This window comes from Acomys minous, assembly GCF_964271855.1.
Source record: "Acomys minous genome assembly, chromosome: 17".
NCBI classification, from domain to species: Eukaryota; Metazoa; Chordata; class Mammalia; order Rodentia; family Muridae; genus Acomys; species Acomys minous.
The window spans coordinates 32,029,838-32,083,598 of NC_140500.1; the positions used below are offsets into that span (position 1 = coordinate 32,029,838).

The window sequence follows — 53,761 nt, forward strand, 5'->3', positions numbered from 1 at the left end:
ACCTAAGGACTTGGCCAAACAGAAGCGTTAGCAGGGGTGGAGGACAAGGTTGATGGATGCTGCATTCACGCAACAATAAGGGGAAAACAGGGCTGGAGAGATGACTCAGAGGTTAAGAGCACTGACTGCACTTCCAGAGGTCCTGAGTTCAAGTCCCAACAGCCACATGGTAGCTCACAACCATCTATCATGTGATCTGATGCCCTCTTCTGGCCTGCAGGTGTACATGCAGGCAGAGCACTGTTTCCATAATAATAAGCAAACAAATCTTTAATATGGAGGAAACAAAATACAACAAGTATGGGGCTGGAGAGGAGCTCAGCAATGGAGAGCACTTGCTGCCTGTCAGAGAGTTTTATTGCTGTGAAGAGACGCCATGACCAAAGCAACTCTTGGTTTTTGTTCTGTTTTGTTTTGATTTTTGGTATTTCTAGACAGGGTTTCTCTGTGTAGCCTTGACTGTCCTGGAATCACTCTGTAGACCAGGCTAGCCTCAAACTCACAGCGATCTGCCTGCCTCTGCCTCCCAAGGGCTGGGATTAAAGGTGTGTGCCACCACTGCCTGGCCCAGGGCAACTCTTATGAAAGAAAACATTTAACTGGGGCTGGCTTACAGTTTCAGAGGCTCAGTCCATTGTCATCATGAAGGGAAGCATGGCAGCACATAGTGCACATAGCACATGGCAGCATGGTGCTGGAGAAGGAGCTCAGAGTCTATATCTTGATCTGGAGGGGCCTGAAAGGAGTGAGGAGGGAATATACTCAAAACACATAGTATGGATGTGTGCAATTCTCAAACAAATTAATAAAAATATTTTAAAGATTTATTTTTTATGTAATTTATACATATGAGTGTTCTACTTGTATGTGTGCTTGCATGGCAGAAGAGAACATCAGATCACATTATAGACAGTTGTGAACCATCATGTGGTTGCTGGGAATTGAACTCAAGATGTCTGGAAGAGCAGCCAGCGCTCTTAACCACTGAGCCATTTCTCCAACAATAATTTTTTTTTCCAAACAGGGGTTCTCTATGTAGCCCAGGCTGTCCTGGACTCTCTTTGTAGACTAGGCTAGCCTTGAACTCACAGAGATCTGCCTGCATGACCCATGGAGTTTGTCACAGGAATGCATAGGGGGTTCAGTGTTTGAAATACAACCAGTGTAACTCATCATAGCTTGTAGAGGAGTTTCAATCCAGCAACATGGCTGCTCTGATCACATCCAAAGACCTTCTAGGTCTGTGTATCCAGCTGGAATGCAGGCATACCTTTAATACATACCTTTAATCCTAAGCAATGAAGGTAAATTTAGTTTATAGAAGGAAACACTCATGTTTGAAACTGATGTCTAATTGAGGGGTAGACAAAACGACAAATAAGAGGAAGATTTGAGAGAATAGGATATGCCCAGCTCTCATGAGAACAGTGAGGAAAGAGAAGCTACTTGGGAGAGCTGCAGAAAGAGAGTTGCAGGGAAATTTTACCAGGAAAGCTGTGCAGAGACAGGCTGTAGAGAAAGAGCAACCTAGACACAGGTGAAGACAGAAGGAGCCAGAAGCTTAGAGCGAGCCAGAAGCCAAAGTTAGTGTCAGGCCAAGCAGAGTAACTCAGTAAGAAGCAGAGAGAAGTCAGTTTGAATCAGTCAGCTTGAAGAAGTTTTGAGCCAGAACAGCTGAGTTTAACCAGCCAGCGAGAGTTCAGAAAGAGGTAGAAAGGGCGAGTTTATTTAGCAGTTAAATCTCAGAGGCTGAAAACACTCTAGTCCTAGATTAGAAGCATCCAGGACCAGCCAAGGTTAGCAGACAGAGGTAGTACACACCCTCTTGGTTTTTGTTGTTGTTGTTGTTTTGTTGTTTTGCTTGGTTTGGTTTGGTTTTGGTTTTTTGAGACAGATTTTCTCTGTGTAGCCTTGGCTGTCCTGGACTCCCTTTGTAGACCAGGCTGGCCTCAAACTCATAAAGATCTACCTGCCTCTGTCTCCCGAGTGCTGGGATTAAAGGTATGTGCCACCACGCCCAGGGTTTTGTTCTGTTTTTTTTTTTTTTTCCAAGACAAGGTTTCTCTATGTATCCCTGGCCAGGCTGGAATTTACTCTGTAGACTAGGCTGGCCTTGAACTAACAGAGATCCACCTTCTTCTACCTCCTGAGTGCTGGGATTATAGACGCGGGCCAACACCACATGGCTGTGCTGTTGGTTTTTGAGACAAGATTTTGCTTTGTTTTGTTTTGGTTGGTTTGGTTTTTCAAGACAGGGTTTCTCTGTTACAGAGCCCTGACTGTCCTGGACTCCTTGCTTTTTAGACCAGTCTGGCCTTGAACTCTGAGATCCACCTGCCTGTGCCTCTCAAGGACCGGGATTAATGATATGTACCACCACCCCAGCTTACCTTTACCACTGTTAATCAACATTGTAATAGAACATTTAAATATCTCCCTGGGGGCCAGCAAGATGGCTCAATGGGTAAAGGAGTTTGCTGTATAAGCCTGAGGACCTGAGTTCAATCCCAGGAAACCATGTAAAGATGGAAGTACAGAATAGACTTCCCAAGGTTGTCCTTTGACATCTACACATGTGCTGTGATGTGCAAACTTGCCTACACACACACACACACACACACACACACACACACACACACCACATAATCCTAGCACTCAAGACTCAGGGCAGGAGGATATTGGGTGTGAGAGCTACCTAGGTTACACAGCAAATCCCTGCCTTAAATAAACCAAACAAAACAAATTATTAATAATACTAATTAAAAACCCTCTCCAAGCCTCTCCAAAACAAAACAAAGCCCTCAAATTTGAAATAATGTACCCGAACCATACTAGGTTTAATAAATAATTTTACAAGGTCACAGGATACACAGCCAATTTAAAACAATTTATTTCACTGCTATCGATGCACACTTGGAAATCACAATGCAAAATGCAGTACCGCTTACAACAGTACAAAACAAAACCATGAAATAATAGTGACTGTGACAAACGCCAGCCAGGCTGGTGTCTGCAAGAACAAAACACTCACTAACCAAAAAAATCAAAGCAAAGGGAGGCAGACAGCTTAGGGATTAGAAGACTCCCCAGGCCTGGTGGTGCACACCTGTGATCCCAGCACTCGGGAGGCAGAGGCAGACAATCTCTGTGAGTTCAAGGCCAGCCTGGTCTACAAAGTGAGTTCAGGACAGCCAAGGCTACCCGGAGAAACCCTGTCTCAAAAAATCGGAAACCAAAACCAAACCGAACCGAAAGATTAGAAGACTCAGTATAGTCAAGGTCTGCACTCCCCCTGAGTTCGATCTAGAGATTAAATACAACACATTCAAGATCCATCCACTAGGAATTCAGGAAGAATTGACTTACAACAATTCTGTAGGAAAGGGTGCTAGAACGATCAACATGGCTTTACACTGTTTTGTTCCGCTTGTTTGGTTTGTTGTTTTGTTTCGTTTTTGTTTTTCGAGACAGGATTTCCCTGTGGAGCCTCGTTTGTTTGTTTTTCTTTTCTTTTTTTTAATATTTATTTATCATTATGTATACAGTACTCTGCCTGCATGTACACCTGCAGGCCAGAAGAGGGTGTCAGATCACATTATAGATGGTTGTGAGCCACCATGTGGTTGCTGGGAATTGAACTCAGGACCTCTGGAAGAGCAGTCAGTGCTCTTAACCTCTGAGCCATCTCTCCAGCCCTCCCTGTGTAGCCTTGGCTGTCCTGGACTCACTTTGTAGACCAGGCTGGCCTCAAACTCACAGAGCTTCCGCCTGCCTCTGCCTCCCTGAGTGCTGGGATTACAGTGCAGAGACAAAACTAATGCCATGTTTTATATGTAATGTATATTCTGCAACTAATGCCGTGGTCTGTAAATGTGCTGTGAGAACTTGTCCTCCAGGTGACCTCATTTTTTCCTGTGTTCCGGGAATGACCACGTAACTGCCGTGAACTAGACCTGCCAGCCGTCTCCAGAAACTCCACCAGAGCGATTAGATACAATTAACTCCCAATGATCCTCTGAGATAAAATGACTTCCCTGGAGATTCAGCCTTCTGGACCCAACCTGCCTAAGCTGACATTCCTGTGACCCACAACCCTAGCTTATATTTTTCCCCTTATAAACCCATTACCCTTGAAGCTCTGGTGTCACTCTCCTATCCTGCTGTGTCAGGAAGGATTGTGACCCGAAGCTTCAGCCCATAATGTAGGACCCTGTGTATGTTACATCGGTATGGAATCCTGGTGGTCTTTTTTTGGGGGGTGTCGTGATCTAGTACCAGTATTACAACAGGTGTGCCCCACCAAGACTGGCTGGCTTTAACATTTTTTATTATGTTTTTTTAAAAGTGTGTGTGTGTGTGTGTGTGTGTGTGTGTGTGTGTGTGTGTACTCATAGCATCCACGGAGAAGTCAGAAGACACCTTCTGGGAGTCAGTTCTTTACAGTACGGGCCTTGGGGATTGCTCTCAGGCTGGCAGGCCTGGCTGCAAGAACCTTAACCCGTATCTCTGGCCTCCAAAATAAGTTTTAATAGGAATAGATATGGAGGAGTCAGGCTACCTGATATCAAGTCTTCCTGCAAAGCTACACTGCTCAAGGGAAAGGGATGCTGGGAGAGCAATGTGTACGTTCCAAGTGAGGTGAGGTGGCACATGGCTGTACTCCCAGCACAGCAGAGGCAGACCCAAAGAGATCCCTACAAGTGTGAGGCCGGTCTGGTCTACACACCACGTTCAGCCAGACAGGACTGCATGGTGAGACTCTGTCAGAAACAGATAAATTGATGAATTGTGCTGTATAAACTACTATAAGAACAAAAAAACAAATGAATTCAGTGTGTATTATAGAGGCTTAGTGTACAGAGTAAAACAAAATTTCTAGAAGAAAGTGTAGAAGAGAATGTGGCAACATGGATCAGGCAAAGTTTTCTTAAATATTGAGCCAGGATGCAAAGACAGGGAAAAACTAAGCAGGCATGGGAGGGAAAGATGCCGTTCACCCTGGGATTAAATGTGCCTCTCCTGGTGGCAGAGATCCAAGAAGCTATAGCACATCTGAGAATCAGAGCAGTAGGGTCTGTTTTCCTAAAGACATCTCTAACAGGAGTGTTCAGGACAGTTGAGCTGTGTGCTTGCTTAGAGCCAGGGTATTTGTGCCCTGGAGCTCAGCTCAGCTTTCCTCTCATCCCTGACTGTGGACGGTGTGCCTCGTGTAACTGCTGCACAATTTCTCTACAGAGGGGAATTCTCTAAGAAGAATGCGTGAGCCAGATCACCTGCTTATACTTACTCTAAAGTTTTACTTGAAGTTTAATAATTTGTTTAATATTTAAACCTTGTTGAATAGTACATCCTCTGATCAGTGTAAATATAAAGCCACAAAATCATAAATATAAATATGTATGCATATATGTTATCCATTGTAAAGATACTTTTGTATGACTCTGTCTTGAGAAGTCCCACCTTCATATCTTGGACTACAAAAGAAACCCTGTCTTGAAAAACCAAAAAATAAAATAAAATAAAATAAACACCGGTAATAATAATAAATAATAATAAAATATGCCAGGCATAGTGGTAAGGCTACACAGAGAAGCCCTGTCTCAAAATGAAAAACAAAATAAAATAAAAGACAAAACACTATGGGCCATAAAGATGGCTCAGCACCTAAAGGCACTTGCTACCAAGCCTGATGGCCTGAAGCCAACCTTTGGTACCCACACGGTGAAAGGAAAGAACCACCTCCTGGCAGTTCTCTTTTGGCCTCCACACGATACACCACATCACATACACATACCCACCTCCTACAAATAAATAAATGTAATTAAAAGAAAAAAGACAGAACACACCAAAAGGCAAAGCCAAGTAAATGGCTGCCTAGGGCTCGAGGTGGGATGAAGATCCAACATGAAAGGAGCAGCAGGGAATTCTGGGAGCCGTGGAGCTGCTCTGGGGCTATGGTGGTGGTTACACAACTGCATGCTTTATGCCAGTGCTAAAACATGTGTGTGTTAGGTACCTAACTCTCAATAATAGACCTGACTTTAAAATATTACCCTTAGAGAGCTTCAGATAGAAACTCAACTAAAAGTACACAAATACCTGTAACAATGAAATATTATGGCTCTAAGCTAAAACATTCTCCACTCTGTTTCTGTGTAGGTGGAGTACAGACAGCCCCGTTTATTTGAGCCATTTTGCATGTTTAAAAATGTAAGAGTAAACAATAGAGGGTAGAGATAAAATACAGGCATCTCTTGCTTACCGCCACCAATCTGCTATAGAAATCAAAACAGAAGGGAATCAGGTTCCCATTGTCTCAGTGTTTGAGACAGGCTCTCCTGTAGTTCAGGCTGGCCTCGAATTCTCAATGTAGCTGAGGCTGGCCTTGAACTTCTGATCGTCTTCCCAAGTGCTGTGATTATAGCTGTGTTTGACCGTGCGTGGCTAGCTCTCATCATCTTTGTTGTTGTTTTGTTTGAGACAGGTTCTTTCTCTATAGCCAAGGCTGTCAGGAAGCACCGTGGCCAGCTTTAATCCATAGCCTTTTAAGAAAAACGACAAAATGAAACACATTAACACCAAAAACCAATTTTCTAAGACAGGAACAAAATATAATTCGGTATCAGTATGTACATGACAATTTAGAGTGTTAAGATGAATTGATTGATGTTTTAGACATACGATCTCCCATAGCCCTGGGTGGCATCAAATTCACTATTCAGGAGTTCAAGACCAAATTCAAGGGTGGTCTTGAACTCCTGAACTTTCTCCCTCCATCTCCCAAGTGCTATTCATACTAAAAAAACAAAAAAAAAATTAAAAGGTGAATCTACTTCTTAACTCAAAACAGTTTGGTAGTGGCATAGGATGGACATAGAGACCAAAGCAGGTAGGTCCTGAGGTTGGGATTCAGGGCCCTACTGTACATTGGGCAACAGGTTCCTCCTAGGGTTCAAACTCCCATCTTACAGGAAGCTCCTAGAACAGGAACATAAACAACATAAAAGAACTCCAGGAAGTCCCTGAAACTTATGAGGTTCACTAGGCCCCTCTCTGCCAGAATAAACAAGCAAGCAAACAAAAAATACTTAGTCCCTCTCATATGAAAGGGAGCTGAGCTGCAAAGACTCTCAGACAGCCTGGGGTGCAGAAACCTTGCAGACTCTGAAACCCTAACGGCTGCTTGAAGAGCAGAATCCAGCTGAGCTGCCGGGAAGAGGTTTAGACCAACTGGGGCACCCAAAAAGGACACTCTCCAACCTGTTGAGCTGCCTGCAGTGTGCTCTATGCTTCCCAGCTTTGTGAGCTGTGTCACCCATGCTACAGTGGGCTTTGGTCATGCAGCTGTCTTTGTGTCATTTCTGCTTCTGTAAGTAACCCCTCACTCATGTTCCTGTAAGCAAGCCCAATCAAATTCACTGGCTCATCAGGCTGGACTTTGGTGGCATCTGTACTTTGGTCTCTAGTGGGCTCCCTCTCTGGGGTGAGTAGACATTTGTCTTGTATCTCCCCAGGAAATGTGTTGTAACCACTCCACCTCTAAGTTATGGCCTCATTCCTTTATATATTTTGTTTGTTTTTTTGAGGCAGGGGCTCTCCATGTAGCCTGGTTGGCCTGAAACTCACTATATATTCCAAGCTGACTTTAACTCACAGAGACTCACCCGCCTCTGCCTCTTGAGTACTGAGATAAAAGACTTGTGCCAGACTTTTAGACAAAAATCTTGCCAAGTTGCCCAGGCTGGTCTTGAACTTGTGATCCTCTTGTCTCAGCTTCCTGAGTGGCCAGTCTGCATGGCGCAGCAGGCCTAGTGGGTCACCTGACTTGCAGCAAGGTGCCAAAACCACTAGGGAAAGGAAAGTCTTGCTTTAAAGTTGTTAGAAAACCTAGATCTCTGTTTGAAAGGATGAAGCTGAGTGAACTGTTGCGTCCCACTATTCTTCTATTTATTTTGATCTTAAGCCAAAAGGCCAGGGAGTGATTGTTGCTTATTTTTTTTTTGATGGTGATTTTAAAAAAAGATTTGTTTTCATTTTTATTTTGACTATATTATTTTATCTAATCTTGAAACGGTATGTTTAGGGGTGCTGGGAGATGTAGCTCAAGGCCTCGCATATGCTTAGCAAGTGTCCTGCCACTGGCTGCATACCTGGCCTGATAGTAGACTAGCTTTCATATGAAGTGTGTGTGTGTGGTGTGTGTGTGTGACCTCAGAGGCCATAAGAGGACATCAGATCCCCTGGAGCTGGAATTCCAGGCAAGCTGCCATCTGTGGGTGCTGGGAACTCAATTTGGATCCTCCGTGTCTTAGTTAAGGTTATTGTTGTGATAAAACGCTATGACCAAAAGCAACTTGGGAAGGAGAAGGTTGATTTGACTTACTCTACCACATTACTGTTCATCAATGGGGTGGTTTTAACAAGAATATCCCTCATAGGCCCATGCTTGGTCACCAGGGAGTGGAACTATTTCAAAGGATTAGAAGGATTAGGAGGTGTGGTTTGAGGAAGTGTGTCATTGTGGGTGGGCTTTGAGGTTTCAAAAGCCTGTGACAAACCCAGAGTGTCTCTGTCTCTCTGCCTATGGATCAAAATATAGCTCTTAGCTACTGCTCCGCTGCTTGCCTGACTGCTACCCACCATAACGACAGTAGGCTTATCTCTGAAACTGTAAGCAAGCCTCCAATTAAATGTTTTCTTTTATAAGAGTTGCCTTGGTCATGGTGTCTCTTCAGCAGTAAAACAGTGACTAAGACTACCATTGAAGGAAGTCAGGACAGGAATTCAAGTGGGACAGGAACCTGAAGGCAGGAGTTGATACAGAGGCCTTGGAAAAGTGCTGCTTACTGGCTTGCTCCTTACGGTGTGCTCAGTCTGCTTTCTTAATTTCTTTGTTTGTTTGTTTGCTTGCTTTTTTGAGACACGGTTTCTCTGTGTAGCCTTGGCTGTCCTGGACTCACTTTGTAGACCAGGCTGGCCTCAAACTCACAGCGATCCGACTGCCTCTGCCTCCCAAGTGCTGGGATTAAAGGCGCATGCCACCACAAACGGCTTCAGTTTGCTTTCTTATCTAACGCAGGATCACCAGGCTAGGGATGGCACCACCCACTATGGGCTAAGCCCTCCCACATCAATCACTAATTAAGGAAATGCCCTACAGAGGCAGGCAGAACTCTGTGAGTTCAAGGTCAGCCAGGTTACAAACTGAGTCCAGGACAGCAAGGGCTACAAGAGAAACTCTGTCTCAAAAAAATAAAACAAAACAAAATTGCCCTACAGGCTGACCCTCAGCCTGATCTCATAGAGACTTTTTTTTCCTGTGAAGGATCCCTCCTCTCCGATGACTCTAGCTTGTGTGTCAAGTTAACATAAACGTAGCCAGCACACTCTGCTATAGCAGTGCATACCCTTCACCACAAAGCCGCCTCTTCTGCCTCTGGCTGATTTTATTTCATAAATGTATGTGATGGTTTGAGTGATAATGGCTCCCATAGGCTCATATGTTTGAATGCTTGGTTAGTGAAACGGTTCGGGAAGGATTATGGGATGTGGCATTATTGGAGAAGGTGTGGCCTTTTGGAGAAGGTGTGTCAGTGGACGTGTGCTTCGAGGTTTAAAACACCCATGCCAGGCCCAGTGTCTCCTCTGTCTCTCTCTGTCTCTGTCTCTGTCTCTGTCTCTCCCTCTCTCTCTCTTTCCTACATGCCATCCCCTCCCTCTGCCTGCTGCCTGCAGATCAGGCTGGAAAGCTCAGCTCCTGCTGCAGCACCATGCCTGTCTGCTTCCTGCCATGTTGATCACTGAGCTCTCTAAATTGTTTTTTTTGTTTGTTTGTTTGTTTGTTTGGTTTTGGTTTTGGTTTTTCGAGACAAGGTCTCTCTGTGTAGCCTTGGCTGTCCTGGACTCCCTTTGTAGACCAGGCTGGCCTCAAACTCACAGCGATCTGTCTGCCTCTGCCCAATCCCCTCTCCCCCACCCCCCATCCCCCCAAGTGCTGGGATTAAAGGCATGCACCACCACGCCCGGCTAAGGGGGATTTATTATATTGGTTTACTGTCTGGACAGTTAATCAATGGCTGCCTTCACCAGAGAGGGTGACATCACAGTAGCTGTCAGTCCTTGAGATTGGATGCTGGCATCTCCAGACTGGTGCTGATGGTGAGGATTACTGGAGAGCCACTGGTGTTCAGTTCACATAGGAAGGTCGAAGAAGCTGGGTAGTAATGGCAGCAGCGGCAGCAGCAGGGTAGATGATTTCTATAGCAATGAAAAAAATCAAGTAGGCAAAAAGCAAGCACGCTTCTTCCTCTGGCTTCATCATCTAAGGCTGGCGCCAAAAGGTGCTGTCCACATTAGGACAGGTCATCCCACTTCAAGTGACTTGGTCAAGCAAAGTCCTTACAGGTTCCACAGACTTGTCTCTCTTAGTCAATTCCAGACATAATCAAGCTGAGAAGCAAGACTAACAATCACAGTGGACAAACAAAAGATCCCTCCACCTCCTGTTTTTCTTTCTCTCTTCTTATTTGTTTGCTTTGAGACAAAGTCTTGCTATGTGGCTCAGGCTGGCTTCAAACACAGCTATCCTCCTGCCTCAATCTCCCAATACTGAGATCATAGGTGTGCACCACCATCTAAGGCAGAAAATGTTCAATAATAATTTATATCATAGTCTTTTCCAGTCACTTTTTAGGTCTTTTTATTTGCCTGTGTATATTTATTTATTTTTGAGATAGGGTCTCACCATGTAGTTCCAACCCCATTGCCTGGAACTTACTATGTAGACCAAGCTGATCTTAAACTAATAGACTATCTGCCTGTTTCTGTCTCCCATGTGCTGGGATTAAAGGCATGTGCCACCACATCCAGCCACTTTTTTGCAGTTGATTGGGTTTTCCTGGGATCTCTCTGCTTAGCCTGTTGTTGGCTGCTTTTTTTTGCTGTGTCACCATGCATGTATTTTGGTCTAAGACAGTGTTTCTCAACCTATGGGTCATGACCCCTTTGGGGGTTGTTTAATGACCCTTTTACAGGGGTCACCTAGGACCATCGGCATATCAGATATTTACATTATGATTTGTAACAGTAGCAAAATTATAGTTATGAAGTAGCAATGAAAATAATTTTATGGCTGGAGGTCAGCCCAACATGAGGAACTGTGGTAAAGGGGTCGCAGTGTTAGAAGGTTGAGGACCACTGGGCTAAGTTCTGTCTGTGCTATGACTTCTTGTACGGATGTCAGCCATCAGACATCCACACATTGCAGCTCATTGTACCTTGTCTCTTCAAGTCCTGCCTTCAAATTCACTTGTCACTCTATGTCAAGGGGCCATTGTAGACATTAAATGGGACCATATATGCACAGGATGGGGGACCTAGACCAGGTTACAGGTTACAGGTGTTTCCTGGCTAAGACATCAACCGGGTGAACCTAGGGATCTTGTGTTCTAGGTACTGCACCAGCATCATCCTTGCCTTAGGGTCTCTTGCCTTGAGTTTTTTCCTCATTCCCTTTCTTGGTGTGTGTGTGTGTGTGTGTGTGTGTGTGTGTGTGTGTGTGTGTGTGTGTGTTTGAAAGAGCCTGCATGAGAATTTGATGGTCATAATTTAATGTAGACTGTCTTCTTACTCTGCTGTACCCCATCTTTTCTTGAGCTCACTGATCCTGCTTGCCTGGATGTCCAGCAGACCCTAGGGATCTTCCCGCCTCTCTCTCTCTCCAGTGCGGTATACGGCTGAGACTGGTGGGGTCTTTGCTGTTGTTTGTCTGGTTTTGTTTTTGTTTTTGTTAATTGGGTCTGAACTCAGGTCCTCATACCTGCATAGCAAGCACTTGACCAGCTGAGCCATCTCTCTAGTCCCATCCTTTAAAAATTTATTATTATTATTATTATTATTTTTAATTATTATTATTAAGACAAAGTTTCTCTGTGTAACAACACTGGCTGTCCTGAACTCAGAGAGATCCACCAACTCTTGACTTCTGAGTGCTGGGGTTAAAGGCATGTACCACCATGCCTGGTTTTAGTTTTTATTTTTTGAAAGTGTCTCATGGAGTCCAGGTTGAAGCTTGTTATGTAGTTCAGGGTAAACTTGACCTCTTGATCCATCTGCCAGTGCTAAGATTACACACTTATACCCCCATATGTAGTATGCACACTCCTTCCTTCCCTGCTGCTGCTGCCGCTGCCTTCCTCACCTGCCCCCACCCCCGCCTCCCACTTGCCACTGCACAGTAATAAATCTCCTTTGTGTTGAGAATTTGTTGTCTGGGTGTGTCCTGTACTGGCACCCTTCCTTACAGGTGGAACCCAGGGCCTCATGAACACTAAGAAAACACACCATTGAACTAGTCCCCCAGCCTTATACATAGCGAGGCTCTTATTATGTTACTCATGAACTTGTCATCCTCCTGCGCCAGCCCCTGTAGCCATGCACCACCACACTGAGCGTTTTGCTTGCCATTACTATCTTTCCATCATTTTCTGGCCCCCTCCTGGTCCCAACAAGGTGCTCTTCCTGTGAACAGACCTCACATTTCCTTTCCGCAACTGCTCTAAGCTCACCCTTAAAATGGGGCCACATCCTGTCCTGGCTCCTCACAGCTTAGCAAGTGCATCTCCGAGGCTCCTCCTGTATCTCTTCTTCGGAGATGTCACTTATCATTAAAATTTAATGATAATCACTTATATTTATAGCCCTTTCCCATTTACAAAGCTCCTTTCTATCCATTATCTCTTTTAATTCTCCCAGCATCTGTGTGGAGGGAGTGTGGTTTTCTCTACTTTACAAATGAACAAAATAAGACTTTCAAGAGTAGCACCAGAACTTGGGAGCTGAGGCAGGAGGATTGCTACAGTTGGAAGGCCAGCCAGGGCTGCAGAACAAACCCTGACTGAAAACAACAACAACAAGCCTGGGAGGGGCGCACACCTGTAATTCGGAGGCCGGAGGATCCAAGTGAGGTTAAGATCAACCTGGGCTACACATCTCAATCCTCCTCTCACACCCTCCCCTCCCCAGGAAATAGAGTGTTTGTCTTCTGAGCCGCACAGATCATACATGGCAGAGTTTGGCCTCAGATTCTGGTCTTTTGATTCTGTGTAGCTTATGGATTCAGACATTCTTTTATTAAAAAACAAACAACAGACAAAAGCCCATTGAAGCTAGTCAGTGTGTGCCTGCAATCCCAGCACTTGGGAAAGTGGAGGTAGGAGGGTCAGAAGTTTGAAGTCATCCTCAGGTGCATCGTGCGTTCGAAGCCAGCCTGGGTTACAGGAGACCTGGCCTCAGCAAATAACCAAATCGATATCTAAGCTCCTGCTATCTCTTTGGGGGAAGTGCAGATGAATTATTTAGAACTATTTAGGTTGAGAACAACAACTGAAACATAAGAGAGACTGGCTTAAGCAGAAATCAAATTAACTGGCTCACCCCAGGATCAGCTCAGGAGAGGATGAGGCGGATTCTGTGGGGCCCAAGCGCTGTTGTCAATGAGGTGTGGACAGAATGTCACAGAAAGCCTCTGCTCTGCAGATGGAGACCGTGGACCCAGCCCAGCAAGAGCTCTCGGTGGGCCTTCTGCTATCTTTTTGTTCTGAAGGGTCTAGCTTGGCTCAGCAGGCTAGGAAGAGAATAATTTATGACGGAGCGGGGAATAGAGCAAGGAGATTGCTTGGAAAGCGCCCAGAGCGGAAGCATCCCCCACAGGACATGTGGAGAAGCTCTAAGAGGCCGACCCCTCCTGTCTGCTCCCTCCTGTACCTGCCTTTTCCCCAGTGATTCTGGAATTCCACCTATTTCATGTGTCCTCTTGTTTCCAGTGCCTGGTGCTGGAGTGACACACTTCAGGGGCCTCATCCCTGCTTATTAGATGGGTGAATAAGCCCATGACAGGGTAGCTGTCTCCCTCCATGGGCATGGGCATGTCAGTTTTCTTCCTTGGCGTCTCTCCCCATCTGTAGAGCGGGAAGAGTTGCTGTAGGAGATACCTTGCGCTGCCCCTCCCACTCACGGTTCCAGGACGACAGGATCCTGGGCAGGGGGAGAGGAAGGCTTCTTTAAAGAGAGTGGAAAGAGGAACCAAATTCGTGACCCGTATTCTGGTCCTGGGGAAGGTGAATTCACACGGACCAGAGGCCTCAAATCGTGAGATTTCATAGACCCATTTTCCCTTTATAATTTGGAATTCAAATGGCCTGTTTCTTACAAAGACACAAAACAAACAAAAGCCCACCTCACCCTGTCTGTTACCACCATTTCTTTAAAGTTGAAAGCTTTGGTTTGGGATGTTTCTGTTGGTAGAGTACTTTCCTAGCATGTGCACAAACCCTGAGGTTAAGTCTCAGCACTGCACAACCAAGTGTATTGGTGCATGTCTGCAATCTCAGAACTTGCAGATGGAAGCAGGTTTACTGCAAGTTTAAGGCTAGCCTGGTTTGAGTTTTAGGACAGCTAGGACTACACTGTCCCCAAAATGAGGCAGAATTTTACAAAATATATAATCAGAAAAAGAACAGTCCCTTATCCCACTGGAAAAAAAGACCTTTTGAAAATATGTGAGCTTTTGTATATATAGATATGGTTTCAACAAATGGACTCCTGTGTGTGGTCCAGTGTCTGGGATCCTCAAACACGGACTATTTGTACGCGTGCACGCACGCGCACACGCATGTGCATGGACACACATGCTCATGCCCACTTTACAGATGAGGAAACAGGTTTAGAGAGCTCAAATTCAAGGTCACAGTTTGTCTGTGTTCCAAAGGCTAAGAAAAGACATGCGTCAAGCTTCCTCCCCCTGGGAGTGTCTCTGGAGCATTCTTTGGCCTAAGCTTACCAGCCTTAACGTTGAGGCTTTGTTGTTTAGATCTTCACGATGTGCAAACTTCATGACAAGCATCGGTTTGGGCACTGGGGAGGATGTAGAGGAAAAACCAACTTCCCAGACCCTTTCTCTTCTGTTCTTGGTACTCGGCCTGGGTTTTGTTCCCTGGCCTGATCTCCTTGTGCTGTGGGCCAAGGAATCCCCAAGGCTGCCGTGGGGTGTTAACAGTTTAGGAGTTTCCCTCTCCCAGGGGGGTGTTGACAGTTTCCTAGGAGACTCTGAAAACCTTCACCGCCTCCAAGACGCAAAGGCTTTGCGCGGAAGCCGGCTGGAGAGACTAGAGGCATTGTCATAGGTTGTAGGTGGTAAACTGGATCAAAAGATTGAGTGCAGCGCCTATCAATAATCCTTGTTCAGGCCCTTCCCCAATCCCCACGGGCTTTATGGGAAGCCGGAACCCCACAACTTAAGCTGGTAGAAGGGAGTCCCGGCCCACACCCCACTCCAGTCAGGAGGCCTGCAGTCGGGGATGGGGTCGGTGCTGTGGCTCTGACTGAGGGACCTCGGGGTCACCATACCTGACTTTACCTCTCGGTGCCAGAACCTGGGGCTCCCCTTCCTCTCCCCACCCCCCTTCCACTCCATTCTGTTCTTCACGCCCGCGCGGGAGCGCGCCCCGGCTGCGCCGCGCCAGTGCACAGGAGCGCGCGCCTGGGCACGGGAGCGCGTCCCGGGGAGAGCTTGAGCAAGATGGAGGCCGCTCAGAGGACGTCGCCAGGGCCGAGGCAGCCACTGCCTGGAGCCCCGAGCCCCGGCGCGTGAACCCTGCTGGTCCCGGATCAGACGCCCCGACCCGGCCCAGGTTGGTCCTCCCGCATCCCATCTCCGTGGCCTCAGCCTCTGCACGCGTCCGGCCTGGGCGCGGGGCAGCCACCCCCAAGCTCTGGCCCTACCCGGGCCCAGCTGCTCCCTAGAGCCCCAGCAGGGCTCCTGCCTGCTGCCCGCCCCTCCAGGCCCAGACTTCCCGCTGGCCTTGGCCCCCTGTTCCCTTGGCCTGAAAAGCCACTCTCCCAGGCCCTGGCCCGCCAATCCTAGACTACCCCCCACAGCCGACATTCAGCCCCGGCTTCTAAGAAGCAAGAGCCCCCCTCCCCCAAATCCCGCCACAAGTGCAGACCCTGCAGTGCCAGCCCCTGATTCCACGCCAGCCTCATCCCGATACCAACACTTAGCCCTGGTCACCAGCTCCTGCCCCCTGCCTGGCCCTACTGTAACCTTCCTCGTGCCCTCAGTACCACCCCTGACAACCTCTTCTCTTCTTCGTTATAGAGAAGCGTCTATCCGCTTCCAGATCCCCTTCAGACACCCAGACCCAGACCCTCTGCCCCTAATAACACCGCCAACATGCCTTTCCCAGCTCCCTCTATTCGGTGCCTGTTAGTGCTTCAGTATTGATCTCCATCTTTCATTACATCTCCCCACGACCCCCTCTTACCCCAGCACCAGTTCCCAAGCTCCCTCTTGAACTCCCCCACGAGCACTTTCTGGCACCCCCCCCCTACTTTCAGCTCCCATGTCCTCATCCCACCACCCCCCAACTTTCCCATGGCTCCTTTCAGGCCCCCCAATAGGAAGCCTTAGCTAGTCCTTCAAGTCGCCGCCCCAACACTGTCATGACCCCCTCCTAGCTCCCCAGCCAGCCCCCCCAGGTCCCCAGCTCCGCCTCAGGCCCCGCCCTTGCGAGTTCCTTGACTCAGGGCTGCTTCTCCCGTGCGTCCCCAGCTCCCGCCCCGCAGCCGGGTGGTCCATCCCGGGCCGGCGGCCCCCTGCTAGCCGCTGCCGCCGGCCCCGCCCCCGGGCACCATGCTGCCCTCGCAGGAGGCCTCCAAGCTCTACCATGAGCACTACATGCGGAACTCGCGGGCCATCGGCGTGCTGTGGGCCATCTTCACCATCTGCTTCGCCATCATCAACGTGGTGGTCTTCATCCAGCCCTACTGGGTAGGCGACAGCGTGAGCACTCCCAAGCCTGGCTACTTCGGCCTCTTCCACTACTGCGTGGGCAGCGGGCTAGCGGGCCGTGAGCTCACCTGCCGGGGCTCTTTCACCGACTTCAGCACCATCCCGTCCAGCGCCTTCAAGGCGGCCGCCTTCTTCGTGTTGCTTTCCATGGTGCTGATTCTCGGCTGCATCACCTGCTTCGCTCTTTTCTTCTTCTGCAACACCGCCACCGTCTACAAGATCTGCGCCTGGATGCAGCTCTTGGCAGGTAGGGGAGGAGTGGGCGCGGGACCCTCAGCAAAGACTCTAGAGATGGGAGCTCTTTATTGAAAGAGTCGGATCTGTGTTGAGACACTCACTTCGTGGCCAGCCCTGAGCAGCTACTGGGGAGAGCACTCAACAACAGAGAGCCACCTTAAGGCAGGGGACAATCCTTAGAAGTAGTATTTGGGTCTGTCTTCTTGAGGCATAGAATCAATTGATGGGTTAGCATTGTGTTCGTGTTTCACGGATCTCTGTGGGCTTTCTCTGAGGGAATTATTTTTTTTTTCCTGAATGAGGGCTTGCTGTAAATGTGATCAATTTCGGTTATGCGTGTGTGTGTGTGTGTGTGTGTGTGTGTGTGTGTGTGTGTGTGTGTGTGCAGAAATTGGGGACTCAAGAGACTTGGCTTGGACCTTGAACTCACTAGCATTACTGGTCGCTTTGAGGTTTGGTTTCCTCATCTGTAAAATGGTGCAGAGGATGGATAAAAGGGTCTTTGGTAAACTTGAAATCCTGTCCCAAGAATGGGGAGGGTATCTGTGGTGTTGGTATGGGGGAGGTTTTTGTGGGAAGCTTGCAACATAAAGCCTCTGGAGAGAAGATCTCCATCCTTTCAAATGCACCCCTGACCCTTACTCAGGAAGGAGCCTGTGCCACATCCAGTGGTGATGAGTCTCTTGAAATCTCTGAACCGTTTGACTGGGATTGTCATTTCCCCCCTAAGGATCAGGGAAAGGCTTTTTGGGAATGAGAAATGCTGAGACGTTTTCCCCAAGATCCATTAGAGTCCTATGTCCCCGCCCACTCTTCGATCGAAGTCACATTTTGAAAACTCAGCAACCTGGACATGTGCCTAATTGCAGGAAAGGAAAAGAGAGTTGGGCAGGGCAGAGTGGAGCCTAGGGACAGCAGGGTGGGCAAGGAGAAGGTGGAGAGAGTCTAGGGAAAAGTTTGGAGCCTTCCAGGCATGGGAAAGAAAAGAGAAGACCTGACAAGGGTGCATCAGAGAAAGTCCTTTGCAGCAAGCACTTCAGAATATTCAACAAGTGTTCAGCCCTCCAAAAGAGGTCCCCAAAGAAAAGGTGATAAGAACTTGCAGGCAATGCCACTGCAGGAAGTAGAGTGGGTACTTGGCTGCAACCCGGTGTGTAGTCACTTGAACCTTTCCCTTGGGGGAAGCAGTCACCATCTTTTCAAGGAGGAGTGTGATTTTTTTTTCCAAAAGGGCTTGAAGTCACTCAAGGTCAAATGCTAAGAATGCAGTAGTCATCAAATTAAGACTTGACACTTGGACTGAGGGCCAGATGTGAGGTCAATGTCATGAGGCTAGTTTGCTTCCCGAAGAAGACTTTTACAACTGTAGGGAGGAATTCCTGCCCTACTATGGGATGTCCAGGGGCTGGAAAGGGCTGATTGGAGGAAGGTAGTATATATTCAGATGTGAGCATTTTAAAAAATATTTATTTTTATTTTTTAAATTATGTGTATGTATGTGAGGGGTGATGATAAGGCGCTGTCAAAGGCAGCTGAGTGTGGAGTCCAGGCAGTTGAGCATTGAGTCCCATGGAACGGGAGTTACAGGTAGTTGTGAGATGCCCAGGCTAAGTGCTGGGGACTGAACTCTGGCCATCTGTAAGAGCAGCTAGCATTCTTAACCACTGAGTAGTCTCTCCAGCCCTGGGTGTGGACCCATTTTTTTTTATTATTATTATTCAGGGTTTCCCCGTGTAGCCTTGGCTGTCCTGGACTCGCTTTGTAGACCAGGCTGACCTCAAACTCACAGCGATCCACCAGCCTCTGCCTCCCGAGTGCTGGGATTAAAAGCATGCACCACAACAGCCCGGCCATGGGCCCGTCTTAATGGGACTCTTTAAGAACCATCGAAAAGAGCAAAGAAAGAGAAATGAAGGGAACGGTGATATTATTGCACATTTCCCAGTGGCGCCTGGAGGTGATGGTAGAACATTTTCATTGTATTTTCCCTCGAAGGCAGGCTGGAAAGAATATATGTTCAGCTTGAACCCCAGTCCATCAACTTTAATTTGGAGTCTGCGGACGAGTTGCTGACCTCTTAGCCCTCAAATTCACTGTAATCCATGTGGGATTTCATCTTGGGATTTGATGGGCAGTCCAACAGTGAATCACTGAAATTTAGCAATCTTGGAGATCACCACCTTCAAATTCCACCTTCATTCCCCCTGTTTTAGAGAGGTAACTGGCCGCAGACAGGTGAAAGACTTACTCAGACACACCACTAGCATGGGAGGAAATTCAATCTCTGGCCAGGGTGGGGGTTGTTTGTTTGTTTTTTGTTTGTTTGTTTTGCCTCCTGGTCCAGGGAATTTTCCTTTTCCCATAGACTGAGGGGGCAGTTGGTAGAATTGAGAACTTGATTGCATTTTTCTCAGAGATTTCTAAGTTCTCTCGATAAGTTATTGACTCATACCGCTTAATAAAGTGGCACTAGGAAACGGGCTAGCTCTGGACTGCAAGACCTGGGTTAAAAAATGTCTCAACTTACAATATTTTTACTTTTTCATGAGATGTGTGTGTGTGTGTGTGTGTGTGTGTGTGTGGTGTGTACACATGCTCACCCACAGGAGTGTTTATGCTGTGATGCATATATGAAAGTCAGAGGACAATCTGCGGGGTCTGGCTCTCTTCTTCCGTCTCATTGTGCCTCAGATAAAATTTGTGTTTTTAGGATGGTGGCAAGTGCTTTTACCCACTGAGCCATCTTGCCAGCCTCCCTTATCATCTTTTTAGGTTTTTTTTTGTTTTTGTTTTTGTTTTTATTTTTTGAGACAGGGTCTCTCTGTATAGCCTTGGCTGTCCTAGACTCGCTTTGTAGACCAGGCCGGCCTTGAACTCACAGCGATCCGTCTGCCTCTGCCTCCCGAGTGCTGGGATTAAAGGCGTGCGCCACCACGCCCAGCCCCATCTTTTTAGTTTTACTCTCAGTTTTCTCATCTGAGTGTGGGGACTATCAGTTAGTTAGTTGGGAGTGTATATTCCAACCCATATGGCTCCTGCAAACAACTCTTTGACTAAGATCACTCTGCTCAGAAAGGGAGCCACCAGCCATCCTCAGAGTGACAGCACAGAAGCAAAAGCCATGTTTGTCATACAGGAATTAGAGTGCTTGTCACTTGATTTTTACTCCTTTGGACTCCGCTCACCCCCAAAACTTTGAAGAACACCTTTTTAATAGAAGAATTATAGCCTCCCCTCTTTCCTTTTGAGAAGATCTCACTACGTTTTATCCCAGGCTGTCCTGGATCTCACTATGTACACCTGGTTGGCTTCAAACACTCAGAGGCCTGTTGTCTTGCCTCCTAAGTGCTTGGATTAAAGGAACGAGCCACCAATCCTGGCTGTGTTTTGTTTTTATGGCTCACCTGTTCTGCGATCATCCTGTGCACCATGCTACAATGCTGGGTGTCTTTGTCCCTGTTCTATTGCTGTGAAAAGACATCATGATCAAGGCAACTCTTATTAAAGAAAGCGTTTAGTTGGGGCAGGCTTACAGTTTCAGAAGAGAGTCCACTATCATCAAGGAGGGGAGCATGGTGCCAGACACGGCAGGCGTGGTGCTGGAGAGGTAGTTGAGAGCTGTATCCCAGTTTGTAGGCTGAAGGAGAGACAGTGAGCCTGTCATGGGCTTTTGAAACCTCAAAGCCCACCTCCAGAGACACACTCCCCACCCCCACCCCCCAACAAGGCCACGTATCCTAATCCTTCTAATCCTTTGAAATAGCATCACACCCTGGACTAAACATTCAAATACGTGAGCCTATGGAGGGGTCATTTTTATTCAAACTACCACAGTGGGCTACCCAGGCCAGCCCTGACTGTGTTAGTGTTGCATTAATGAATGAAAACTCAGACTTCCTCTTGGATTAGCTGGACCTGTCTGCAGTCTGTTGTGTGTGTCTGATCTGTCTGTCCCTGTTCCTTATGTCTGTCCCGCATCTCTCTGTGTGCTTGAATCTGTGACTGTGTGTGTTCCTCACAAAGGGCATTGCTTTGTATTTATTGAACAGCTCGGAAACATGGTATAGGAAAGAGGTGAGAAAGTCTCTACAGAAATCTCAACAGAGTTTTAGAAGGGAAAAAGTTGGTTTACTGATACCAGCTGCTTGAGCATAGCACTGAGCACTGCAAACAGATGTTATCAGCCTATATCCACATGTGGCTTCCGATATTTATGAGATATTTATTATATAGGTCGCCTTCAACCTGTGGGCTGCATTCAGCAAGTGATTACCACAACACATACATATATGCATCAAAGTATACATACATACATACATACATACATACATACATACATACATACATTATTCTGGGTCAGAAGCATATAAGAGTACACAGTTTATGACTAAAGCTATGTATTAGTTTAGGTTAGAGGAGCTAATTGCATGGGAAATCCAAGACATAGTAAGGTTAGTTACATGGTTCTCTTATAGGCAGTGTAATCATATTCCTGAGCACACAGTAGGGCAGCAGGTTAGGTACATAATCATAAATAATTTCAAGGCATATTATTAACTTAGCTGCAGGATCCAGATAAACTTTGGTCCCTTTGGAGTCCAGAGACATTTTCAGAAAGATGTACCAATCTATCCAGCCTCATTGATCTTAAGCCTATGGAGTGCAGTCCCTGCTCTCAGAAAGCTTACTGTCTACCCGGGTCCCGACATTGTCAGCTGCCCCGGAGGGATGGGCGACAGAAACTCGGCTCATAGTGTCCGTTGTAAATAAGATGAAGTAAAGAGCATTGGGTTTCTTGTCTCATATGATTTGAAAGTCAGGAGTTTCTGGCTTGAGGGTGGAGCCAGATGCTTAGGTGACATCTGAGGCATCCTCCTCTGTGTCTCCTGTGCTGGTTCATTTTAAAGCCCACTACTTCTTCTTTTTAATTTTTAATTTAAATTTTATTTTATATGCATTGGTGTTTTACCTGCATATTATGTCTGTGTGAGGGTGTCAGATCCCCTGGAGTTAAAGATAGCTAGGAGCTGTCATGTGAGTGTTAGGAATTGAACCTGGGTCCTCTGAAAAAGTACCCAGTGATTTTAACTGTTGAGCCATCTCACCAGCCAGCCCCTAGCCCACTACCTCTTACAGGTAGGAAATTAAGTTACTAATAGCTCCAACTTTACATAGCTTAAGCTCAGCTCATATGGAGAATGAATGCCAGCAGGCAGGTGTGGTGGCACACATCTTTAATCCCAGCACCCGGGGAGCAGAGGCAGAAACAACGGCTGTAGGAGCTCTGTGAGTTCATGAGTTCAAGGCCAGCCTGGTCCACACAGTGAGTTTTAGGAGAGCCAGAGCTATGTAGAGAAACCTTGTCTCAAAAAGCAAAAATTGAAAACAAAACAAAACAAAACAAAAAAACAAAACCAGAAAGAATGATGCCAGCCAAATTCCCAGGGCTGAATCCTATCAGCCCAGCTTCTGCCAGGTAGCAGCTGCCTCCTAATGAATCGTGGTGACTTTGTCTAAGATCCACATGTGCCCATCTGTGCAACATACACCACATGGACCAACAGCGAGAAAGGCGAGTCCTGACAGAGATGACCACAGACAGGTGTCCCCAAGCCCCTGTGGACTCTGATATGTTGTAGATACACAGCCAAGGCTGGCTATGGCTTAGCTGGGAATCGAGGCTGGAGATGGTAGTGTTGGCAGGTGGGGGGTGTGGGCGAGTGCAATCTGAACAGAGAGGAAAGCCATGCGGGGAGAGGCATATCTGACTTGAGCAGCAGGAGATTCGGGGTGGACTGATGAGAGCCCCAGAGTGCTGGGCCGGGGATTCGGACTTCAATCAGTGAGCTGTTAGATGTTACCGTGATTGCTACAACTGCTAACAATGGGTTAGTGGTGGCCCAGGCCTCCAGTTCCAGAAGAAAGTCAGCCTCATCCTCATAGTGAGTTAGACACCAACATGGGCTACACGAGACCCTGTGTCCAAAAGAAAACTGCTAGGATATTCTGAGACTTCACCCTACACTAGACCACGTGCTAAAAAGCCATTTGTCCCAAGTCATAGAGGTGCTGGGTCGTGGAGCCACTATTGTGACTCAGTCCCCGTAGCACCTGAAGTCAGAGGACAACTCTGTGAAGCCAGTTCCTCTTCAACCCTCCTCTGGAGACCGGCCTTGGCCCGGCAGGCTTTGGGGCAAGCTCTTTTCATTTTGGAGTAGTCTCATCGGCCAGTTTCTGTGCTAGATGGTTTCACTCTGTGTCGCCCCATCCTTTTTTCTGTAACAATGACCTGTCCAACTTTACACCTCCAGTACAAAGGGAAAGCTGAGTCTGTGTGAGTATTAGTGACTCCAGAACCTTCTGTTGCTGAACTGGAACAAGGGAAATGAATTTGGGTTAGAGCTCTGAAGTCAGAAGTGGGACTGAAGATAGCAGCAGGAGCCAGAGAGGAGACCCCAAGCCGGGGGTGGGGGTGGGGGCAGGGGGTGGGGATGGGGAGAGCGCACCAATATGTTCCAGCTATGCAGTCTTAAACAAGAGGGTTTGCCTCACTCTGAATCTGTTTCCTCATCGGCAAAATAGAGTGATTATTGTACCTGCATCCAAGGATGAGAGAAAGGGGTGGAGTGGTGGTTTTTTAATGTGGCTCCCAGTGTGCAGTCGGCTCTTGAGACAGTCTGAGGGAAGCCATTTATGAAGACTCTGATGCTGAGTTTGAACTTGCCACGATGACCTCAGGCCTTGAGAAGTCTTCCTTTGGCTGTCAGCAGAAAGGGGAAGCTACTGGCCAGCCTAGCTCCCTCATGCATGAAGGAGGATGCCCAGGGGTGGGAACCTAGGCATCTCTTCTGTCTCCAGGAGGAAGGTGAGCCTGGCCCAGCTTCATCTGGTGTGCGGACACTGGCAGGGGAAGTGCAAGCAGAGTGCTAGCTAGTGCCAGAGGTGAGAAGCTTCTAGCTGTGTCTATCCCCAGGGTCCCAGGCTCTGGGATCAGAGGTCCCGAGAGTTGCCATTAACAGAAACTCAGGACATGCACTTGTGTCCCTTACCATGTCCTAGGACTTTGGCTCAGGTTGCCTTTGGAAGTGAATGGTTTAATTATTTAGGTAGGATCTTGCTATGCAGCCCAAGTTATTGTTTAGTTTGCAGTGATCCTCCTGCCTCAGTTCTCTAGTGGTGGGAATACAGTCCTCTCTGGGTCTACTTTTAGGTTTTATTCATACAGTAAAATTTAGTTATTTAGCGCGTGGTGGCGCACGCCTTTAATCCCAGCACTCGAGAGGCAGAGGCAGGTAGGTCGCTGTGAGTTCGAGGCCAGCCTGGTCTACAAAGCGAGTCCAGGACAGCCAAGGCTACACAGAAAGACCCTGTCACAAAAAAAAAAAAAATTAGTTGTTCAGTTACATTGAATATACTGATACATAAAATTTAACAATGTTTAGTTACATCCCTGGCACGTCTAGTACACGAGAAGGGCCCCTCCTTCCCTCTCTTCCTCCCTCTCTCTTTCTTCCTTCCTCTTCCCTTACTTCCTTCCTGTCTGTCTCCCTCCTCTTCTCCCTGCTCCTCCCTCTCACTCTGACCCTTTACTGAAGGCTTCCTGTGTACATCACTGTGCTGGGCTCTGGGAATGCTGGGTCACCGACCTTGCTCAGTGTCTACAAGTCTGGAAGGGGTCTCCTCCTGTGGCACACACACACACACACACACACACACACACACACACACACACACACATACACACGACCCGGTCACCACAGGTGCTCTAGGTTGTGTGAAGAGGGCTCCCCATGCAGTTAAGGGCAGATCTGCGTGCAAACATAACACTCAGACACACAGCATACTAAAATAAATAAGTACTTTTATTTTTTCATTTTAGAAAAGTTCAGCAGGTGTCACATCTCCCAACTTCTGACACCACATGGCCAGGCAACTTAGGTGCCTGTAGCCAGAGCGTGAGCTGTTGCTGTTGCTATGCCTACCCAACATGGGGCGCTTCCCCTCAGCCTGTATGCCAAAATAAAGTTATCTCCCCCACTCCCACCAATTACTCCATCACCTCCACCCTCCAAGGCTTTCACTGACTTTTTGAGAAACTTAACACAGTAGTAGAAAAGCTGAGAGGTCAGGCGGCCATGCAGTTGTGTGCCCCTCTGCCCACTGTCCTTCTTTTCTGCCAGAGCAACTATCTCTTCTGGAGAATTCCATAAATGTATAAGCAAAGGCAAGCTTTAAAAAACAAAGTATAGGGCTGGAGAGATGGCTCAGGGGTTAAGAGCACTGACTGCTCTTCCAAAGGTCATGAGTTCAATTCCCAGCAACCACATGGTGGCTCACAACCATCTATAATGAGATCTGGTGCCCTATTCTGGTGTAAATGCAGGCAAAACACTGTATACTTAATAAATAAATAAATAAATAAATAAATCTTTAAAAAACAAAACAAAAACAAAAACAAAGTATAACTATCTGTCCTGTATCAATTTCTGTTTAACAACTTATTCCACACTTGGCTGCCTACAGCAGCAGCATTGGGGGGGGGGGGGCAGGCAAGATAGCTCAGTAGGTAAGGACCCTTGCTGCCCCACGTCTGAGGATGTGAGTTCAACCCCAAGACCCCACAAAGAGCAAAGAGAACTGATGGCCTCTAGTCGTCTGACCTCTATATATGAAGGGTGCCATGCCCACGCCGCGCCCTTCCAGTTAAATAAACAGGCCTGGGTCTCTGTGTCCCAGGGTTTCCAGAGCAGAGTAGATGGTGTGTGTGTGTGTGGAGGGGATGTAGTTTTGTCTCAGCATCCTTTGTGCCAGGTGATGGAAGGAGAGAACCAACCTCTCATGTTGTCCCCTGACTTCCACACATGCACTATGGTGCTGGTACTTGAGCACACGGACACACATGCGCGTGCGAGACATACACATGTGTGTGTGCACGCGCGTATGCACACACACACACACACACACACTCCCTCAGGCTAAATGAGTGAAACAAAACGAAACCCGAAATATAGTTAACCCTTAGTAGGCAAAGTGTAGTGGAGCACAGCTTTACTTGCGACACTCAAGAGGCAAAGGCAGGCAGATCTCTTTATGCCTGAGGCCAGCCTGGACTACGTAGTAAGACTCTGTCTCAAAATAAGTAAATAGAGCCAGATGTGGTGGTACATGTCTTTAATCCCAGCACTTGGGAGGCAGAGGCAGGTGGATCGCTGTGAGTTTTCGGCCAGCTTGGTCTACAAAGTAACTCCAGGATGGCCAAGGCTACACGGAGAAACACTGTCTCAGAAAAACAAACAAACAAACAAAAAACCAAACAACCAAACAAAAGTAAATGAAGGTAGTCCTTTGTGATCAAAGGTCCAAATTTTGTTGTCTTTATCTTTTCACTTTGTCTGTAGAGTCCTCTCCCGTGGTGAGATTTTTGTTGTTGTTGACATAAGCCAAAGGTTGATGCTTCTTTCAGCTTCCGGGTTTACCTTAGGAGGGCCTGAAGTGTTCAAACTGCTCTGGGATTAAAGTAGTTGATAAGGAATCACATAGGAAGGAAGTAAAGGGAAAAGATGAGAGCAAGAAACTTTCAGAAAAATAACCCAGCCTTAGTCCACTGCCACCCCCCCGCCCAGCCCAGATCTGATTGACTCCCAGGCCTAAGTGACACAATGACAGTCTTGGGCCAGACAGCTGTGCTCAGCATATAGTCGGTGCCTAATGAGTGTCTGTTGTTTTGTTCTTAGTGCTTTTTATTTTTGAGACAGCATCTCACTGTGTAACCCAGTTGGACTGAAACCTGTGGCAATCCTCCTGTGTCAGTCTTTCAAGTGTCCTGTTGAATGGATGGGTGAAGGGTGACGTCTAAGTCGTCAGCATCCCGCCCACCCCTCGGGAGGCAGCAGCTGTCTGGTGCTAAGTTCTGATTTTTGTACCAATGATGAATTCTTGGGGGTTTTACGTCATTTCTGAGTTTCCTTTCATATAAAATGAGCAGACTCATAGTGTCTGCATTGCCTTCGTACTGCAGAAACAGAGTGTTACATGGGTAATTTCTTTTTCCAAGACAGGATTTCTCTGTGTAGACCTGGCTGTCCTGGAACTGACTCTGTAGACCAGGCTGGCCTCACACTCAGAGATCCACCTGCCTCTGCCTCCCGAGTGCTGAGATTAAAGGCCTGTGCCACCAATGGAAGCCAATGGAAGGCTGTTGTAGGCACAGCACACTGACCTAATAATATGATCGTGATCCTTCATGGTTGCTGTGTGGCCCACATCTGTTCATTTTGCCATCAAAGCTCTATCTGTGGTAGAAGAGAGAGGGGAAGTGAAAGGTGGGAGGAGTTGGAGGCGGAGCTTCACAAGAACCATGACAGTGCAGCCTTAGAGTTTGGGTTTTATTTTTAGGCCAGGGAGTGAGCAGGGCTGGGCGTGGCTTAGGAAGGCGGCCCAGGTGGCTGCTGGCAAGACGCATTGTTTGAAGGCTTCCTGGGAGCTGAGAAGATGAATGTGAAAGCGACTGTCTAGGCAAAATGTTGAAGTTGCGGAAAGGGGAGGAGGCCATCTGAGAGACACTGGGTTTGTTCGTGGTCTGAGGGTAAGGCGGCTGTAAAGCTCTCGGAGTGGGTGGGGTCTCTGAAGTAGCATTCCAAGAGGATACAACAGGAGCACCGGACCGTGTTCCTGGCGGAAGAAGAAGAACTCCTCTTGTGTGTGGGGGGGGGGGCGGGGGGCGGGGGGAAGTGGTGAATTTGGGGGCCCTAGGGGAGAGTCCAATAATGGCTGTGTGCTTGGATCTGGAGTCAAGGAGAAGGGCCCATTCTAGAGCGGAAGGTCTCACGAGTCTTAGTGCCATCAGCGTTGCCCAGTGTGACACGGTGAGGAAGGAGAAGGAGGGCCATCTCAGGACACCAACCATGACAGTGCAGGCAGCAGAGAAGCTAGAAAAAGAGGCGAAGAGAAGCCATTGAACAATAGAGAGCAAGCAGCAAGTGAGAAGCCGAAGAAGGTGCTAGAAGGAGACAGCATCGGTGTGGAGGGAGGCATGGGCATCCCCTGGGATGTGCTGAGAACATTTGAGGCGTTTCAGTTTCAGTGTTGGTGCTTAGACTTCTGGCCAGTGGATGCCTGGCAAGTCCTCCTCCGCCGCTATATGTTTTCAATCCTGGACGCTGGTACTCCATGGGCCTGGTGGCCTTTGCCTGCCATCCCTACTACTCTGAGGGCTGAAATAGAAGGATCATGACCTCAAAACAAAGAGAAATGAAGGGAAAACTGAGGGACTTTCTTTGTAGGAGGCCTGTCTTACAAGGAGTTGCGTGCACGCGCGCGCGCTCGTGTGTGTGTGTGTGTGTGTGTGTGTGTGTATGCATGAGTGTGTGTATGTGATGAGTGTGTGTATGTGCACACGCGCGAGTGTTTGTGCAGGTGAGTGTGAATGCTAAAGATCAACTTTAGGTGTCATTCCTCAGGAGCTATCCACTTTTTTTTTTTTTTTTGAGACCAGGTATCTCATTGGAAGCCGAGACTTTCCAAATAGCCTAGGCTAGCTAGCCAGAGACCAGCAATCTGCCTATCTCCACTTCCCCAGTGCTGGGATTCCAAATAGACCACCACCAGGCTCTTTAAGAGATTCATTTGGTGGGGAGTATGGGGGGGTAGTAGGGGTTGGAGAGATGGCTCAGAGGTCAAGAGCACTGCTTGCTCTTACAAAGGTCCTGAGTTCAATTCCCAGCAACATGGTGGCTCACAACCATCTAAAGTGTGATCTGTTGCCCTCTTCTGGTCTGCAGTTGTACATGCAGGCAAAACATTATATACATCATAAATAAATAAACTGGGCATGGTAGCCTTTAATCCCAGCACTCAGGAGGCAGAGGCAGGCTGATCACTGTGAGTTGGAGGCCAGCCTGGTCTACAAAGTGAGTCCAGGACAGCTAAGGCTAACACAGAGAAACCCTGTCTCAAAAAACAAACAAATAATCTTAAAAAAAAAGATTCATTTTTGTTATTTGATTTTTTAAAAAATTTAGTTGTTTATTAAGTATACAATGTGTTTTGCCTGCATATATGCCTACACACCAGAAGAGGGTACCAGATCTCATTATAGATGCTTGTGAGCCACCATGTTGTTGCTGGGAATTGAACTCAGGGTCTTTGGAAGAGAATGTAGTGCTCTTAACCATCTCTCCAACCCCTTCATTTTTTAAAAAATTTTTAATGTTTAATTTTTTGGTTCTTCGAGACAGGGTTTCTCTGTGTAGCCTTGACCATTCTGGACCTGCTTTGTAGACCAGGCTGGCCTCAAACTCGCAAAGACGGGCCTGCTTGAGTGCTGGGATTAAAGGTGTGTGCCCACCACCGCCTGGCATTGTTGTTTCATTTACGAAACAAAAATGAATAAATCTTTTAAAAAGAATAAATAAGAAGGGCAACAAATAGAAAAGAGTGGGAAGCATGGTAGGGTTGAGTCTAGCAACGTCAGCCATCACGCCGGCTGCCGGTAACCGAAGAGCACCAATTAAAGCACCAATCAGAGTGGGTGAACATGGCTCACCTGTGTGTTCTCTATCAAGAAATCCACTTTGACTATAAAGAAACGTGAATTAACAGTAAATAAGTGAAACCGGCTTGGTCTTGCATGTCTGTAGTAACAGCAGTTGGGAGGTGGGGGCAGGAGGATTAGGAGGATTAGGAGTTCAGGGCCCTTCTTGGCTATGTAGTGAGTTTAGGCCAGGCTGTGCTACACGTGAAACAGCAATGGCTCTTTCCTTTTGCGGCCATCGCGGGATCGCAGCCGCCAAAATGAATTTCAGTCTCTTCGTGACTTCTGACTGAAGAAAGAACCACTAACGCCATTTCAATGCACCTTCTCACATTCGGAGGCAGAGCACGTCTTTTCCTTTTTCCAAAGAGCTGAGGCAGAAATATAACGTTTGGTCCACGCCCATTCGAAATGATGACGAAGTTCAGGTTGTCCAAGGACACCCCAAAGGCCAGCAGATTGGCAAGGTGGTCCAGGTGTACAGGAAGAAATGTGCTAGTCTGCATTGAATGAGTACAGCAAGAAAAGGCTAACGGCACAACTGTACACATGAGCGCCCACCCCAGCAAGGTGGGCATCACCAGGCTAAAGCTGGACAAAGACTGTAGGAAAATTCTGGAAAAGAAAGCCAAGCCTCGACAAGAAGGAAAGGAGAAGGACAAATACAAGGAAGAAACAATGCAGAAGATACAAGAATAGAGGCCTCTCATGCACAGCTCTCAGTAAAGACTGTTTAAGTAGTCAATAAAATAAAATACAACAATGACCAAAAGAAAAGAAATCCGCCTGCCAGAAAATCACTGAGAACATGACCGACTCAGCTATAGCATCAATCACTTGGTCCTGTAGCTGCCTGGAGGCTGGTCATTCAACAGCCACAGGCAACACAGTTTTCTCAAGCTCACATGGAACATTCTAGACAGGCCACATTCTGGACCCCAAACTGCCCTGTTACAATTACAAAGCTAGAAGCCACACAGTGTCTGCCCTCAGAACAAAACTGACGTAAGCCTGAGTAACAGAGTTAGAGCTGGAAGCCTTGATGACATTTGGATATTGGAGAACTGTAAAAAAAAAATTTTTTTTTTAAAGACATGGTCTTACTGTCCAGCCCAGGTTGGCCTCCTGGAACTTGATAGGTAGCCCATGCTGGCCTCAAACTCAGAGACGTCCATTTCTATCAGGCAACAGGTAGATTAATAAACAGATCAAAGAACAAATCACAAGAACTATGAAATACTTTTAATTACATGAGAACACAAGATTTGTGAGCAGAGGAGATACTAGAGAAAGCAGTGGCGTCGACTGTATAGACTAGAAAAGAAAGAGATTTTCCATATTGCAGCACTGCAGATTGAACCTAGGGACTCACATTTGCTAAGGACTCTACCACTGGGCTACATGCCTAATCTAAATTTTTTTCATTTATGTTCTTTTTGTTTGTTTGTTTTATGGGTTTTCGAGCCAGGGTTTCTCTGTGTAGCCTTGGCTGTCCTGGAACTCACTCTGTAGACCAGGCTGGCCTCGAACTCACAGAGATCCATCTTCCTCTGTCTTAAAAGCATGTGCCAGTACCCCACGACTAAAAACATTTTTTTTTTTTTTTGGTTTTTTGAGACAGGGTCTCTCTGTGTTAGCCTTGGCTGCCCTGGACTCACTTTGTAGACCAGGCTGGCCTCAAACTCACAGCAATCCACCTGCTTCTGCCTCCTAAGTGCTGGGATTAAAGGTGTGCACCACCATGCCCGGCTAAAACCACTTTTTAAAAAACCAGTCATTTAAGCCTCTATGTCAAGAAACTAGAAACAGAAGAGTAAATTGAATTAGTAATATTCTATGGCATGAATATGCTGTTGAAAGACCCCCCAAAGGGAGACCCTCACTCAAGACTCGGGATGGCATGCACCCAAAGACACACAAACGACCGTCTTGCTGTAAACACATGAGGCAGTTTATTGGCGGAGCTCTGGGTCGACACGTATCTCACGCAGGAGACAGAGGGGTCGACCCAGAAGCCCAGGGGTTAGGGGTTTATATGGGCAAGGGTCGGGGGGAGTGGGAAGTTTTGGCGCGGCCACACACGATTGGTTGTTTCAAACATTTGAACATCAGCAAATTGCATAGGCAGATCTGGGGTAAGCTCAGACTTAATCACATGGGTACAGTCCTTGGTTCCTGTCTTTCTTGGACCCCGAGGGTAGATGTTTATCTGAGCTAACGACACATCTGGTTAAACTAAAACCTGGAACATTGTGTGCGGGCCTCAAGGGGGGGATTAAGCAGACACCATAAGATCGGATGAGGGGTCTTGGCTCATTACTCACTCGACCATGTCCGGTACCTGTTTCTCTCAGGAATTTGTCCTTGTGTATCCTCCCTATCTTTTACGGCCAGCCGGTCCCTGGAACACTCAATAGACCTTTGTCTCCTATCTCCGCATTCTTTGTGACTTATCATCTGGGACCTTGGGCTAGCATACCTGTCGACCTGCACTTATGAGTTAGAGAGCTCTGCTGTTCTGGTTGCTTTAATGCTAATTAAAAATTTTCCCTTTCACTGTTAGTCATATGTGTTCCCTTGTAATAGATATGTTCACACTAGTGTTGTAAAAATGGCTGTGCAGTCAGCCCATTGTATACATTTTTTTTTCTGGAGATGCACAGAGGACAAGTATATACAAAAGGGGGGAGAAAGAGAGAGAGTAAAAGAGAGGAAATTTCCAGCCTCCTTTGCAGCTACATGTGGTTTCAAGAAAACAAATATAAATGGATTTAGGAGTATGTGCTTTTGAAAGAGTAAACACCTTATTGCTGTTGGTAACCACTCAGTCTACTTTGTAGCTTTAAGAAGTAGATACCACCTTTCCTAGGATCACAAAACTGAGGTTCAGAGAGGTGACGGGATTTCCTCAATGACATACAGTTAAAAGATTTCCCCTTCAATAAACAAAAATGGTCAAGCAGTGGTGGCCCTCTGTGAGTTTGAGGCTAGCCTGATCTACAGAGCTAGTTCCAGGACAGCCAACGCTACACAGAGAAACCCTGTCTCGAAAGCAATCAAATAAATAAAAATAAAAATGATAAAAAGTTAAAAAGAGCATTAGCATATCTGCCAGAACTACGTTGATGTGTAATTGGAGAACCCTAAGTAATTATGGTTTAATAATGCTTTTAGTTTCTCTCTTTTTAGAAATTTGTATTTTTGTCCTCGTGTGTGTGCATATATGTGTGTGTGGTGCCCACAGAAGATACAAGAGTTGGATCCAAGCCACAGAGCTGTAGTTATAGATGGTTATAAGTGCCCAGTGTGGGTGCCAAGAACCCAGAGCAGCAAGTTCTCTTTACTGCTGAGACATCTCCCCAGCCCTGATTCTAGACTCTTAGGTAAAACCAAGTCCGAGACTTAGGCAACCCAGAAGCAGTGCAGCAGCCTCTGAAGTTGTTAATGACGTCAGCTTCCTGCTCCACCCCTCCTAGGGCGGGACCGTTGTCTTCATTGTTAAACATGACTGCAAGACCCTTGCCCTCACATTTGTGTTCCATGCGTTGGGATGGGTGGAGAAAGGCACGCAGAATAAGGGAGCAGGAAGCATAGTCAAGGGACTGGAGAGCTGCCTCAGGGGTCAGGTGTGCCGGCTGCTCTTGCAGAGGACCCAGGTTCAGATCTCAGCACACACGCAGCTGCTCACCACCATATCTGTAAGTCCAGTCCCAGGGAATCCGATGGCCTCTTCTGACCTCCATGGGCACCATGTACACAGAAGGTGCGCACATGTGCGTGCAGGCAAAACACACATATACATTCAACTAATTAATTAAAACATTTGAAGGCGTCTGTCCAAAGTGCCTACCTGGGGTTGAGCGCAGGCTTCACCACTCCCAAGCTGTGTCCCTTCCAGCCTCAGTCTTCCCATCTGTAAGTGGGGGTGATGCTTTCGTCGACCTCATAGATTAAGAAAAAATATTCATTATTATTGTGTGTGCCCATGATGTGTACGTGTGGGCACACATGTCACAGACTGAACGTGCAGGGCAGAGAGTTTCCTCTTTTATCTTTACATGGTTCTAGGGGATCCAAACCAGGTCATCAGGCCTGTCCAGCAAGCCCCTTTACCTGTGAAACCATCTGGTGGGCCCTTAACGTTTTATATGATTAAATGAGATGGTGAAAAAAATGTAGAAGCTTAGCACCCTGGCCGATGGTTAAATGCTTAGTGCTATTTATTTATCTTTGGACACAAAGTCTTGCTGTGCAGTCTAGGTTAGCCTTGTACTCATCGCTCTCTGTCATTGTCCCTAGTGCTGGGATTATATGTGTGGGCCATCATACCCATCTTCAATGTTATTGTTAAAGACAACTTATTATTACATTATTATTGTTTTTGTTGTTGTTGCTGTTATTTCAGTACTAGGCACTGAATTTGGGGCCTTATGCAAGCATGTTACCACTGAGCTACACTCCAGTCTAATACTACCAGTCTAAATTTGTCATGATGCCTCCTGGCTGCCTGCAGCACCGGTCCAGTAGTGTAGGGTCAATGTGTAGGAACTCTGTGTCCCAGGACCCTTGCCTCTACAGAAGAGGTTTTTAATAAGCCATCATCACTCTCAGGGGATGCTAGCCAAATGTTTGCAGAGGTTTTTAAAGCAACAGTACATATTTGCTTTTACAATCCTGATGAGTGGAGGCCATGGATGAAGCTAAGCATCCCAGGGTGGGCATAAACTCTAGGCTTTCTGGCTGAGAACTCTTGTGGCACGCCACGCCCTGTACCTGAGTATTGGTCTCAGAATCTGCCGCTGCTTCAACCAGTTCCTGAATTCCCCAGAGCTCAGCCACAGTGGTGTCCTCACCCAGCAGGTGGGAGCCGAAGCCTGCCTTGTCCCCCATGCTTGTGATGCTCGGGTGGGGATGAGGCTGACCTAATCTGGTCACTTCTCTTCCTCCCATCTCAGCCTGGCTTTTCTCGAGTGCTGTGGCTTCAGGTTCTTTCTAGCGAAGCCCTTGAGGCCTCATATCCACCATCTGAGCTCTACTGAGCTGAGGATCCAGGGTAGTTGCCTCCGCATCCTCCAGCTGCCCTTGATGCTCTGGCCTCTGTTCCCAGCCTGTTTCCTTTAAGACTGCCCTTCACATATATGACAACCAACGGGGCGGCTTGATTTTACGCTTTTCCGTGCTGAGGATAGACATCATGACATACTGCTCCTGTGGGCCCAGTGTGGGGTCAACGATCCCAGAATTTACTTGTGAGATGTTCAAAGGGAAAGACGAGGCAGAGAGAGAGAGAGAGAGAGAGAGAGAGAGAGAGAGAGAGAGAGAATAAGAACACAGGATAAGGGGATAGATACAGCAGTGATGGAAATACAGGGGTCAAATGTTAACTAAAAGGAAGAAAGGAGGGTTGAAGCTCAGGCTTGAGCATAATGAGGGAGGGAGGGAGGGAGGAAAGAGGAAGAGGGAAAGAAAAGATGAAGACAAAGGCAGAGGAAAAAAGGGGGAGAGAGAGACCAGCTGAGAGAAAAGAAGTGTGTGAGAGAGGGGAAAGGAGAGGAGAGGTGAAGAAAGGAGAGGAGAGAAGGGAGGGGAGGGGAGAGAGAAAGAGAGAGAGGGAGAGGGAGAGAGAGAGAGGAGAGAAGAGAGGAGAGAGAGAGAGAGAGAGAGAGAGAGAGAGAGAGAGAGAGAGAGAGAGAGAGAGAGAGAGAGAGAACAGGGAATCTCACTGAGGTCTCAGTGCCCGCGTTGGGAAGGGGGAGGAAGCTAGAGCGCTGGGATACAGGAGCGGTTTCCATGGAGATGAGAATGCACCAGGAGAGAGCAAAAACAGACTACAGTGAGGCCAACCACTCGGGCACCTAGGGGAAGGAGGGCTGGGAAGCAACTAAAGGGATGGTGTGCATGTTTGCCCCCACCAGCTTCTAATCCCACTCCTGCCTTTTGCTCGAGAGTCTGAGCCCGGGGATGAGGACACAAATCAAGGGCATTTGGGAGCCCGAGCCCTGACTGTCAAGTCCCCTCCTCCTTTTCCTTCTCTTTTTCCTCCTCTTTCTCCTCCTCCTTCCATGTCAATGATAGAGCGCCCCAGGGCTTTAGTCCCATGCCATTTTTAGTTTGTTTGTTTGTTTGTTTGTTTCCACAATGTTTAATACCAGAATTTAAATGTGTATGGGTGTCTGAAGCTTCCAGGGTTAAACACCCGACCCCACCCTTGGCTCCTCCCCCCGCTTCCCCCGCCTGGCTCCTCCCCCACCCCTCACGGGGCGGAGGTGGGGGTGGGGGTGGGGGACTCTGCGCTTGCTTCTCTATATGTGCGCCCAGGTGCATCTTCAGACTGTTTAGCTTGGTTCTACTGCAGAGCTGGACATTTCTTGTATGCCCATCAGGGTGTGTGTGGCTGGGTCCTGTCTTGGAGACCGAAGGCAGCCCTGGTAGAGAGGCTGGTGACAGTGCTATTGGGAACATCACATCAGGCTTGGAGGATGGGTATGGGATGGAATCTAAGTTGCAGAAGGGACTGAAGGGTCTGAAGGAGGGAGGATCCTGGGGCTTTTGGGAACATTCCCTTGTACTAGGGGGAGGGGACGGTCAACGCCCTTGCCCCTGTCCCACTGTGGGGACACACACACAGTGAACAGAACTGAGGACATCCAAACCTTGCCAACGCTGTCATCTAATATTGAGGTTAAGCTCTTGGGCCTGGAGGAGTCAAGAGTCACACAGCTCTGTGTGAGCTGCAGACCTAATGCACTGGCAGGACTGAGCAGGCCAAGGCTTTCCAGTTGCCTACTGAACCTGGTCCCTCTGACCGGCCAGTGCCACTGTCATAGTCAGCTACTGTCAACAAAGGAATGCAGTGAGATGATTGGCTCAGGCTTCCCCCACCCCCTCCTAGCCTAGGCTGGTACTGGAGAGTTTGGAAGCTTAATATGGACAGATTGGGTGAGGAATCTTTTTTTTTTTTTTTTTGAGACAGGGTTTTTCTGTGTAGCCTTGGCTATCGTAGACTCCCTTTGTAGACTAAGCTGGCCTCGAACTCACAGAGATCCGCCTGACTCTGCCTCCCGGAGTACTGGGATTAAAGGCTTGTGCCTCCACACCCAGCCTGAGGAAACTATTTTTACAGGGCCATCCTGATCCGCCCTTTCTACCTTTATGTACCTCACCATATTTAAACCTATTGCGTTATTTCCTTATTTGTGTAATTATTTTTTTTTTAATCACTGGGTTTTTGTTTTGTTTGTTTGCTTGCTTTTTGAGGTGGTGTCATGTTGGCCACGTTGACTTTGTAATTGTGTAAGTGAGAATGGCCTTGGATTGTTTTATGTGTGTGAGTGTTAGCGTCAGACCTTCTGGAGCTCCTGTAAGAGATCGTTGTGAACTGCTATGTGAGTGCTGGGAACTGAACCCAGATCCTCTCAAAATCAGCAAGTGTTTGTTAGGACTAGTTTTCATATCAACAGCTAACATTATACGGACGTTACTGCGCAAAGCACTTTGAGGCTCCCTGTCATCTTTACAATCATTTCATGATACTCTTAACCACCCCCATTTTACAGATTCAGAAACCGAGGTACAAAGATAAAGGAGTTGAAGCTCAAAAATCTAATGGAGAGCTGGGCCAGCATTTGAGTCCTTAACTTTCCCTCTCCCGTTCAGGCTCCATAAGACACAGATTCCAGTGCCTTCCTGAGCCTTGCTTTAGTGCCTGGCCCATAGCAGGCCCTCAACAAAGAAAGATTGACTGAATTGGCACCCTGCTAAATGTCTCTAAAGCACATGGTTCCCAGCATGAGCCTGGCACCTCCCAGTCAGAACCAGAGGCGAAGAAACTACAGGAAAGCTCTTTTGTCACCTCTGCAGTTTGTTTGCCTAGCATCTTTTTTTCTTCTTTTTAAGATTTATTTATTTATTATGCATATAATGTTCTGTCTGCATGTGTGTCTTCCTGCCAGAAGAGGGCACCAGAGAAGAGGGCACCAGATCTCATTATAGATAGTTATGAGCCACCATGTGGTTGCTGGGAATTGAACTCAGGACCTTTGGAAGAGCAGGTAGTGCTCTTAACCTCTGAGCCATCTCTGTAGTCATTGAACCACTGTCAAATGAATAACGAACGAAAAACCAGACAAAAGCTAAACTCACAAAAACTGAAGAGATGAGGACGGGCGAGAGAATAAGAGGGACCAGAGGACATCAGGGGGCGTGGCCAGGCTTCAGAGTTTTCTTGTTCTTTGAAGGCAGGCTGAGGCAGGAGAGGTGGAGGGGTCCAGTGTCAATTGCTTTGGGTCAATGTCTATCTCCCAGCGAATGAAAACTAGTTACCGCGTGTTCAGATTGCTAGATGGGGCTGGGGGAATTCTCAGGACTCAGCTCCCACCCCACCCCCTCACTCCTAGGGAGTAATAATGCCTTCTCTTTTTTTCCTGACCCGACCTCGGTGTGGGTCCCGCTCCCGACGCCCAGCCCTGTGCCTCGTCTTGGGCTGCATGATCTTCCCTGATGGCTGGGACGCTGAGACCATCCGGGACATGTGCGGGGCCAAGACAGGGAAGTACTCCCTTGGGGACTGTTCGGTGCGCTGGGCGTACATTCTGGCCATCATTGGCATCCTCAACGCTCTCATCCTGTCCTTCCTGGCCTTCGTGCTGGGCAACCGGCAGACTGACCTGCTGCAGGAGGAGCTCAAACCGGAGAACAAAGGCAAGTGTGTGTGGGCCCAAGGGCAGCGGGGACGGCCAGGAGAAGTGCAGGTAAAGTGAAAACAGCGAAGCCAAAATTAACACACAGGGAGCCAGAGAGATGGCTTGGCCATTGAGAGCACTGGCTGCTCTTCCAGAGCACCTGGGCTGATTTCCCAACACGCACGCACGCACGCACGCACACACGCACGCACGCACGCACGTGGCCACAAGACTACTCGTAAGTCTAGTTCCAGGGGATTCAACGCCCTCTCCTGGCTTCCTCTGGCAGCGCACACACAGTGCACATACACTCAAGCAAAACCAGTTTCCGGGATCTCATCATCCCACGCCCCACGCTGTGAAGTGAGGGGTCAGAGGTGCCTGAGAGAAAAGTTAAGTTCAGAAGTGACAGAGAAGTGTGTTTATTAAGACCCAAGCTGAGCAAAACTAAGGAATGTGTGGCTTAAACTAAATTTAAAAAAATAACGGGGATAGGTCTTATTCTGTTCCAGGCTGGCTTGAAAGTGACAGCGCGCCTCCTGCCTCACCCTCATAAGTATGTGCATCACAGATGTGAGCCAACATTCCCACACATTTTTATTGTTGCTGTTGTTTAGACAGTATCTCACATAGTTCAAACTGCCTTCAACTCACTTTATAACCAAAGGTAACCTTAACCTTCCTGTAATCCTACCTTCAAGTGCTTCAGTTATAGTACTACACCATCACACCAGGCTTAATATATCTATTTAAACATGTTAGATACAAATACGTTACATATTTAACTATATTGTGTAGTTAATTTATATATACTTAACAATACATTTAAATGTGTAATCAATATATTGAACGTATATTAAAAACAAAGAAATAATGGTGCTGGAGAGATAACTTAAAAGCACTTGCACTTCTTCTCAAATATCTGAGTTTGCTTCCCAGCATCCAAGCTGAGCAGCTCACAACTGCCTGGGATCCTGGGGACCCAGTGCTATCTTCTGGCTATCATAAGCTGACACAGAGATATGCACATAAAATTTATAATTTTTAAAAAAGAAATGATAAATATAGAATACAGGAGGGTAGTTATCTAAGGCTGGGTCTAAAGGGGAGAAATCTAGGGCATAAGATTGGGGCTTGTCAATGTATGCAAATTACCAACAGTTATAGCTTTGAATGGTACCATTCACAAATTTATTATACCATGCTGTACAGTTGGGGGTTGGGTGGCTGGAGAGATGGCTCAGAGGTTAAGAGCACTGGTTGCTCTTCCAGAGGTCCTGAGTTCAATTCCTAGCAACCGCGTGGTGGCTCACAACCATCTCTAATGTGATCTGATGCCCTCTTCTGACATGCAGGCAGATCACTGTATAAATAATAAATAAATCTTTTTTAAAAAATCGGGGGTTGGGGAGATGGCTCAGTGTTCAAAAGCACTGTCTGTTCTTCTAGAGATCCTGAGTTCAATTTCCGGCGACTATATGGTGGCTCACAACCATCTATAAGGGGATCTGATGCCCTCTTCTGGCATCAGGTGTACATGCAGATAGAGCACTTATATAAATACAACAAATAGATAGATCTTAAAAAAAAAAAAAAGAGGGAAACTGTATAATTGGTATATTATATAGTGTGCATATCAAGTAACAGTAAAACACAGCAAAGGAACAATTTAGGGCCATTGAGATGGCTTGCTATGAAAGCCTGATAACCGAGCTTGATGCCCAGAACCCATCATGGAAGGAGAGAACCAACTCCTGCAGGCTGTACCCTGACCTCACCCCCTCTGACCTCACCCCCTCCACTCTCACACACCAACATCAATAATACATTTTATTTAATTAAAAAAAGAAAGAAATCACTTTGGTCACACATACCTGCGTAATCCCTCTCTCTTGTGGCTGGCATAAGAGGATTATGAGTTCAGGGCCAGACTGAGCCACATACCAAGCTCCTGTCTCAAAACAACAATAAACACTTTACACAGAAGTCAGAATCTCAGAGGTAACTACCATTAGCAGACTTGTACCTACACGCATCATCACACAGGTTGAATGGTGTTTTATTTTAATTGTGTTTACCATTATTTCGTGTGTATTGATGTTTCGCTTGCATGTATGCCTATATGAGGGTGTCAGATCTTAGCGTTACAGACAGTTGTGAGCTGCCATGTGGGTGCTGGGATTTGAACCAGGGTCCTCTGGAAGAGCAGTCAATGCCCTTAACCTCAGAGCCATCTCTCCAGCCCCGAATGGTGGTTTATTTAATTCTTCTTCCTATTAGAGAAGGGCTGAGGTTTCCTGATGATGCTACAGTGAACATCTTTCTTCTGCCTTCACACACACACACACACACACACACACACACACACACACACACACGGGTTTTCTTGGGGTCTTCAGAAGTAAAATGTAATGACAGTTCCAGATAATCACCAAAGGGATGAGGCCCAGCGGGGTCCTCTGACCCTGATGTCACCTACCCATGGTGCTGAGAGAGGCATTGGGGTTTATGTCTGTACACATGGGCACACAGCCCTTAGACGACCCCTGCCCCCAGTGGTTTGCACAGTCCAATCTATGTTTAGCTTTTCCATTCAATATAGTCATTTCTTACAGTATAAGTCAATTATTAGGGTCTCTGCTCACCTTACACTGGGATTAAATGAGATAATGTACATTGCTGAGTACGCACTCACCTAGCAGGAGGCCTTAGGGTTTTGCTTGCAGTCTTGAGATGGTGAGCACAGGTTACAATGGAAACAGGCCTGTGCAGTCAGTGCCCCACACCTCATAAAGCCAGGGTAACAGAACATGAGGTCTGTTATATGAGTGAAAAGTTTGTGCAGGCAAAATGGCCAGCAGGGGCTGGTGCTCGGGGAAGGGATGCTCAAAGCTGGTCCTCATAGGCCTCTGCAGGCATTTGCTGTTTTTACAGATGAGAGTAAGGTGCACAGAGAGCCGGGGAGTTTGCCCAAAGCCCTCAAGTACTGCAGTCAGGACTTGAACTCGGGTTACAGAGCCACGGCTCTTCCCGGAAGTGACACTACCTGTCTCTGCCCCACGAGACTAGAGATTTCTTGCGCCCTCCCTGCCCTCCCTCCCCCCCCCCCCCCGCTTTGTTTGTTTGTTTGTTTTTGAGACAAGGCTTTCTCTGCCCTGGACTTGCTTTGTAGACCAGGCTGGCCTCAAAATCACAGCCTTTGCCTCCCTGAATGCCAGAATTAGAGGCGAGTGCCATCATGCCCAGCTTCCTGCCCCCTTTTATTACCATCCTGAGACACTCCTCTGGTAATCAGACCTTTAAAAACCGCCTATAGATCCTTCCCCACCCCCGTGCTGTAGTTTCTTTGGTCTTGGTTTGAGGTCAGGACCTGCCCCCTGGTGGTAATTTCCAGAAGTACAAGGCCAAGCCTATTTGAGGCTTCTCTGAAGCTAACCCAGTGTGTTATGGATGTAAGGGCAGTGTATAGTGACACTCAGTGTCTCTCTCCTGTCTCCAGACGGCTCCATCACACGTTCACTTACTTTTAAGACATGGCTTTATGTGAAGGCTAGGATACACTAGAACTCACTATGTAGCCCAGGCTGTCCCCAAACGGCTGTCCCCAATCCTTCTGCCTTAGTCTCTTGAGTGTTGAGATTAAGATGTGAACCACGTTGCACAGCTACTGTTAAAGTGATGTGGGAGGCCAGTCATGGTGGAGAGCACCTGTAATCCTCATACTCTGAAGGCATAGGCAGCAGAACCAGGAGATCAAGGCTAGCCTCTGCTACCTTGTAAGTTCAAAGCCAGCCTAGGTTACAAAAGACTTTAACACACACACACACACACACACACACACACACACACACACGTCTGTTTCCTTCAATGCCAAACAATCTCCATCTTTCATCGGTGGATGAAGGTGGACGCCATAGGTCAGTTCTGAGCCAAAACAAACCCTGAACTAAACCACCACCATTTGGCTGTGTGTGCCACATACTTGCATGGCATCTCTTTTGTCCCTTCAAAATGGCCCCTATGAGGCATGAGGTTGCCTGTATTTCACACATGACAGCTCACAAGTTAAATGAGGTGCTCAAGACTGGCCTGCCAGTCAACAACTTGGTTGTGGGGAGTGGCTGAGGGGGCAGGTGTGACCTCACTGGCTCTAATACTCTCTCTCTCCCTCTCCTCCTCCTTCCCTCCCTCCCTCCCACAGATTTTGTGAGCACCACAGTAAGTTCCGTGTTGCGGCCAGGAGGTGATGTCTCTGGATGGGGAGTCCTGCCATGCCCTGTTGCTCATACACAGGGACCCTGAAAGCCAGGATTTGCAGCCTGGGAATTGGCCTGACCTCCGCATATTCTGTCTGCTGCCCTCTCGTCCCTGCGTTCAAGCCCCAGACCCAAATCTCAGACTGACTGCACACAGACCTCCAGGCTCTGAGGAGAGGCAGGGGCTGGATGGCAGCCTGGCAGATGGCAGAGGCTCTTGAGATCCTGAGAAAGCCTGACTCCGGCCCTGCCTCCGTTTGGCCTAAGGGAGCCTGGGTCTCCCTCTCTGGTCCATCGGTCTCCTTCTCTGCTCTGTAGACTTAGTGCGAGGCCCCTGAGGATCCACGGAGGACGGAGGACAGCGCAAGCTCCTCAGATCCCCTCAGTCTGGAGGGCCGCCTGCTGGGTCCTCCCCTCCTCAGCCCTGCTCTCCTAAAGAGACTTATTCAAGACACTGCCCCAGGAGGGCCAGACTCTTTCCTACTTTATTTTTATTTGCTGATGATGGTCCCACCACATCTGCCACAAAGCTCCAGGTGCCACCAGCCCCACCCCCCACGGGGCCTCCTCTGACTCCCCAATTCAAGCCTGCACCCAGCTCTCAAAGGCATCTGAGCCTTGCTGAGGGGGGAAAGCATAGGGTCTTCCTTCCTCTCTGCTGTTGGTGTCTCTCATTAGCTCAGAGTCTGAGGGGAGACCGGGCCTCTGGAGGCTGTGGGAGAGAAGGCAGCTAATGGAAGCAGCTGCAGTTTTCCAGCTTCTCAGCCTGGGGCTGGCCTGGCCTCTTCTCTACTGGGATATCTCACCAGTGACTGGACCTATGACCCTTGACCCTGGCCTGTTTTGTACAGCATAGACTTCTCGGGCCTGTTGTCAGGGTTGGTGGCTGTAGAGAGGGGCACAGGGGTGAGGAGGTAGGGGTGCTTCTCTCCTCAAGCTTCCTACATCCTGGACATCTGCCAAGGGCAGAGACAGTCTTGCGTCTTTGATACTTTTCTGCCTAACTTGAACTTGCAGGTCACCTCTGAACAGGGTACCCTTTCCCCACCCCAGGTCCGGTCGGTCACCCTGTCCCTGCCTCTTTCTCCTCTTTGCCCACTTCTCGCCTTGCGATATGCCCAGGGTCTCTAACCTCACGGGCAGTGCTTGGAGCTGAGGTGTGTGTGTGCGCGGTGTGGTGCGTGCGTGCGTGTGTGTGTGTGTGTGTGTGTGTGTGTGTGTGTGCGTGTGCGCGCGCGTGTGTGTGTGTGTGTGTGTGTGTGTGTGTGTGTGTGTTAGGGAAGGGCAGATGAGAAGGTCTCTCTTTTTCTCCTACGTGGGGCTACTTCCTCCCCCATAGCAGAAAGAAAATGAGGGAAATTCCAGGTGATTTTCTTTTTCCTTTTCTTTTTTCCTTTTCTTTTTTCTTTTTCTTTTCTCTTCTTTTTTTCTTTCTTTTTGTTTTTGTTTAACCATCCTTGGCTACCTTACTGGTGGCAGAGCCAGCTAGCCCTGGACAAGCCTTCAGTCCCCAGTGGCTGGGTGGCAGACTAACTTCATCTAGTTTACTGTCTCCTAGGGTGCGGCCTGCTGCTTGCTCCTTGTATTGAGGAGGGTGTGGCCCCTAGAGGATATACAGGAGTCTTGATACTTCAGTGTGCCGTGTGGACCTCAGCCGGGAGTTGGAAGAGTGGCTAGTCCATGAATTTGCTGTCCCTGTGTTCATTTTCATAGGACTAGGAGCTGGCAGTTAGGATTCCTGAGCAAGACCCATGACTCAAGGCTGCCCCATCAGAACACTAACTGGAGTCTCATAAGACATCTGGAACTTTCCAGACCCCATCTCCACCTTTTCCCCCTCTCTCCTCCAGGGCAGACACTTCCTCCCAAGCTTTGGCCACTACCCTTGTGTTCCCTCATACTTGTCCTCACCTGGTCCCTTCCTGGAGCCACAGCACTGGGGTCAGCATCAGCAGGTGGCCAGGAGACTGGGAGTGGACAAGGAGGGTGGGGGGAGCTTTGTCTGAAGGAGACGGGAGCAGGAGTCAGTTCCTCAGAATCAAGCCAGAGGAGAGAGGGGCCAGGCTGCGATGAGAAGGGGCAGGAGTGGGTGACTGGTTGGCGGGCAGAGCCGGAGAAGCAAAGATGACACAGGATGCAGGCATGGTAAAGAGGGGGCGCTGGTGCAGAGAGAGAGAGAGAGAGTCCCAGGAGGGATCCGGACAGACACAGGCAGTGATGGAGAAGGAAAAGAGAGCAATTAGAATGGGGTTTCCATGGACGGGCAGCCAGTGGTGGTACAATTTACAGGGAGTAAGAATAAAATGTAGAGAAGAAAGAGGGCATTAGGACGGGGGAGGAGAAATGGCCGGGGTTAAGGAGGGCAGCCACGTGGGTGCATGAAGAGTCTGTTCCCCTAAGGACATATCCTGCCCGCGGGGGTTTCGTGTGCTTTGGCGGACAGGTGAGAAGTGACTCGCCTTGGAGGCGAGGTGGCTGGAGGACTGTGGTCCAAGCAGCTCTGTCCCTCTGTGGAGGAGTGTGTGTGTGCCTGTGTGTGTAAGGGAACGAGCAGGCCAGGCTGTGTTACAAGTGGCGGGGGATTAAGATGATGGGGAGGAAGGAAACACATTCCTTTTGGGGAGTATTCTCAGCATCCCCCGGCCAGCCAGTCTGCAGGAGTCCCGGGGCAGCATGGGGGAAGAAGAGAGGTAGTAATGAGGACCAGAGTGTGGTCCCGAAGACCTATAGGGACAGAGAGAATGGATGCTTGAGCCAAGAGCTCTGGTGAGGCTCCGACGGACTTCCTGGTAGTTGATATGGTACAGTTAGGGCAGGCGAGCTGGCGTTAGCCCTTGGGAAGGGCTAGGCTACAGAGACCAACATCTCTGTTTCTGATCACCAACCAACTGCATCCTGGCTTCGGGGCCCTGAATGTCCTCAGCCACTCGTGACTGGACGGGGGAAGGTGGTGTTTGGTATTACTGGCTTTCCTTGCTCCGGGCAGAGCAGAGAAAGCACCTGTAACCTCAGTGCAGTCCAGTCTCTGGTCCAATCCACTGTCTTTGGGGCTGTGGGAAGTAGAACGGTGCTCCTTCCACCCCACCCCCGCCCCGCCCCTGGCCAGAGTTATGCTAGGGGAAGTGTTCCCAAGGACAGGAGGGTGTGGGGAAGATTGGCATCCTTCTGCCGCCTGCAAAAGCCAAGATGACGGCTTGCAGACGGTGCTCTGGGGGGAGTCCCAGTTAAGCACAGAGGGGACTAGCCCTACTCCAGCCTCTGGTGTGAACTGAAAAAGGGAACCCCTCTTTTTGGAGGGGCTGGGCTCCTTCAAGCACAAGAGGCTTCTGTGGGTTCTTGTCTGGCTCAGAGCTAGCTTTTGGGCGGGACTGGAGTTTTCCTGAGGAATGACCAGGAGCTGCTAGCCCTCCCCAGGACTCTGACTGGCAGCCCTCCAAGGACCTGTTGCTGTGTGTTAGGGTAGCTTGGTGTTGTCTATGCCCCATTAGTAAGTTCTGTCTGAATGTGTCCTTGATGTTCATTGTCCAATTTGGTAACATTTCTTTTGGTCCCGACCCCCTTCTGCTGCTGCTGGATTTGAGCTTCAGTGCAGGTGGAATGATCAAATAAAGACACAATTTATATCACCTATGCTGGCTGCTGCTCCTGAATCGTGACCCAGGGCCTTGTGGATGGGATACAGCCCAACCCTTTGCATCAGTGGCTGCAAATTCACGGAGCCCCAATGTTCACTGTGACTTAATGACACTTTCTGGTACCACAGCATTAAAAAAAAAGAAAGGAAGAAAGAAGTCGGGCCTGGTGGTGTACATTTGTAATTTCAGTACCCAGAAGACTGAGGCAGGAGGATTGTAAATTCAAGCCATACTAGCCTACATGAAGACATCTAGTCTCAAGAAAGAAAGAAAGAAAAAAATCTGGGTGTTTCCAGATGGGCATGACCGTGGTCCGTGGTGTCAGCAGGAGCTCAGGTCCTGTCTGCACTGTCACTTTCAGTCCTCACTTCCTTCCTAAAGACTGTCCCACAGTGGTGGGGCTGGGGATGGAGGGATGGCTCGGCAGCGACAAGCACCGGGTTTCCTTTTAGAGGACCTGGGTTCAATTCCCAGCATCCATGAGGATCTGCTGCTCTAGTTCCAGGAGGTTTGATAGTCTCTTCTGGTCTCCATGGGCACCATGCGTGGATATCAGCTCATATGTAATACACAAAACACGCTTGCACATAAGATAAAAAATAAAACATGAGGGGGGGAGGCCAGGTGTGATGGCACAGGCCTTTTTTTTCCATCACTTTCTTTTTTCCCCCCACTTTATTATTATTTATTAATTCATTCACATTATATCTCAATTGTTATCCCATCCCTTGTATCCTCCCATTCCTCCCTCCCTCCCATTTTCACCCTATTCCCCTCCCCTATGACTGTGACTGAGGGGGACCTCCTCCCCCTGTATATGATCACAGGGTATAAAGTCTCTTCTTGGTAGCCTGCTATCCTTCCCATGAGTGCCACCGGGCCTCCCCACCAAGGGGACATGGTCAAATATGGGGCACCAGAGTTCATGTGAAAGTCATACCCCACTTTTCACTTATCTGTGGAGAATGTCCTGTCCATTGGCTAGATCTGGGTAGGGGGGCACAGGCCTTTAATCCCAGCACTCAGAAAGCAGAGGCAGGTGAATTTCTGTGAGTTTGGCTCTAGCCTGGTCAATATAGAAAGTTCCAGACCAGCTAGGGCTCTATGTAGTGAGACCATGTTGAAAGAAAAGAAATGAAGAAAAAAAAAAGAAAGAAAGAAAGAAAGAAAGCCCAACAAAGTAATTTTTAAAAAAATCTCATAGCCTGAGGTGGCTGCTGGTGTTCCAGCCATTTGGTCTATGAGCCATTTGAAGCCTCCCGGAAATGCCACAGAACTGAGTCACCTAGCACATGTAATTAAAAGAGGCTGGAAACATTAACTGGGCCTGTTGCCAACACAAACGAAACTGGGGTTCTGTGGCATGGCGAAAGGAGACAGTGGCAATGGCAGTCTGCGTCCAGTCCTGGAAGCACAGCCTTGGCTCTGCACACAGGACTCCGACTACAGCAACCAGCGTTCTTCACTCTTGTGCCTATGGGGACTTGGAGAAGTCAGATTACCTCTTCCTAGAACAATACTTACACAAGCGAAGAAGATAAAAGTTCACACTGAACAGATGAGAATTAACCACATTACAGGGGTGGTGCGGTGATTAGGGACTATGCACACTGTTGAGGACAATGGAGCGCATGCTGCACACAAAGACGCTAAGTGCATCTGGGCGTGAAGAGGAACCTATCAAACTATGGCAGAATCTGCGAAATGCCAGCTCTTTGTAGTGTTTTGGTTTTGTTTGTTTGTTTGGGTTTTGGGTTTTGAAAAAAAGATTTATTTATTTACTTTCACATTATAGATGGCTGTGAGCCACCATGTGGTTGCTGGGAATTGAACTCAGGACCTCTGGAAGAGCAGGCAGTGCTCTTAGCCTCTGAGCCATCTCTCCAGCCCATGGGTTTTAATTTTTTTGAGACAGGGTTTCTCTGTGTAGTCTTGGCTGTCCTAGACTCACTTTGTAGACCAGGCTGGCCTCAAGCTCAGAGGTCTGCCTGCCTCTGCCTCCTGAGTGCTGGGATTACAGGCGTGTGCCACCATGGCTGATTTTTGTGGGTGCTCTTAGGGGATGCACCTTACATGGCTTCTGTGAGAATGAGGGTACCAGGATGAGGTTTTCTTGTGTGGGAACAAGAGCCAGGCAGGCCACAACAAGAGAGAAGGCAGCTTGAAAGACAGGTGGGCGGATTATATCCCTGGGAGACTGAAGTTAAGTGTAGGAAGTTAAGCATGAAATGTGAGGTGCAGAGAGAGGGGTCTGATATGAACCCGGGCATCCACAAGGCTTTGAAAAAGCTCTGAGTTAAGAGCAGTTGAAGATTGCTTAATTATTTGGGGTGTGTAGACTAGGGTCTACCTGTTGCATCTCTGGCTGGCCTGGAACTCACTGTGTGGACCAGGCTGACCTGGAACACAGAGATCCACTTGCCTCTGCCTCCTGAGTATGGAAATTAAAGGTGTGCGCCACCATCCCTGGCAGGAATTGTTTTTGAGACAGGGTCCTGGTGCATAACCCCGGCTAGACTGAACTCAAAGCAATCTTCCTACCTCATCTCATAAGTGTGCCCATAGGTGTGCGACACTGTTTTAGTTACTATCCTATTGTTGTGATAAAACAGTGTGATCAAGGCCACTTGTAGAAGGAAGAGTTGCTCTGGGATACCCGGTGGGGGGATGGGCAGAAGCAGCAGGTGGCAGGACTCTGCAGCAATATTTAAGAACTTAGATCTCGACCCAAGCTGGACACACCAGGAGGGGCATGAACTTTTTGAAACCTTCAAAACCCACCTTCAGGCCTAGAATGATGGCTCAGGGGTTAAGAGCAGTGGCTGCTCTTCCAGAGGACCCAGGTTCAATCCCCAGCCACCCACATGGCAGCTCACAACTATCTGTAACTCCTGTTGCAGGGGATCTGACCCTTACACAGGCATACATGCAGTCAGAACATCAATATACATAAAATAAAAATAAAGAAAAAACTAAAGAAAAAAAAACCCCACCTTCAGTGACATACGTCCTTCATCAAATAGCCACCAAATGGGGACCAAGCACTCAAATACCTAAGATTTAAGGGGACCCCTCACTCAAACCGCCATGTCTGGTTCACAGAAGTATTTTAAACAGGGCTCAGATTTCAGGAAGATTACTCTGGCTGTGGTAATCACAAATGGGTCAAAAAGCAATAGTTTGGGAGCCTGGAGAGGCGGCTCAGTGGTTTAAGAGCACTGGCTGCTCTTGCAGAGGACCAGGGTCCCCAGTACCCACACTGCAGCTCACAGCCATCTGTAACTCCAGTTCCTGAGGATATAACGCCCTCTGCTGGCCTTCAAGATCACCATGCACACACATGATGCACAAACATGTAGGCAACACACACACACAAACACACACATTAATTAATTAATTAATTAAAAAGTAAATTTAAACATATTTTTAAAATAAAAAATTGGGGGAATGGGAGAGTGGCTCAATGGTTAAAAACACTGGATGCTCTTCTAGAAGACCCAGGTTCAAGTCCCAGTATCCTCAGAGCAGCTCCCAACTGTCTGCAACGCCAGTTGCAGGGGATCTGACACCGCCATACAGACGTACATGCAAGCAAAACACAGATGCACATGAAAAAGAAAATAAATAACAATTTAAAAATAATAAAAAGAAAAATTAAAAAACAAAACAAAACAAAACAGTTTTTGGCTTGAGAGATGGCTCTGTGGGTAAAGGTGTATACTGGTCAAGCCTGGTGACCTGTGTTGGGTCCCTAGGACACACATAGTAGAAGGAGAGAACCAACTCCCAAAAGTTGTCACGTGATATCCACATGTGCAATGTGGCTATGCCCTCCCATTTGTGTGTGTGTGTGTGTGTGTGTGTGTGTGTGTGTGTGTGTGTGTGTATATATATATATATATATATATATATATATATATATATATATATATAAATGTTTCAGACTTTGTGTGCTATCCTTGCACAGGGGCCGTGCTAATCTCCTCTGAATAGCTTCATGTTAGGATGACGTCAGTTTGGACGAGAGGAAAGTAGAAACGTAGTGTGAAGTGAGGTCGTGGCAGTCGTCTGGGAGAGGCAGGGAGGGAGGTTCAATGTTCGGGAAGCAGAACTGAGGACACCTGGTAACCTGCTTTGGGATAAAGATATAGACGCATTAAGGAAGCCAGGGAACTTGAAAATAATTTTGTTGTTGTTGTTGTTGAAGGACTAGAAATATTTGTTAAGATGTCAGGAGACTTAGTTCGTATGTGGGAGGCCCGGGTGGAGTTTTCTGGAAGATGCGGGCCGTGGACAGCAGCAGCACAGTGATCGCGGTTGCATCAGAAGTGTAGATGGGCCTGCCCGATGTGACTGCGCAGTGTGAAGACATCGGCATCTGGGGAGGCTGGAGGGCACCTGGTGTCAAGACCAGTCAGCAGAAGAGACGTACACAAAGAGAGGACGGAAGTCTGCCAAGTCAGAGAGGACTTCAAGTGCAGTGCTATGGTAAGCCAGGGTAAGCAGAGAGGTCCAGCAATACGGGGATGATGTGGGGGCCACCGGTGAGTTGGTAAGGACATTGAGAAACAGCCAAAGTGAGGTTTGTTCGGGGAAAGAGTGGAAATTATCCATCATGTGGTGGGGAAGGAGAAATAAGACGCTAGGGCTCCTTCAGGATCCGCTAAGCAGACCCTGACCCACCAGAAAAGGCAATAGAGCCTCTAAGTATGTGCGTTATTTTCACAGCTCACAGCTGTGGCCAAGAGGAGGTCCTGGAAGAGAGGGCTGTAAAAGGGATCAGTTCTGTAGGTGTGGGTACCAGCCTAGAGTGCAGAGGTGGGGGCTAGAAAGATGCCATGTTGGATTAGGGTTGGAGCTCTGGACTGATGGAGTCTGTTTTCTCAGTGAATTAAGAGGCTGAGATGACAGTGGAAGTTAGAAGCGAATGCTGAAGAGGCTCAGTATGAAAGCAAGGCCTAACAGATGGCCAGGAATGTGCCACAGTCCCAATAGATGGGAGGGAAGGCTGAGTAAGGCATAGGTCTGTCTGCCTTTAGATCTGGGGTGCGTGTTGGACAAGGTGGGCCTGAAACTAGGCCCATGGGAGAAAAGAAAATGGAGGAACTAAGGGACTAAAGTTTTGGTTTTTTTTTTTTTGGCTTTGTTTTGTTTTTTTGTTTTGGAGACAGGGTTCTGTTTGTAGCTCTGGCTGCCCTGAAACTCACTCTGTAGACCAGGCTGGCCTCGAACTCACAGGAGATCTGTGGTTAAAGGTGTGTGCCACCACCACCTGGGACTGAAAACTTCATGGAACGGAAGGAAGGACAAGAGACTGTGAGAGCAGAACCGGGACTTCCACCTGACTATTCCCAGGAAGACTTGGAGAGGAACTCTGGGTACACTGTTTCCCCCTCATTCTAGGAGCTGTGGCATAGGTCAGAGTGGAAGGCGAGGCTCTGCAAAGCAGTCTGACAGCGCGGAGGCTAGCCAGAGTATGAAAAGATAGCACCAATGAAAGGATTGAGAACAGAGCTTCTCAACCTGTGAGCTGGGACCCCTTTGGGGTCAGGGGGTCAAATGATCCTTTTACAGGGGTCACCCAAGACCATCTGAATATCAGATATTTACATTATGGGTCATAACAGTGGCAAAATTACAGTTATGAAGGAGCAACGAAGATAATTTTATGGTTGGGGGGGGGTGTGTCACCAGAACAAGAGGAAGTGCATTATCAAAGGGTCGCAGCATTAGGAAAGTTGAGAACCGATGCTCCAGAGAATGCAGTAAGAGTCCCAGAGCCTCAGGATGGAGGGGGTTTTAAACTGGTGGACAAGACGCAATTGGAAAATTTTAATGAGAACCTCGGCACAACCGGCTGAGAGGGATCGCGTGGGTATTTCCATGGCCTGTAAGGATTAACGTGGTGCTTCTCTGCAACCTCATCTCCACCCCTAAGGGAGGGAGAGGCAGGAGGTTCATGAGTTCAAGGACATCCTTGGCTAGTAAGAAGGAAACCAGCCTCACTTACATGACATCTTGTTGTCTCACACACACACACACACACACACACACACACACACACACACACACACGCACACGGCCAGTGGGTAAGATAAAGGAGAAGGGTGTCTGAAAACACGGCGGAAAGGCTGTGAAAGAAGGGATGAGGGAGCATTACCTGCAGGGCAAGAACAGGGTTGGAAGGCAAGATGACCTAGCACTCATTGTTTCTGGGAGGTCAGTCCCGTGGTGAGACCCACGACATAGGGCGGGAGGATGCTGGATGCTGGCCCCTTAACACATGGACCGAGAGGAGGATGCAGAATTCAACCTGGTGCACGGGAATGTCTTCGCATTCATTTACTCGCTCCACAAAACGCTCAGTAAGCGTCCATCCTGGCTAGGCACTGAGGCCCTAGGTACACAGAAGCACACCACTGGTGGGCTTATCAACCATCTCATGACAGAAATACAGTAATAAAACAAATGCACAAGGCAGCGAGCTATAAAATAGCCTTCAAACCACCATCGAGGAGAACCCTGCTAGACACCCCAGAAAATCCTGCATGTGCTGCTGGGGCGAGGCCTCAGCATTTTCTTCAGAGTAACTGCAGCTTGACTTGTGTGGTAATTTATGTTTCCTGCTTATGTTCCAAGTGAACCTCTTAAAAATACAGCTTGGCCCTTTAAAAAATGAACAACCTTCCTCTGCCTATTTGGGACTAAGTACCATTCACAGTGGAAGTTGGTTGGCTTCCTTCTTGCTGGGTAATTCCTCTTATGTTTTCAAAAATATTTACTTGGGGCTGGAGAGATGGCTCAGAGGTTAAGAGCACTGGCTGTTCTTCCAAAGGTCCTGAGAGTGCAATTCCCAGCAACCACATGGTGGCTCACAACCATCTATAATGAGATCTGTTGCCCTCTTCTGGTGTGTAGGCACACATGCGGGCAGAATACTATATAAATAATAAATAAATCTTTTTAAAAATTATTTATGGCTAGGCATGGTGGCACATGCCTTTAATCCCAGCACTTGGGAGGCAGAGGCAGGTGGATCACTGTGGTGATCCTGGTAGGCCAGCCTGATCTACAAAGCGAGTCCAGAACAGCCAAGGCTACACAGATAAACCCTGTATCAAAAAACCCAATATATATATATATATATATATATATATATATATATATATATATATATATATATATAAATGTGTGCACAAACTGTTTTCAAGAGCCCCAGGAGGCTGGAGGAGGGTGTTGGGTCCCCTGGGGCTAGAGTGATAGGCATTGTGGGTGCTGGGGATAGACCCTGGGCCCTGCGGAAGGCAGGAAGTGCTCTGAACTTCTGAGGCTTCTCTCCAGGCCTGGTTTATGGGTTGTTTGATTAGCAGTATGATGCTCTGGTTGGCCTGGAAGTCTTTATGCAGATCAGGTGTGAACTTGGCTCTTTCTGCCTCTGCTTCTCAATTGCTAAAATGACAGGTGTTTAATAGCTATGGAGATTCTCTTGTCGGGTAATTGGGTTTTAGCTTTTCTCTCCTCTTTCTTTCTTTCTTTCTTTTTTAAAGGTTTATTTATTATGTATGCCATGC

At 47.9% G+C, this 53,761-nt stretch overlaps 1 protein-coding gene and 1 pseudogene across 3 annotated transcripts; both read left to right on the forward strand.

The window, feature by feature from the left end:
* Positions 1-15,473: 15,473 nt before the first annotated feature.
* Positions 15,474-46,183, forward strand: LHFPL4 (LHFPL tetraspan subfamily member 4). 2 transcript variants are annotated; one of them, XM_084765606.1, is made up of 4 exons: positions 15,474-15,689; positions 16,157-17,096; positions 38,082-38,318; positions 42,501-46,183. In XM_084765606.1, exons 2-4 carry the CDS (start codon positions 16,691-16,693, stop codon positions 42,599-42,601), a joined length of 744 nt encoding a protein of 247 aa, XP_084621732.1. In that variant the 5' UTR covers positions 15,474-15,689; positions 16,157-16,690; the 3' UTR covers positions 42,602-46,183. The 2 variants fall into 2 exon arrangements, with proteins under 2 accessions (XP_084621732.1, XP_084621731.1); XM_084765605.1 differs by having other exon boundaries at positions 16,610-17,096.
* On the forward strand, positions 29,330-30,995 carry LOC311588123 (large ribosomal subunit protein uL24-like; annotated as a pseudogene). Its single transcript has one exon. The product of its transcript is annotated as a large ribosomal subunit protein uL24-like (transcript).
* Positions 46,184-53,761: the final 7,578 nt, after the last annotated feature.

Bases quoted from the DNA above. Each gene is read 5' to 3' on its own strand.
- LHFPL4 (XM_084765606.1), top strand. From the start codon at position 16,691: ATGCTGCCCTCGCAGGAGGCCTCCAAGCTCTACCATGAGCACTACATG. The intron at 17,097-38,081 runs GTAGGGGAGGAG...CCCGACGCCCAG, and splicing joins CTGGATGCAGCTCTTGGCAG to CCCTGTGCCTCGTCTTGGGC. The intron at 38,319-42,500 runs GCAAGTGTGTGT...TCCCTCCCACAG, and splicing joins GCTCAAACCGGAGAACAAAG to ATTTTGTGAGCACCACAGTA.